This window comes from Muscardinus avellanarius, assembly GCF_963383645.1.
Source record: "Muscardinus avellanarius genome assembly, chromosome: 16".
Taxonomy (NCBI): Eukaryota; Metazoa; Chordata; class Mammalia; order Rodentia; family Gliridae; genus Muscardinus; species Muscardinus avellanarius.
Genome location: NC_137802.1, coordinates 26,089,287 through 26,144,198, shown reverse-complemented (window position 1 = coordinate 26,144,198; position 54,912 = coordinate 26,089,287). Strand labels below are relative to the sequence as shown.

General features: G+C 52.3%; 3 protein-coding genes across 3 annotated transcripts in view; 1 reads left to right on the top strand and 2 right to left on the bottom strand.

Annotated features, from left to right (window-relative positions):
* Positions 1-6,312: 6,312 nt before the first annotated feature.
* FOXN1 (forkhead box N1) lies at positions 6,313-35,250 on the top strand (the record flags this gene model as incomplete). Its single annotated transcript, XM_080713690.1, has 9 exons — positions 6,313-6,357; positions 17,120-17,251; positions 17,638-18,099; positions 20,963-21,073; positions 22,821-22,951; positions 25,840-25,936; positions 31,993-32,200; positions 32,319-32,810; positions 34,934-35,250. The coding sequence occupies 9 exons, from the start codon at positions 6,313-6,315 to the stop codon at positions 35,248-35,250; spliced, it is 1,995 nt and encodes a 664-aa protein (XP_080569816.1).
* Positions 35,251-46,059: 10,809 nt separating this feature from the next.
* On the bottom strand, positions 46,060-51,612 carry UNC119 (unc-119 lipid binding chaperone; the record flags this gene model as incomplete). Its single annotated transcript, XM_080712593.1, has 5 exons — positions 46,060-46,172; positions 46,412-46,584; positions 46,739-46,841; positions 47,301-47,414; positions 51,393-51,612. The coding sequence occupies 5 exons, from the start codon at positions 51,610-51,612 to the stop codon at positions 46,060-46,062; spliced, it is 723 nt and encodes a 240-aa protein (XP_080568719.1).
* Positions 51,613-54,137: 2,525 nt separating this feature from the next.
* The window catches only part of PIGS (phosphatidylinositol glycan anchor biosynthesis class S), a gene marked incomplete at both ends in the record, with an annotated part of 17,680 nt that continues 16,905 nt past the window's right edge, over positions 54,138-54,912 (bottom strand). The window contains one exon of the mRNA XM_080714003.1: positions 54,138-54,413. Coding sequence (XP_080570129.1) covers positions 54,138-54,413 — 276 coding nt within the window. The remainder of the gene's footprint in view (positions 54,414-54,912) is intronic.

Sequence of the window (54,912 nt, the reverse complement as noted above, 5' to 3'; positions counted from 1 at the left end):
GGAGATGGTGCACCTGGTGGCGAGGCAGACAGGTGGCAAACAGGTGCTATGGCTGGGAACTAATGCTGAGCTTGAGGTAGAAGTGTGCCCCGCCGGCCCAAGACTGGGGGCATTTCCCTCCCTCAGGACCCCTGAGGCAGAGAGGCCTCCAAGCAGACCTGGGATGGGCAGAGAGCCCTTGGACCCCGAAACTCAGAATTGGGGGTCTAGCGAATAGAGACCCTGGGGAAAGTGGCAGGAGCAGCAGAAAGCTCCTCCAGCTCCCACCACCCCTCCCACCCCCACTGGGCTGGGTGAGCTTCAGGAATTCCCCACAGAGCCCCCACCCCCAGGCCTCCCTAAATGTCCAAAGAAGCGTGTTGGATTCTGAGCAGACTCGAGTGGGTGTGCTCGCTTCTTCCCCTGCACCTGCAGCACGGGGGCCGGGGATGTTGGGATGTGCACAGTAGCGAGCCACCGTGGCCACCTGGAGAGGTCCAGGTGGGGAGGGTGCCGCCTCTCAAAAGGTCATCCCCTCTGTCCCCCTGCCTGTGTGTTGGTCTTTTCTCACACCTGACAGGGCTGCTCCCTTCTAGTTTTCCTAATCCCTGCAGGGGGAAATTTGCTCAGCTCCCTCACCATCGTGAGGCCCTTCCTGGAGTCTCTCTGAGGTATCTACTGCTGCAAGGTCCGCCTCTATTTGCCCCCATACCCTTCTTTTTGTCTCCTTGATGCACCCAGTTCCTCTGGGCTGATCATACAGTGGGGCAGGGAGGGTGACATTGCTCTCTGGTCCTGGTCTCCAGGGGTTCAGCTCAGACTCCCTGGCCATCTTGGTCATCTCCTGACCCATGGGACAGGACAGGAGCCAGAAGGCCAGCCCCAGCAGATGCAGCTCAGAGGGGCCTCTGAAGGCCAGGCAGAGACAGAGCTGGGCTGGATCCTGCAGAGGAGCAGAAGGGGCAGGGTCTGTCCCAAGCTGGGGATCCTTGGGGGGAAGATGCCACGGGGAGAGGCGCATGTCCTCCCAGCTCCCGCCCGGCCCCGCCCGGCCGCCTCTGCGAAGCTCAGCTCCCAGCTCCAGGGCCTGCTGAGGCACGCTGCACCCCCAGGCCCGGCGCCTCGCTCGCCTCCCAGCGCCAAGAACCTGTTCTCCCAGGAATGCCAGGGAGTTCTCAGAGGACTCTATTTCCCAGGGGCTCAGGGAGCCCCAGAATCCCCTAGGTCAGTGGGTCCTAGAAAAGCAAGAGAAAGACTGGGGGTTTGGACCCCTCCCTGCTCCCCATCTTTGTCTCATCCACACACTGACCAACCACACACTTTCTCTGGCCACCAGCCTGTCATTCATTATAAGAAGCAAGAAGGCTTGGAAAGTTACAGAGAGCGGGGAAGCCCACTGGTGGCACCTGCCCCTTTGCCTCAGGGAAAGCCTTCCTTCAGCCCTCATGGAAAGTCCCATCTGTTCTTGAAGCAGCAACAGTGCCGCTGCCCCTGGACTCACCATCCTGCCCAGCCAGGAAGTCCTTCCTGATGTCTAACCTCCTCTCTCTGGCTTAGGTTGAGCCTGGTCTTCATGGCCACAGAACCCCATCACCTGCATGGGGCTCACACACCTAGCCAGAAATGGTTCCTGACGTGTTGAAATGCCCTGGGAGCTTGTGTGCAGGAAGGGACAGAAAGCCCCCTCACCTGCTGGCTGCCCCTCTGCCATTCTAACGCCATATTCTAATGAGATTGGGGGGAAATTCTACAGCCACCCACCTCCCCATAACAGAGGGTGGCGGGGACCAGGGTCTCTCAGGTCTGTCGTCATCCCTACTGCGGCCAGACTGGCTTCCATGGCAGGAGAGGCGGACAGGCTTGAGGGAGTTTGTTCCGCATTTTAGATTGGGTTTGCCTGGGTGATGTGACCGCAGGAGGTGGTTTCCTGGCTGGAGAGGCAGCCATTGATCTGGGAGGGCTGGGGCTGGGCTGGCAATAGGCCTGGGAGCAAGGGAAGGACACGGTGACCTCTGAGAGTGTGCACCCCCGAAGCACCGACTGAATGATCCCTCAACAAGTTGGATCTTTCCAGGGTATCCATCCCAACTCTGCCCTTCCTCCATGTCTGTGCCCACCTCTCACCATACCCCAACCTCATCCCTAACCCTTCCACCTGTCCTGTCTCCTTTCCCATCCAAACCCTATTCTCCCCCCCCACACCCTCACTCACACACACGGATTTTGTTGTTGTTTGTTTTGCTTTTGTTGTAACACTAGGGGTGGAACCCAGGGACCTGAGATTTTTTAAATTTGGAAACAGGGTCTTGCTAAGTTGCTGAGGCTGTCCTTGAAACTGCGATCCTCCTGTCTCAGCCTCCTAAATACTGGGATTGCAAGTCTGGCGTTTTTGCTGGTTTTAGAGACAGGATCTCCCTGTGTTGCCCAAGCTGGCCTTGAGCTCCTAGGCTCAAACAATCTTCCTTCTTTGGCCTCTCCAGTAGCCAGGACTCCCGGTGTGTGCCATATTATCCAGCTACCTGTCCCACTTTGTGTATGTGTGTGCAGCACTGGGGATTGAACCCAGGGGCACTCTACCTCTGAGTTACACCCCCAGCACCTTTCTTTTTTAAACAGGGGTCTCGGTAAGTTGCTGAGCCTATCCTCAAAACTATAATCGTCCTGCCTCAGCCTCCCAAGCACTGGGATTACAAGCATGCACCACCACGCCTGGCTCTTATTTCCATTTTCAATTGCAGCTCAGCCCCCTTCCTTTCTATCTCCTCATTCCCATCCCCAACTCACCTATCACCACACCACATCCTCCCGTTCCTCCCCACAGCGCCTCCTCAGCCCCACCTCCACCCTCCTTCCTAGTACCATCTTCACATCCATCCACCCCACCTCCAGGGGATGGGTCTCCCTCCACTCCCTGGAGTCTGGCGGCCCTCAACAGTTTCCCAGCCAGGTCCAGGTATGTCCTCCATATTCTCTGAGCACTGAGAAAAAGTGAAGAGCCAGGTCCTATCCACACAGATGGGATAGGATCATCTCTAGAGAAGCCCTCAGCTTCCTGATCCCATTTGGGCCTTAAAGGCTGGATGCTGGCCAAATAGTAAAAATGAGTTCAGCTGGGGGTGTAGCTCAACGGTGAAGCGCATGCTTAGCATGCATGACGCCCTGGGTTCCATCCCTAGCACACACACAAAAAATCTGAAAGTTCAGATGCAACAAGATGAATTGAAGTTTGATGTCCAGACAGACCTCACCACTGCAGGTGTGTGGCAGGGGAAGGAAGGGGGGTAAGGGGCCCCAAAGGAAGAGGTAGCAGCCGTTCTTGGGGGCTGAGGGTATGACTGATCTGGCCAAGCACAGCCAGGCCAGGCAGGAGTTGGATGGAAGCTGAGCAAAGAGGCTTCCCCAGTTGCATAGGGATGACCGCCACTGTTGTGAGCATCCCCCGGTCTCTACCCCACCTGGGGCTCTTGCTTAGTCAGCTCAGATTAATGGGGCTGAATTAGCTGAATCGGGATCTCTCAGAGGCTACTGTGAGTCAGAGGGAAGGGAGGCCATGCTCCCACAGCTACCCTGGGAGCTCCAGAGGGTGGCACCTCTCAAGACCCCCCCCATACAGAATGCACCAGAGGGCCTGCCAGGAGGCCCCACCCTCACCCTCCACCCCAGGCCCTTGGAAGATGGTGGTCAGGGGCTTCAAGCCCAGCCCTCACATACACTTTGGGGGCCTTTGGGGCTCCTACCAGCCTGAGACTATTACTTCTGACAAACTACAAGTAGCCAGAGTACCAAGACATACTTATGTATGTATGTATGTATGTGCACATGCACACACACACACACGCGCGCGCACACACACAGAATGGGGTGTGTCCCTGGAACCGGATCGCCCAGAGACAGTTGGAGGTACCACCTACACTTGTAAATTCCACAGCCATGTCCCAGACTGCACCAGCCCATCAGTCTTGGAAGCTTGGATGTGTATAGGGACAGATACACATGCAGAAAACTCAGTTGTCAAACTCGGCAGGCCCTTGGCACACAGCCCGAGTGATCACACTCGGTGGTGGGTGGTGTCCTGGGCTCCCTATGGAGGGGTCCCTGGTGTCCACCCCAGGCTTTAGAGAGGTGGCCTTCCCAGGAACATACGCAGTGTGCCTGGGGTGTGCAGGGTTCTGGAGATGGTTAGAATGGCTGAGAGAGAAAGCAGGGGCTGGAGCTAAGGTGATAGATGGACTCAGAAAGGCACCCTCAGAGTGTTTCACTTCTCCAAAGGCATGATGGGGGCTCAGAGCCAGCTTCATGCAGCCCAGGCACTCAGAAGAAGGAGCAGCACCCAGAAACCTGCATAGCAGCAAACAATCCCTTCCCCTGTTGGGGCCTCAGTTTCTCTATCTGTCAAAGAGAGAGGTTTGATAAATACAAGCAGATAACCACTGGCCTGGCCTGTGTTGGACAGTGTGGAGGTGTGGGGGAGGCACACCAGTATGTATTTGTCTAGTACTGAATCTGTGTCATTAGTAGTGGTGGCAGAATTAATATCCCTAATAATAGATTGCTGATAATGAGCAGTCCTGATAATAATATGTACAGAGCATGAAAGGAGGCCCCTGGCCCAAGGGATGGTGGGATCCTGAGCCAGCTCTTGCCCTTCCTGAGGTGGGCAGGCAAAGAGGGGGATCCCAGCTGGATATGAGCCTGTTGAACCACCCACATAGAATAGCACCCCTGGGAAGGGCAAATGTTTCAGTCCCATCTTCTGAAATCCCACAGACCTGACCCCAGGGCAGGGGGCATGGGCACCAGATGAAACAGTGTGGCTCATCTTCCCCTGAGCACTCTGACATTCTGGTCACTCAGTCCCCTGGACAGCCAGGTGAGGTATGTAGGGCACGGACAAGCATCCTATTTTATTAAGGAGGAAGTAGGGTTCATTCCTGTAACGAGCCCGTGCTGATGGCAGAGCTACAGGTCCTTGGTCAGGAGGACTCCCTGTGAGGCAAAGGGGCGCTTTTTAGGGAGCTGGGGGGGAATCTGTGCTGGGTGAAGTCCTCTGGAGATTAACATCAAGTTAGAGGAGGAGGTGAGGGAAGGCTTCATCACCCCTGTTGGTCTCACATGTCAAATCCTCAGCTGCCAATCACTGCCACAACCAATCAACTCCACACGGGGACCAGATTCAGGTTGGAATGACTTCATCATGGGGCGGGGCTCTGGTGTCAGGGACCAGCTAGGTCGTCCTCTCCCTCAGCCCATTCCTCCCTTGCTGCAGCCAGTGTGGCTGGAGAAAGCTTGTGTCGGAAGGATGAGGGTGATGTTTCATATCTGTTAGAAAACCTCCTGGCCCTTCAGTCATTCCCCGTCCGGTATCCAGTTTGGGGCTCCTTTCACATCTGGGCAGACTGAGGACTTGAGGGAGATGTCTTTTCTGGAAATCAAGTGTTTATGGCCTCAGATCACTGCTTTCTGCCTGCTACCCTCAGGAGGATTAAGCTGGCAAGAGGTCCCTAGGCCACCCTGCAGTCAGGCTCACAGAGTTCCACCCCCAAGCCCTCTCTGTTTTCCCTCACCACTGGACCAGTCAGGACTTCAAAGAAGCCTGGGCAAAGGTGGGGACCAGGGGCCTTCTGCCTCGGCGGCCTGACCAGGGTCTCTGATGCTTGGGCTTCAGCATGCCGCACCCCTGCTCACCTCAGAGGGCAAGCTGACCTTGCCCCTGGGAGCAAGACCTGGGCATGGCCCCACTGCCTCAGAGTGAGGACTTCAGGAAGGCAGGAGGCAGAAGAGAGGAAAAGGCACCCAAGAGGAAAATCAAAATCCCCTGGGAGCTGGGGGTGGAAAGCTGGGAGTTCTCTGACAAGTGGTAGGGAGAGCCCAGCAGAGCAGATTTCTCCAGCTAAGTGGCATAGCAGGGGAGAGAAGGGGACCTAGAAGGAATGTGTCAAAAAGGGATGGATGGAAGCTCTGAGGGTTAGCACCTCTTGTTTCCTTGAAATTCCTTCCTTACCATCTACAAAACAAGTGTCCACAGGTAGGACAAGGACATCCATCCATCTGTCTATCTATCCCCATTGTCTAGCTTTCCATCCATCATCCATCCATCAATCTATTCATCCAACTGTTCTTCTATTCACCTCCTATCCATCCATCCAGCCAGCCAGCCATCCAGAGAGGTCAGGGTTGCTGGGAAGGGCCTGTGGTCTTGTGGCATTTATGGGGCATGTGACCTGCCTGCTTGGCCTGGGGAGGCGGCCCCGCCCAGTCCTGGGGCAGGGGGCTGGCCCCGGCATGTGAGAGTATTTATACCTCCATGGAGGCTCCTGGGGAGCTGCAGGCTGAATGACTCCCCGAAGCTGTGATGGTGGCCATGGCCCAGAGCCCACTGTGAGTGCTGGGATTCAGCTCCTTTGGAACCAGGGCTGGGTGGCGGGGGCTGGAGAGCTGGGAAGCTGCCAGAAGGTGGCCAGGGATGGCAGAAAGGCAAACATGTTGGGCAAGGGGGCGTGGGAGAACAGGAGACTCCCTGGAGGAGGGAGAGTCTATTGTGCCCCTGCGGGGGGGGGGGGGGGGGCTCGGTGAACAGTAGGAAGGTCAGGACAAGCGGACTATGAGAATTAAGGTTAGCTATCTGGAAGAACTTTAGGTCAGCCCAAGGCAGAGAGGGTAGCTCTAGTGTCCTTTTCAGGCTAAGCACACCCAGGGATGCTCTGCAACCAGCCTACTTCCAGAGGCAGGGGGATGGCCCCGGTGGCTTTAGGAGAGCCCTCATTTAGGGGATGGAATGACAAGCTGCAGGTGTCCGTGGCTCTCACCTCGAGGAGCATCGCGTGGGGCACAAGTTTGCTTTCTGCCCACGGTGATTCTGCCCCTACCCGCTCCTCAGAGAGCTTTCTTTGGTCAGTTCTCAAGGCCAGGGCAGCTGACCCATTTCCCAAAATCCAGGCAGCATCCAGAGCCCGAGGGGACAGACAGTTGCCCCCCAACTCCCTAGCCTTCCTGGGAGGAAAGAAGCTGGGAACCCCTTTTTCCTTGACACCCTGAGACTCTTAAGTATCCTGGGATTCTCGAGCCTCAGGCTCAGCCCCAGGCCCATCCCTGCCCCCCCAACAACAAGATAATTACCGAGCTGCCCCAGGGGACCCCTCCCAGCAGCCTGGCAGGCGGAGCCCCGGGTGGGGCTACAGGCAGCACCAGGCACGAGCCCCACCCCTCGTAAAACAAGCCGCCGCAGCCAGCAACAGAAACCATTAAGGCGGAACCGTGCTGGCTCCACCTCACTCATACAGGGCTGGTAGGAGGCCGCTGGGCGGGAGGGGGCCTGGAGCACGGAGAGCCCCGCGAGGGCCCTGGCCGCCCCATGCCTGCCTGGCCTCTGTGACTCAGCTACCAACGGAGAACACAGGGACAGACCCTCCCAAAGAAACCGCCACCTTCCCCCAGGAGGCTGAGGTGTTCCCAAGGTGGGGCTGTGTGGCGTAGTGGTTAAGGAGCCTGGCTTTGAAGCCTGGCTCTGAATATTGGGGAGCACAATTTACTAGCTGGGTGACAGGCAAGTCAGGCTCACCTCTCTGAGCCTCAGTTTCTTCACCTATAAAAGGGGGTGACTAGCTGGGCGTGGTGGCTCATGCCTGTAATCCCAGAATTTGAGAGGCTGAGATAGAAGGATCTCAGATTCCAGCACAGCCTGTGGTAATTTAGACCCTGTTTCAAAATAAAAAAGCCTTGGGATGAGCTTAAAGGTAGAATGTCCCTGGCTTCAATCCCTGGTTAAAAAAAAAAAAAAAAAAAAAAGAGTAACAATACATCACATCCTTTCTAGGGTATAGTAATTCACTCAGTTGTCCCTAGTCCCTGATCTCCTTAGGGAGACTCCCCCAAAGGCAGAGCAGAGGTACAGGCCCAGAGTACTGCTTTCTGTCTCACACACAACTCCACAGGACCAGCCTCAGCATCTTAAAATGCACTGGGCCCGGTATGGTGCCGGTGCCTATAATCCTGGCTACTTGGGAGGCTGAGGCAGGGGGATTGCAAGTTTGAGGGCAGTCTGGGCAATTTAGTGAGACCCTGTCTCAATTTTTTTTTTTTTTTTTTTTTACTGGAAATTAAACCCAAGGGCATTTTATATCAGGGCTACACCTCCAGCCCTTTTTATATTTTTATTTTGAAACAAGGTCTTGCCAAATTACTGTGCACTGGCCTTGAACTCGTGATCCTACTGTCTCAAACTCGCAAGTTGAAAAAAAAAATTAAAGAGCTGATGGAAATCCAGGCATGGTGGCATGCGACTATAATTCCAACACTTGGGAGGTTGAGACAGGAGGATTGTAGGTTCGAGGACAGCCTCAGCAAATAGTGAGACTCTCATCAACCTAGTGAGACCCTGTTTTAAAAAAAAAATAGGGCTGAGGGTGTAGCTCAGAGATAGAATGCCCTCAGTCTCACACACACGCACGCACGCACGCACGCGCGTGCACACACACACACAGAGTTGATGGAATCTGGACAGTTAGCACACACCAATAATCCCTGTACTTAGGAGGCTGAAACAGGAGGATCACAGGTTTAAGACCATCTTCAGCAATTTAGCAAGACCCTCAACAACTTTGGGAGACCTTGTTTCAATTAAAAAAAAAAAAAAAAAAAAAAGCCTAGCGCAGTGGTACATACCTGTAATCCCAGTACTTGGAAAGCTGAGACCGGAGGACCACATTTCAAGCACAGCCTCAGTAACTAGTGAGACTCTCATCAACCTAGTGAGATACTATTTTAAAATAAAAATTAAGCCAGGTATGGCTTAATTACACTCTTGTAAGCCCAGCATTTGGGAGGCTGAGACAGGAGGCTCAAGGTTTGCAGACAGCCTCAGCTACTTAGTGAGGCCTTCTGCAACTTAGTGAGACCTTGTTTCAAAATAAAGAAAATAGGGTTGGGGTGTAGCTTAGAAGTAGAATGCCCCTGGGTTCAATCCCCAGTACCGCAAAAATAAATAAATAAATAAATAAACAAATATTAAAAAATAAGCCAGGTGTGGTGTTGTACACTTGTAATCCCAATATTTGGGAGGCTGAGACAGGAGGATCACAGGTTTGCAGCCAACTTCAGCAACTTAGTGAGGCTCTTTGCAACTTACTGAGACCCTGTTTTTAAAAAATCAGGCCAGTGGTATAGCTTGGAGGTAGATGTCCTTGGGTTCAATACCCAGGACTGCAAATAATAATAATAATAAATATAAATATAAATTTAAAAAACAGGGCTGAGCCAGGCATGGTGGCGCACGCTTGTGATCCCCGTGCTTGGGAGGCAGAGACAGGAGGATCGCGCAGGTTCGAAGCCAGCCGCGCTGGCTTAAGAGACCCTGTTTCCAAATTTCAAAAAATATATAAAATAGGTCTGGTAGTGTAGCCCAGAGGTAGAAGGGTTTCTAGGAACCCCAGTACCACACACACACACACACAAAAAAAAAAAAAAAAAAAAAACCAGGGCCGAGTTGTATCTCAGATGTAGAATGCCCCTGGGTTCCATCTCCAGTACCACAAAAGGGGGGCTGTAGCTCAATGGTAGAGCATCCCTGGGTTCAACTCCCAGTACCACACAAAAAGTGCACTGGTCCCTGAGTCTCTGCTTATAAGAACTGATATTTGTGATCCCAGGACTTGGGAAGCTGAGACAGAAGGATGACAGGTTCAAGGACAACCTCTACAAGTAGTGATTCTCTCAGCAACCTAGCCAGACCCTGTTTCAAAGTAAAAATAAAATAGCTGAGTGTGATGGTGCACACTTGTAATCCAAGTACTTGGGAGGCTGAGACAGGAGGATTGCAGGTTTGTGGCCAGCCCAGCTACTTAGTGAGGCCCTCTGCGACTCTGTGAGTTTCAAAATAAGGAATAAAAAATAGGGCTGGGGTTATAGCTCAGAGGTATAATGCCCTGGGTTCAATCTCCAGTACCATGAAAAATAAATTAATTAAATTAATAAAAAATAAAATAAAATAGGGCTGAGGTGGAGTCCCCCTGGGCTCAATTCCCAGTAATACACACACACACACACACACACACACACACACACACACCACCACCACCACCACCACCACCACCACACACACACACACACACACACACACACACACACAAGTACAGCAGTGGGAAGTAATTTGCCTGAGATTATACAGCCAGCATATGGGACACCCCCAGCCCCACTTGGGGTGACTCCCAAATGGCCCCCTCTGTGGAGCCAGGAGAGGACCTCTGAGTTGGAGGTGTTGGTGGCTGGAGGCAATGTCGGCGTCTGTGGGGAGCACAGAGCAGGGGTTCGTAGATGAGGTTGCCAATGTGTTCCTTAGTCACATCCTCCCTCTCCGGGCCAGAGGACCACTTCTCTCTTCACCTGACTCCAGGGCAGATCTATTCTACTTATTCCATCCCCAAGGATGGTGGAGGAGGGGAAGTGCAGAGGCCAGGACGCAGACTGGATGCCGAGAGGGCCTCAGCTACTGTCTGGCTGAGGAAGCCTCTGTGGAGCATGCGCCTCCAGGGCTGTGGCGAGGCTCTTGGATGTGGGATTTTCCTTTTAGCTGTGTAGCTCTGAGCGTGTCATTTCCTCTCTCCAGGCCTCAAGGTTCTCCCCTGAAAAGGGTGTGCTGGTGAATTTTTACCAGTCTATGCAGAAAGAAAGGAAGGAGGGAGTGTGGGAGGGAGGGCAGGCAGGAGAGAGGACAGGCTCTGATTTGTAGCATGTGCTAATTTCCACAGGCAGATCCCCTCACCCAGTGTCACTGGAGGTGGAGTTGGGAAGAGGCGGGCACAGCGGGCCCTGGAAAGCCCACGCCCAGGGGCCCCAGATACTCTTACTCACTGCCCTGGGCAGAGGGAGGATGAACTGAGCTGAGATACTGAAGAGCGGCACGAACTGAAGCGTGTCCGCGGTTGGGGATCGGTGAGGACACGGTCCACCCTGAGCCCCGGCTCCAGCCGGGAGAGGGGGCAGGCTGTGGGCTGTGGAACCTGTATCCAGGGAGGATAAATGTTAGCCATCAACGAAAAATTCCTCCTCAGTGCAGATGCCAGCTGCAGGACCGCAGGATGGAGGCCAGGAGGGAGATCTCCTGAGGGGTCCTTTCCACTCCGGCCCCTGGGAGTTTCTTTAGGCACAGGCTCTACTGCAGGGGGATGATTAAAATGACCTCTGAGGCCGGAGTCACGGGGAGGGAAGTTTAGCCTCTGCCAATCAAGGAAGCTGATGCCAGGGAGATGCGGTGGGAGGCAGGAAAGGGGAGTTCCCTCCACGCTTCCTCCCCCATCCCCAGAGCTCATGCCTTAAATTAACTCTGTCCCACTGCTAATTATTAATAATAGCTACCATTTATTGAGCACATACTGTGTGTTAAGCTATTTACAAGCAATATTTCATCTAATCCTCCAGAGAGGTATGTATTATTAGCCCTATTTTACAGATGAGGAAACTGAGGCCCAGAGAAGGAAGTTAAGCAACTTGTCCAGCCAAATTCCCACTACAATTAGGATTCAGACCCAGTCCTGACTTCAGGTCACGCAGCTTCAAGGGCTCTGCTGCCTACTCCAGAGAGGGCTTGGGCAGGCAGTCTCCCCCTCTCCCACAGTGAGTGAGCCCCTCTCTCTCCTGGAGAAATCCCCTCATACCAGTCAGAGGTTCTTTGTTCTGAGGCAGGCAGGAGAGATTTTTTTTTTTTTTGGGGGGGTGAGGGTACTGGGGATTAAACCCAGAGGTATTCTACCTCCAAACTATATATTCAGTCCTTTTAATTTTTTTTTTTTTGAAACAGGGTCTTGCTAAGTTACTGAGGGCCTCACTAAGTTTCTGAGACTGGTCTCAAACCTGCAATCCTCCTGTATCAGCCTCCCAAGTACCGGGATTATAGGTGTGTGCCACCACACCCAGTGAGGAAAAACTTTTTTTTTGTTTTTTGATACTACGGATTGAACCGTAGGGCATTCTAACTGTAAGCTAAGCTATACCCCAGACCTATTTTATTTTGAAACAAGCTCTCACGAAGTTGCAGAGGACCTCACTAAGTTGCTGAGCTGGGAACCGGCAATCTTCCTGTATCAGCCTCCCAAGTACTGGGATTACAAGTATGCACCACCACTCATGGTTGAGGAGAGATTATTTTGAATGCAGCTGGTTGAGGTTAAACTAGTCATTTAACCTCTTCTCTAGGACTCTTCAGCTCAGGGGACTAAAGAGGTATCATGGTCATAAATGAGGTGCCATCCCTTATAAAACCTGCCCAGAGGACTGAAGGCTACTCAGGAATTTCTGCGTTCTCATCGTAGACGGAGGGGCAGGTTCTGAGCTCTGCATGGTTTCCCGGGTTCTAATCTGGTTCCTAGGGACTTAGAGATGGCATGGCAGTGAAAGTCATGGCCTGGATGTTCCTGACATGCAGAAACTCGGCCTGGGGCAAGGATGCTACTTCTAGGCAGGGCAGACCATCAGAAGGAGGCACCAGGAGCCTACTCGGCTTCGCTTCTGCAAAGAGCAGGCCTGGAGTCTGAGCCTCCTGAGGCCAGGCAGGCAGCCGCTACCTGGGGATGTATCATTAGTCAGTCTCCCCAGGGTGACCAGGCCTGAAGCAGCAAGACCATCAGGGAAATTGTTGAGCCTGGGGTCACGAGCCCTTGTACCCAGCCACATTCAGTCAGCTGATGCTGGCTGGATGGCACGTGGCCTTGAGCGTTTCTATGTGCCAGTATCTTATATACATCATTTCACTTCATCCTCTTTTTTTTTTTTTTTTTTTTTTTTGGTCCTGGGGATGGAACCCAGGAGCATTCTATTTCCGAGCTACACCCCCAGTACTATTTTTTATTCTTTTTTTTGAAACTGGGGCTCACTGAGTTGCAAAGGGCCTCACTAAGTATGAGCTGAGACTGTCCTTGAACCACGATCCTCCCGTCTCAGCCTCCCAAATGCTGGGATTGCAGGGGTACACCATCATGCCCGGCTTTACTTCATCCTCTTGAAGACCCTGTGAGGTTAGTCCATGATTCCATTTATCAGATGAGGCAAGACTTACAGTACCTTCGGAGTCACAGCCAGAAAGTGACAAGGCTGGAACTCAGAGGCCAGTCAAAATTCCAACCTTAGCCAGGCTTGGTGGCGCACGCTTGTAATCACCGCGCTTGGGAGGCTGAGACAGGAGGATCGCACAGGTTCGAAGCCAGCCTCAGCTACTTAGTGAGGCTCTCAGCAACTTAGTGAGACCCCGTTTCCAAATAAAGTATAAAATAGGTCTGGGAGTATAGCCCGGAGGTAGAAAAGCCCCTGGGTTCCACCCTCAATACCACACACATATTAAAAAAAATCCAACCCTTGCTCTTTATTTATTTATTGCAGTACTGGGGATGGAACCCAGGGGTATTCTATCTCCAAGCTACACCCCAGCCCTATTTTTTTTCTTTATTTTGAAATGGTCTCACTAAGTTGCGGAGGGCCTCACTAAGTAGCTGAGGCTGGCTGTGAACCTGCAATTCTCCTGTTTCAGCCTCCCAAGTACTAGGATTACAGACGTGTGCCACCACGCCTGGCCCTAACCCTTGCTCTTAACCACCATGCTACCCCACCTCGAGAGAGGGGAGTGCCCCCTGGGCTACACAGCCCAAGATCTGGGGAAAGGGCCCTGGCCTCGCATCTGGAGGGCTGAGAACACTTTGGGGAGGTGCCAAACCCACGGCCCCCCCTCCCTGGAAGGCTGCTTGTGCCGAGGAGAGGCTGTCCTAGGGAGCAAGGGCCAGGCCCAGGCAGTCATGCGGAGCTGGAGATGGGCTGTGCCACACTGCACCTCAGGCCCCATGCCTGCTCCCTCACGGTGTCCAGTTTCGGCCAGCTCCCCGCTTCCCCAGTCACGCCACATTTAGCGCAGTGGAGTGATCAGGCGCCAGGACATGGAGAAGGGGCGCTGGGGACTCTTTGAGGGGCGGGAGAGCCTCCCACCAGGCCCCCACCTGCTGGGGCCCGGCTACCAGCCCCCTCCCAGGCTCAGCCCCTGTGGGACATTAGGCAGATGCCCTCCTCTGCATCCCCATTACCTCTGTCAGATGTGAGAGATGGCTTATTAAACAAAGATGTGTCAAATTCCCAGATGGACATGGAGGGATGAACGAGAGCCTTCCCCCTTCCCTCCCTTCCTCCCAGAGCTCTCAGAAGAGCATGGCCATGATTTCAATGAGTCTTAGGTCGAAGGGGTGAATGTAAAATTCACACTCTTCTTGCTTTCTCCCCAGCGTATCCCAACAAATTCTGACCTCCACCAAATGAAGAAACCGTAAGAGGAGTCATCGCTGTCCTCACACGACAGGGTTGGCCAAATCTGTGTCTGAGTTCTGACCCCATCAAGAGTTACCTATGGCCGGGCGTGGTGGCGCACGCTTGTAATCCCCGCGCTTGGGAGGCGGAGACAGGAGGATCGCGCAGGTTCGAAGCCAGCCGCGCTGGCTTAAGAGACCCTGTTTCCAAAAATTAAAAAATTGGTCTGGGAGTGTAGCCTGAGGTAGAAGGGCTTCCAGGAACCCCAGTACCACAAAAAAAAAAAAAAGAGTTACCTATGTGACTTGGGCAAGTCGCGTAACCCCCCTGAGCCTCAGTTTCTTCACCTAGAAGGTGGAATTAATAATGCACCTCTTGCCAGGCGTGGTGGTACACGCTTGTAATCCCAGCATTCGGGAGGCTGAGACAGGAGGATCTGGGTTCGCCGCCAGACTCAGCTACTTAGTGAGGCCCTTTGCAACTTAGTGAGACCCTGTTTCCAAAGAAGGAGGTGTAGCTCGGAGATAGAATTCCCCTGAGTTCCATCTCAAGTACTGCAAAAATAAATAAATAAATTTTAAAGAATAAAGAATAGGGCTGGGGGTATAGCTCAGAGGTAGAATGCCCTTGGGTCCCATCTCCAGTACTGCCAAAAAAAAAAAAAAAAAAAGCCAATAATGCACCCCTTCACAGGCTCGTTTAAGAAAATCAATGAGAAAATTGCCCAAAGTAATTGTATATTGACCATTGACTAGCCCAGAGCAGGCCCTCAGTAAATGGTAGCTTTTATTTTTTTTATTTATTTATTTATTTATTTATTTATTTATTTATTTCTGGGGGCTGGGAGTTGAACTCAGGGGCATTCTACCTCCAATCTACACTTGCAGCCCTTTTTTATTTTGAAACAGGCTCTCACTAATATGCTAATGTCTCGCTAAGTTGCCAAGGCTGATCTTGAAACTGCAATCCTCCTGTGTCAGCCTCCCGCGTGCTAGGATTACAGGCCTGTACCACCACACTCAGCTATCAGAGACCCCTGGGGCAATGGAGAGTGAATCGTAAAGGCATTGCCCCGCTAGGCATAGTGGCAAGTGCCTGTAACCTCAGCCACTTGGGAGGCCAAGGCAGAAGGATCACAAGTTTGAGGCCTGCCTGAACAACTTAGCAAGGCCTGTTTCAAAATAGAAAATAAAAGGGCTGGAGATATAACTCAGTGGTAGAATGGCCCTGTGTTCAATCCTCAGTACCATTTTTAAAAAATGGCACCGTCCTTTGCAGGTGGCAAACAATGAAGGATGTGCCAGGCAGGGCCATGCTGACAATGATATCAATCACCAGGAATGACAGGTAGCGAGCACTTGCCTGCTCTCGGCACTGTGCTCCATGCTTCCTATGCGTGATTTCACTTAACACTCTCGGCAGCGCTGAGGTTGGTGCCGTCACTTGCCCTGTTTTGTAGCTGCTGCTGCTGAAGTGAAGAGTTTTGCTGACACAGCTGGAAAGGAAGGGCCGAGCCTGGCGCTGAGCCCGGAGTCCTCTTAAGCACTCGACTGTGCTGGGGTCAGGGTTCTCCTACAATCCCAGAAGGTCTGAGCCCTTGAGCATCCAGTCCAGGCTCCTGCCTTTCCATAGGCAGACTGCAAAGTTCAGGAAGGGGCAGCAGCCTGGCTGGAGGATGTAGCGAGACCTTAGCATATTAGTGCGATCCTGTTTCAAAATAAAAAGGGCTGTCAGCGTAGTTTGTGGGAAGACTGCCCCTGAGTTCAACTCGAAACACCAAAAGAAGCTGCCGTTTGCTGAGGGCCTGCTCTGGGCTAGTCAGTGTACAAATACTCTGGGCAATTTTCTCATTGGTTTTCTCCAACGAGCCTGTGAAGAAGGCACATTATTAATTCCACGTTTTGGGGTGAAGAAACTGAGGCTCAGAGGGGTGACGCGACTTACCCAAGTTACATAGGTAATTCTTGATGGAGTCTGTGGTAGAGCAGGTGCTTAGCATGATTGAGGCCCTGGGTTCAGTCGCCATTACCAGAAGAAAAAGGAAGGGCTGGTGGTTTGCATGTAATCAGAGATGAGAGAGAATTTTGAAGCGTGCAAGTGAAAATAGCACTTGTCAGGCATTCCACCGTGGGCTGGTGAAGCCAGGTGCAGTGATGCAGGCCTGTAATCCCAGTACTTGAGAGGCTGAGACAGGAGGATCACAGGTTCAAACACAGCCTCAGCAACTTAGCAAGGCCTCAGTAACTTAGTGAGACCCTGCTTCAAAATAAAAACTAAAGTAGGGCTGGGGGGTGTAGCTCAGAGGTAGAATGCCCCTGGGTTCAATTTCCAGTACCAAAAAGATAAAAAGAAAGAAAAGAGAGCACAGTGCGCTGGTGAGCCTGCAAGCAGCCAGGAGCCCTCGAGCTCCTGATACAATTATGGTGGTGCCAGCAAGGGCCTCAGAGTAACAGCACAGGCCCAGCCTCTGGATACTGGGGTTGCTCCCACCTCAGGCCTGGGCCTTACCCACTCTCCAGCATCCATCCCCAGAGTCACCTAGCCTGGCCCTTCATTGTAGACACGGGAGACCAAGCATGAGGAGCCAAAGGCAGGATCTCACTGAAACTGGGATCGCACCAATTCAATACTCTGCAGCTTTAGAGCTTGAGAACAGCCAGGACGCCTCCCCCAAGGGTGCCTCCCTGGCAGGCTTTGGCCTCAAGAGTGTCCTCTCTCATTCTCTCCTTTCTCTCTCTCACACACACATCAGATGGCTGGCTGGAGGAACCCAGGGATGGTGTGGGAGTGGAGGTGGTGGGCCTGGGGTTGGTCACCTCTGGACCTTGGTCCTCATTCTCATGCAGCTGGCTTTCTTCGAGGCCAGGACTGGGTGATGGTGTCACTACTCCCGCCGCAGTCTGACGTCACGCTGCCAGGCCCCACCAGACTGGAGGGTGAGCCCCAAGGGGACCTCATGCAGGCTCCGGGCCTCCCAGGCTCCCCTGCCCCACAGACCGTAAGTACCCAGCCCCTGGGCCTGGCAAGGCAGCAGGTGGCCCAGGCGCCCCTCCCCATGGGCCCTCCTGGAGTCCTAGCTTCTACCAGCAAAGAGTTTAATGGTTCTGAGATCCCAAAGGGGTCAGATACGGATCTCTGCAGATCTGGGGCTTTCCCAGGGCAGGCCTGTGGTGCCCATTAGCCTTGGGGCCTCCCAGCTTTAGGGACAGTGTGCCCGCTTTTCCCATTTGGGCTCCCAAGGGCAAGCTATGTCTTCTCCAACATTTGGAGGATTCCCCAGAGCTCAACCAGAGCTGAGCTTTTCTTCCAGCACAGTAGGATCCTGGAAGGTCCCCAGGCCTGGTCCAACCTCCACTCATGGGCTCTCTGCCTCTGTCTACCCAGAAGCACACTGGCTACAGCTGCTCGTCGTTCGTGCCCGATGGCCCTCCGGAGAGGGTGCCCTCATTGCCCCCGCACAGCCCAAGCATTGCGTCACCAGGCCCCGAGCAAGTCCAGGGCCACTGCCCAGCTGGCCCCGGCCCAGGCCGCTTCCGGCTCTCACCCTCAGACAAGTTCCCCGGCTTCGGCTTTGACGAGGGCCCTGCAGGCAGCCCGGGGCGCTTCCTCAAGGGCAACCACGTGCCTTTCCACCCATACAAGCGGCATTTCCACGAGGGTATCTTTCCCGAAGCCCAAGCTGCACTGCCTCTCGATGGACACTCCTTTAAGACCCCAGGGCCAATGGAGGCCTTTGAGGAGATCCCGGTGGACGTGGGGGAGGCCGAGGCCTTCCTTCCTGGCTTCTCCACAGAGACCTGGTGCAACGGGCTCCCGTACCCCAGCCAGGAGCACAGCCAAGTTCTGGTGAGTACCGGGCCATGGGCATCCTGCCTCCTGTTCTGGTCCGTGATCCTCTGAGATCAAAGTCCCCACCCTTCCTCTCCAGGCCTTGCTTCTTAAGATCTGGGCGCCCAAGGAAGCAGAGAAAACTGAGAGTTGGGGGCTGGTGGCTCCATGCTGGGTCTCCTGGTCAAACTGGGGCTGGAGTGCTGGCCTGGCTAAGTACAGAGGGAGAGGAGAGGGAAGCAGGTAAGGCTAAAGACGCTGGCTGCTTCCCACAAGCCCCTGAGTCAGGATTCCAGAGTGTGACTTCTCTGTTGGTTTAAGTGTCAAGAGTCCCCAGCCAGACCAACCCGCCCTATATGCAAATGTGAGAAGAAAAACACATTCCAGAGCCTAGAGGAAGGGTTGAAGGAGGAGCCACAGAGCACAGTTCCCCCATTCCAGCATAGGTGTAAGGAGTTGAGAGACTTTGTACGGCTTTAGCCATTTGGAGGGGCACTTCTCAGCCCCGTTCTTTACCCAGAGTGGGACCTGGCTATATTTTTAGGAATATGAATGGAAGCCAGGCATGGTGGTGTACTCTTGTAACTGCAGTATGTGGGAGGCCGAGACAGGAGGATCACAGGTTTGCGTCCAGCCTCAGCTACTTAGTGAGGTCTTCCATGACTTAGTGGGATCCTGTTCCAGAATAGAATAAAATAAGGGCGGGCTTGGTGGCACATGATTGCAATCTCAGCATTTGGGAGGCTGGCATAGGAGGATCCAGGTTCGCGGACAGCCTCAGCTACGTAGTAAGGCCCTTTGCAACTCAGTGGGACCCTGTTTAAAAATATAGAATGAAAAATAGAGTTGGGGGTGTCACTTGGAGGTAGAATGCCTCTGGGTTCCATCCCAAGTACTGGGAAAAAAATAGAATAAAATAGCGCTGGGAATAGAATCCCCATGGGTTTCATCACCAGGACCACAAGAAAGAAAGAAAGAAAGAAAGAAAGAAAGAAAGAAAGAAAGAAAGAAAGAAAGAAAGAAAGAAAGAAAGAAAGAGAAAAAGAAAGAAGAAGGAAAAGAGAGAAGTATGAAAACACCTTGAAAGGCCAGCATGCCCTTGCACAGTAATACCCACAAGCTGTGTGACCAAGGACAAGTCACTTAGCCTCTCGGTTAAAGGTACCGACCTCGTAGGACTGTTGCTTTGAGAGGCCAAAAGGAGCTTGTTTCCCAAAGCACAGCTGTGGTTTGTAGGTCCTGAGGTAGCAGTAGGCTCGGCCTGGGTGAGCCCACTCCGGTGCCCACCTTTTGCTTTCACACAGGCCTCCATCCTGGCCCAAACCACTTCCCACTCCCAACAAAAGAAGGAAAATGGCTGGGCATGGTGGCACAGGCCTGTAATCCCAGTAGATGGGAGGCTGAGACAGGAGGACTGCAGCTTAAAAATAAAAAAAAATAAAAAATAAAATAAAAAACACCTCAGCAACTTAGCAAGACTCTAAACAACCTAGCAAGACTTTATTTTAAAGCAAAAAAAAAATTTTTTTTTCAAAGGGCTGGGGATAGCCGGGCGTGGTAGCACACACTCGTAATCCCAGCACTTGGGAGGCTGAGACAGGAGGATCGCACAGGTTCGAAGCCAGCCTCAGCTATTTAGTGAGGCTCCAGCAACTTAGTGAGACCCTGTTTCCAAATAAAGTATAAAATAGGTCTGGGAGTATAGCCTGGAAGTAGAAGAGCCCTTGGGTTCCACCCCCAGTACCACAAAAAATAAAATAAAATAAAATAAAATAAAAATAAAGGGCTGGGGGTGTGGCTTGGAGGCAGAATGCCCCCGAGTTAAATCCTCATTGACTCAAAAAAAAAAAAAAAAAGAAGGAAAATAGATAGACACCTATCAGATGTGGACCAGATAGGGCCTTATGCTGGATCTGGAGCCCTCTGATGGCTTCTCCTCAGGTCCCTTGACTCTGGTGCTGGTCACAGTGAAGGCACCATCATAGCACCTACTACCCCTGAGCGTTGGCTCTATACCAGCCCTGGGTCATTCTGCCAGGTGCCTTCTGTCAACTGCCCCATTTAATCCTCAACATCCTGTAGAGAGTTCCCACTACCCCCACTCTGAAGATGAGAAAACTGGGGTTCCTGGGGGCCAGGTGACTTGCCCAAGGCATCCATCCCCCAGCCTGTAAATGGTGAAGTTAGATTTGGGCCCACGCCCTGCACAACGGGGAGACACTCAGAGTCCCACGGCTAACAGGTCAACTGGCTGCATGACCTGGGGCACACTGCTTCCCCTCTGTGGGCTCAGCCCCATCATCTGTCAAATGAAGGGGTTGGACACAAGTGCTCGTGGCCCTTGCAGGCCTGAGATTCTACGATTGTGACAATCTCTGCATCAGCAACCCCAGGGCGCACCCAGAAAAGGTCACAGCCCTTTTGCCCCTCTGGGCCCAAATACTGGTTTCACAAACCCCCAGGAAGAGCAGTCCACCTCCTCCTGGGCTAATCTACCTTCTGGGACCTAGCCGCACACCCCACCATCTCTAGACTGGGCAGAGTTCTGTGTCAGGCCCTCCATGTAGGCTTCATGGAGATCTCTAGTTCCATCCCAGCCTCAACATGACCATTGGCAAGTCTCCCTGACTTCTCTGGATGCCCTAGGCTCTCACCAGTTGTCAGGTAAAGCGTAGAGAGAACCGTCAGTTCTAGCTCCACTCCAGCTCTACCACTAACCAGCTGAGTTCCCTTGGAGAAATCCCTACCCTTCTCTGTTCTCTTCCAGGACTGAGCTTTGGTGGAGGCAGACAGGGGATGCTTTTGTGTGAAGTCCAGGACAAGGGAAAGAAAGGCAAAAAAAATAAGGCCCAACCTGCTCATCTGCTTTCTCTTCCATCAGGGGTCAGAGGTCAAGATCAAGCCTCCAGCTCTGGAGAATGGCCCTGGGATGTTCTGCTACCAGCCTCCCTTGCAGCATATGTACTGCACCTCCCAGCCCCCCTTCCACCAGGTGAGTCTGGGGCCCGCAGGCGTGCCTCCCGGGGCTAGCATGTGGGTGTGTGGTGTGGTGCACAGGTGTGTATGTGTGTGTGCATACCTGGATGAATGCAGCAGGGCCCTGAACTTCAGGGTGGGCCCAGGGAAAGGGGCAGTGGTTAATGGAGAGGGAAGCAATTGCCCTTCTCTAGAGGCAGGCAGGACTTGTTTGAACCCCTGGTAAGGCCTGAGAGGTCTCAAACAAAAGAACAGAGCTGAGGCTGAGAAAGAGCCATGATGTGAACCAAGAATGAAGGGAGTTGGGGAGCCGCTCCAGACAAAGACAGAGAGAGAGGAAAGGAGTAGTATGGGTACAAGGCCAGGCCAGGCAGGGCAGTGGGCTCCCTCGACACCTCGGTGATGTCTTGTGATGTGACCTTGGTCTTGAGTTCCCTTTCAGCCTTGAGAGAGTGGGGACCAGGTAAGAGTGTGGGCAGCACATGCAGGGTTTGGGAACCTCCCTCCCGGAGGGCTCCAAGTCTAATTATTCTGGTCCTTTACCCACCCCACTGCCCAGCTGCAGTCCCTCCCAAATGTACGGGATGCCTAGTAATTGCCCCACACTGGCAAGAGATGGAGGTTTGTAAAAGGAGACAGAAAAGAGCCCCAAAGCAACCAGGCAGCTCCCTGGAACCACCGGGCAAGACGGAGCAAGTGGCTGCCCAGCGCCCGGCTCCATCCACCTGCAGCCTGGCACCGAGACAGGCCCTGCCTGTGGAGCAGGTTCCACTCCTGGTTCCTTGGCATTGGCCCCGATCTCGGCCCAGCCGGGAGGCAGGCAGAGGAGGAGGGGGATCTGGCCGCCTGCTCTGTTGGGGAAAGAGATAGAGGAAAGCGAAGGGTTACATAGCATAGAGAGATGCCCTCCGTTCTTGAGGGGCCGGGCTACAATGGCTCCAGGTTTCACCCAAGGTAGGGGGTGTTCCTGAGGCAGCCTGTCCTATTGGGACTGAGCCACTGCAGGATAAAGGAGCAATCGGACCTTCAATGGCCTCGCCGTGCCTGGCCCTGCTTTGATGCCCTCTGTTGTCTGTACCCTTCCTCAATCAAGATGGCCGCACCCAGGGCTTTATGGAGCCTGGAGAGAGAGTGACTCAGACACTGTCTCTCTGTGACCTGGAAAGAGCACTTCAGCCTGGAGCAGCTGGGGGAGTCAGAGTCTCCTGCCCCCTGCCCCATAAAACACCATCCCTGGCTCCGCAGCCACTCCCTTTGCCGTAAAATCACCTCCTACCCCCACCTGCCCACCACCATGACCAGTTCTTTCAAAGAGCCACTGAAACTCATAAAAGATGGCAGTGCCCAGCAAACGCCCAGACTGGACATCCCACTTCCGGCCCAGCACTCAGGGAGAGGCTCAGGCAGCCCAAGGTAGCTGCCTGGAAAGATACCAGGGCCATGGTCTGCTCCTCATTCCTTCCAGCTCAGCCAGGCATCATCCCATCACCATGGCAACCAGAGTACCTAAAGGGCTGAGAGGAAGGAGTAGGAGGAAGGGAACGTAGAGACCTCTGAGATCCCAAGTTCCAGAATGTAGATCTGTTCCCAGGCCCTCACATGTCCACGCCGCCAGCCACACTGAAGTAGCTCTGCCATGGGGATGGTGGAGAGGAGAATCTGGCCTCGGTCCCTCTTTGGATGTACATGAATTGGGAAGAGAAGTCCCCCCTTGGAAAGGCTAGTTACCATAGCAACCACTCTGCCCTCTTTGACCTCTACAGTACTCACCTGGTGGCGGCAGCTACCCCGTACCCTACCTGGGTTCTGCTCACTATCCATACCAGCGGATCGCACCCCAGGCCAGCGCCGATGGGCATCAGCCACTCTTCCCCAAGCCCATCTACTCCTACAGGTACACTTCCCCGCATCCCTGGGGTGGGAAGAGGAGGGGTGATAAGGCCCCTGGGGAAACTGAGGCATGGAATTCTCCATGTACAAGGGTAGTGGCAGGGGGTGGAAGTTATTATACCAGTGGATTTCCAAAGGATTCTGGAAGCTGGGTGTAGTGGAGCATGTCTGAGATACCAGTACCTGGGAGGATGAGATCAAAGAATCCCAGGTTTAAGGCCAGCCTGAGCAACTTAATGAGGCCCTCTGCATCATAGTGAGAACCTGTTTCAAAATTAAAAATAATACTTAGTGAGCCCTTTGCAACTCAGTGAGACCCTGTTTCAAAATAAAGAATAAAAAAATAGGGCTGGGGGTGTAGCACAGAGGTAGAATGCCCCTGGGTTCCTTTCCCAGTACCACAAAAATAAATAAATAAATAAATAAATAAATAAATAAATAAATAAATAAAATAGGGCTGGGTGTGTAGCTCAGAGGTAGAATGCCCCTGGGTTCAAGTCCCTGTAACACACACACACACACACACACACACACACACACACACACACCGGATGCTGGAGATTTCAGCCTGGGTGATGGTGCAGGGGGTAAACTGGTTCACCTCTCACCCCCTTTCTATCCCTGGAGAGTCCTGTCTCTGGTTCAGCTGGTCATGGGTGAGCCTGCTGAGGTCCCTCCTCCTGGGGCACAGAGCCTGGGATGAATTCAGACAGATAGTGGAAGCCAGGCGTGGTGGCGCACACTTGTAATCCTAGCATTCGGGAGGCTGAGACCAGAGGACTATGGTTCACAGACAGCCTCAGCTACTTAGGCCCTTTGCAACTCAGTGAGACCCTGTTTCAAAATAAAGAATAAAAAATAGGACTGTCTTGGTTTGCAGACAGCCTCAACTACTTAGTGAGGTCCTTTGTAACTCAGACCCTGTTTCAAAATAGAGAATAAAAAATAAAGCCGGGGGTGTCACTCAGAGGTAGAATGCCCCTGGGTTCCATCCCTCGTATAATGGTTGCCTTTCTCCTATCCCCAGACACAAAGGAAGCCCTACTCCTAAGCTCTATTGGAAATAAATGAAGGATGAGGATTTCAGATGTGACTCAGTTATACACCATCTGCCAGTTCTGGGGGGACCTGTCTGGGGTTGGGGTGTCAGGTGCCAGCAGCACCCAGCCTGCTTAGGGGACCCTTCCTTCTGTCCTCTTGTTCATCTGATCATCAGTGACACCTGGCTTGTGGTACTGGGCCCCAGGGAAGGGTCAGGTCCTTAGACGATCTGAGCTCAGACGAAAGAAGGGAAACTCAAACATTAGCCAGGAGCTCAGAGAGGGTTTGTGGAAGGCAGGATGGTACACAGAAAGGAACCCACACAGAACAGGTTCAAGACCAGCCTCTGGAATTTACTAGCTTGTGAAACACAGGCAGGTTATTTAATCTCTCTGAGCCTCTGTTTACTCATCTGGGGGGAAAAAAAAAAGGTCAGGGGACAACAATTTGGGCTGTTGGAAGGACTAAGTAAGAGAATGTAGGTGATCCAGTGCCTGGGACATTGCAGAGGGTCCAGAAGCCTCCTCCCCCTCCCTCCTACCCAGCATCCATATAGCTGGCTGAGGACGTGCTGGTAAAGGACAGCTTCCACATAATGAGTGCCTTCTATATGCGAGGTGCTACCTTTTATCTTCACAATTCTGGGTAGCTATTCCTTTGTTTACTTCAGAGTTGAATAAACTGGGGCTCAGAAAAGTCAAGGCACGCCGGGCATGATGGTGCACGCTTGTAATCCCCGCACTTGGGAGGCTGAGACAGGAGGATCACACAGGTTCGAAGCCAGCCTCAGCTACTTAGTGAGGCTCCCAGAAACTTAGTGAGACCCTGTTTCCAAAAATAGGTCTGGGAGTATAGCCCGAAGGTAGAAAGCCTCTGGGTTCCACCCCCAGTACCACACAAAAAAAAAAGAAAGAAAGAAAAGTCAAGGCACTTGCCCAAGGACACAAAGCTAGGCATGGCTAAGTTGGAAGGCAATCCTGATTTCTCAGACTCCACAAGACCCTCCTATATCTGTAACTCCTGATGTTGGTGGACACTTTACCATTCCATCTCCTTTCAACCTTAGCCTCACAGAGCCTCTCCCCAGAGGGGGAGTGCTGAGTGGGGGGCTCAGGACTTGGTGAAGAGGTTCAGAATTGCTGAGTATGGTGGTGCATGCCTGTAATCCCAGTACTTGGGAGGCTGAGGCAGGAGAATCACAGGTTTGTGATCAGCCTCAGCTACGAAGCAAGGCCCTCTGCAACTTAGTGAGACCCTGCTTAAAAATAAAAACTTAAGCCGGGCGTGGTGGCACACGCTTGTAATCCCAGCTCTTGGGAGGTTGAGTCAGGAGGATCGCACAGGTTTGAAGCCAGCCTCAGCTACTGAGTGAGGCTCTCAGCAACTTAGTGAGACCCTGTTTCCAAATAAAGCATAAAATAGGTCTGGGAGTATAGCCCGGAGATAAAAAAAGCCCCTGGGTTCCACCCTCAGTACCACAAAATAAATAAATAAATAAATAAATAAATAAATAAGTAAAAAACTTAAAAAATAAATCTGGGGGTGTATCTCAGAGGTAGAATGCCTCTGAGATCAATCCCCAGTACTACAAAAAGAAAGAAAGAGAGAGAGAGAGAAAGAAAGACAGGAAGGAAGACTAAAAAGGGTTGGGATGTAGTTCATAGGCAGAATGCCCCTGGGTTCAATCCCCAGTACCATAAAACAATAAATAAATAAATAAATAAATAAATAAATAAATAAATAAATAAATAGAGCTGGGGTGCAACTCAGATATAGAATGCCCCTGGATTCAATCTCCGGTACCACACACACAAAAATGTTCAGACTCTCAGGGGTTCTTTTTATCTTCAGCATCCTCATCTTCATGGCCCTTAAGAACAGCAAAACTGGAAGCCTCCCTGTCAGCGAGATCTACAATTTTATGACGGAGCACTTCCCTTACTTCAAGGTAAGTTCAACATTTATCCCTAAAAAGCCAGGCACGATTGTGCACACCTTTGGTCCCAGCACTAGGGAGCTGAGATGGGAGGATCTTAGTTTAGCTCAGAGATTGAATGCCCCTGGGTTCAATTTTTAGTACCAAAAAATAAAAATTAAAAAGCCGAGCGTGGTGGCGCACGCTTGTAATCCCAGTACTTGGGAGGCTGAGAGAGGAGGATCACAGGTTCATGGCCAGCCTCCGCAACTTAATGAGGCCCTCCGCAATTTAGTGATACCCTGTTTCAAAATAAAAAATAAAATAGGGCTGGGCTGGAGCTGGAGCTGGAGCTCGGAGGTAGACTATCTCTGGGTTCGATTCCCAGTACCACACACACAAAAAAAGATCTATCCATGCCCACTGCCCCAAGCCCTAGATAAGCCAGGCCTGTCTGGAGCCAGAGGGTGTAGCCCAGAGGTGAGAGGAGTCAGAACGACAGCTGGAAGAGAGTTCACTCTTAACCCGCACTCCTTTGCCGCCACCTTGGAGGGCAGAGTTCCTAAAGAAGGGACTGTGTGGAGATCAGAGCGCTCAGGCCACTCGCCTCAGGTCCCACCGCCGGCTGGAGACAGAGCTGCTGCGGGAAGTGGAGGCGTCAGTCCTGAGAGGCTTCTCATTCCGAGTTGGAAGAAATAATTGGGGAAAGAATGAGGCTGTCCCTACCTTATCCCAGGTGCTGTGGGGCTGGTTGACGCCATGTAGGAGCTGGTCATCCTAACAAGAGGCACTGGGGCCCAAGAACCCACTGCCTGCTTTCCAGAGTGAGATAAGTATCTACCTCTGTGAGCGAGCGGCAGTCTCTGCTGCCGTTCTGCCAGAAAGTGGGGTGCGAGTGTCTCAGTCTTTGGGCGTCTCAGGGAACTGGCTGGCTCACCAACTCTGCCCCCCACCCCTTGTACAGGATCTAGTTCCTGTCATCTGCAGAAGGGGCTATTAGGGGTCCTTCCCAACTCCCTGCCTAGAGACAGGACAGGTGCCATTCTCTCCAACTGGGTAAACATATCAGAAAGAGCTGTCCAAGGCAGGTGCAGTGGCACACACCTGTAATTCCAGTGCTTGGGAGGCTAAGACAGGAAGATCACAAGTTCAAGGCCAGCTTCTTAGAAACTTAGACACTCACCGGGCCGGTATGGTGTCACAAGCTTGTAATCCCCGCGCTTGGGAGGTGGAGACAGGAGGATCGCACAGGTTTGAAGCCAGCCTCGCTGGCTTAAGAGACCATTTCTTTTTTTTTTTTTTTTTTTTTGCGGGTCTGGGGATGGAACCCAGGGGCATTTGACCTCCGGGCTACACCCCCTGCCCTATTTTTTATTCTTTATTTTGAAACCGGGTCTCACTGAGTTGCAGAGGGCCTCACTAAGTAGTAGCTGAGGCTGTCCGCGAACCACGATCCTCCAGGTCTCAGCCTCCCGAATGCTGGGATTACAAGCGTGCGCCACCACGCCCGGCTCAAGAGACCATTTCCAAATAAAATATAAAATAGGTCTGGGAGTGTAGCCTGGAGGTAGAAGGGTTCCATCCCCAGTACCACCAAAAAAAAAAAAAAAAGAAAGAAAAGAAAAGAAAAAAGAAAGAAACGTAGACACTCAGCAATTTAGTAAGTCACTGTTTCAAAATTAAAAAACAAATAAATAAGTAAATAAAGCTGGGTGTGGTGGCACACGCATGTAATCCCAGTACTTGAAAGGCTGAGGCAGGAGAATCACAGGTTCAAAGCCAGCCTTGGCAACTTAGGGAGGCTCTCAGAAACCTAGTGAGACCTTGTTTCCAAATAAGAAATAAAATCAGGCTGGGGGTCTATCTTGGAGACAAAGATGCCTCTGGGTCAATCTTCAGTACCAAAAAACTATAAAATAAAAAAAACTAAAAAGACCTGGGGATGTAGCTCAGAGATGTACTGGTATTGGGTTCAATCTCCACTCCCCGCCAAAAAACAGTACGAGAGAGCGAGGGCGAGAGCGAGAGGTTCATCCACCCAACGTCACACAGCAGGTGCATCTGTCAGGCCCGTTGACTTCACATGCCACCCCATTCCCCTTGATGCATGCTCCTCCAGACCCTCCTGCAAAGACCCCTTCTCCTGAAATGGGTATGGGAGAAATCAGAGCCTGTGCCTGAGAATTGCCTTCAAGACCGGCACCCTGGTGGATCTGATCTCATCAGCTACCCAAGCAGAGGGTAGGAGCTGAGGCCCAGGTAATCCAGAACACAGCTCTGCCCGGGGCTGATTCCTGCCCCTCCATCTACCCAGTTGTCTTGCCTGGGGATAATTTGCAGCTGATATTGACACAAGTTTGTACTTGCTGAGCTGCCGTCAGATGGGGGTGGGCGAGAGGGTCAGAGTGGCTCAGCCAGGAATGGAAAAGAATGTTGATCCACCAGAGGTTCTGGAAGGAAGGGGAAGGGAAGAGAGGCATCAAAGCCTGCATCCAGGGCGGCCCCCCAACCCAGAAGGTAGAGGGCCTAGCTCTCCCTAAGCCCTTAGGCTGTCAAGGGTCCTTTGTGGCTTCCAGATGCCAGAGGAAAGGAAATGAGGGCCCCTCCTCCTCTGGGCCCCCTCCCTGCCCAGTGGGCCTGGCCCCCAGCCCCTCCCTGCATCTCATCTTCCTGGCTTAATTATTTTTCCTGGGAGCTGTGTAATCCCTGTTTTATGGGGCCGAAGAGTGAAGAGGTCTAACAGCTTTTTTGGGTTGTTGTTCTCAGCCAGTTGCATCACTCTCTTGTTCCCGGGTTTACGTTTGGCTTCCGAGAGGGAACGACTGTGAGGCTGGGACCGGCCCAGATGGTGAGGCAGCCCCGTGGGTGACCTGGGCAGGGCCCTTTGTGAGGGCACAGAGCTGAAGTCTGGGCTCTGTCCCTGCCGCCTGGTGTGATCCAGGGCTAGGCCCTTTCTTCTCTGGACCTCAGTGTCCCAATCTGTGAAATGGTCGGGTTGGGCCAGTCAGTGTACAGATTCCTTTCCACTTGGACGGTTCCCCTCTGACTCACCTAGCTGGCAGACCCCCTATCCTCTCCATCTCTCACTCGCCTTTTTTTTTCTTTTTGGTATGGGAATTGAACCTCTAGGCATTCTACCTTCAAGATACACCCCCAGCCCTATTTTTTACTCTTTATTTTGAAACAGGGCCTCGCTGAATTACAAAGGGCCTCAATAAGTAGCTGAGACTGTCCTTGAACCGTGATCCTCATGTCTCAGCCTCCCAAATGCTGGGATTACAAGCGTGGGCCACTACGCCCGGCTCTTACTAGCCATTTGAAGGTCCTTTTTTCTGGGCAAGGACAGACTAGATTGTGGGGTGGGCAGCACGCATGTCCAGACAGCTGGTGTGGGTGTCCCGTAGTCCCGTGAGTCAGGGATGAAGGACCTGGGAAGTGTCCAGCCACTGGACATAATTGTTAGTGCTGACCATCCCTCTTCCAAACAGGAAGTGGCTGGGGTGGGGGCTGCCCTGGCATCCCAACGTCACAGATTTATGGGGCTGTAAAAGGACCTGGTGCCCATTAACTTTGCCCATGGGGTGACATAGCCTTAACTCCTAGTGGACACTATTGTGGGAGTCAAAGGCTCAAAAACTTCCTGGTAACCCTGGGAACCTTGGAGGGTCAGTCATCTCAATCAGCCCCCAGCCCCTGGACCAGTTGTCCCCAAGAAAGGCTCCAGCAGCTGCTGCCAGCAACTTGCAGTGACGCTGCCATCGGGCCCGGTTCTGCTGGGCATGACTCAGCTTGACTGCTCCCCGGGGCAACTGAGCAGGGAGGAGGGAGTGGCCGCCCCTCATTAACCAGAAAATAGGGACCAAAAGGAAGAGGGGTCCTGGGATGAGGGCGACAGAGCCCTGCCAGCTGGAGTGGAGGCTATCCCCACAACCCGCCGCACTGGACTCAAGGATTGCACAGAGCTTAAACAGAGCTGGAGGTGGGGGCACAAGACCTCCTGGCACCCCCGCCACCACCTCTCACCCAACTGAGTCAGCCTAATGGTTTTTACAACCCTCCCTGGGCACAATTACTGCACTGGTGGCATGACCGGGCCTCCTAATGGGTGTTTATTCTGTTGGCACGAGCACCCCCTGCCTCAGGGCTGGCCTCCCCACCAGGGCACGCCCCCCCAGGCACACTCATGCAAACACACACCCACACACTCAGACAATCGAGGCTACGCACACAAATACCCAGAGAGACTTTCTCACACACAGCCAGCCTCCAGGATGCATTTATCCTCACGGCTGGGAATTCTCAGACCTGTACCAGAAGATGCCACTCATGCCAGGAAACACACTGAGGGGTACAGACACATGTATACATGCTGCTACCTCACCCCCATGCACCAACCCCAGGTCACACTCAAAACACATACATGTGTGCACACCCAAGCACTCACCTACCTATGCATCTGTTTCTCTGTTTTCTTTCTAATTTTTTAACTTTTTTGGGGGGGGGATACTGAGGATTAAACTCAAGGGCATTCTGTCTCTGTGCTATGCCCCGGGCTTGCTTGCTTGCTTATTTATTCATTTATTTATTTATTGAAACAGTGTCTTACTAAGTTGCTAAGACTGACCTCAAACCTGTGATCTTCTGTCTCAGCCTCTCAGGTACTGGGATTATAGGTGAGCATCACCAGACATGGATCACCTAACTTTCCGTTCTCCTTAGCTTGTCCCAGAGGGTATGAGGATGGCCAGGAGAAGAGCCTTCCACAGCCTCCCCTAACTCCTTTTTTGTTTGTTTGTTTGTTTATTTGTTCATTTGTTTGTTTGTGTGGTACTGGGGATTGAGCCCAGGGGTATTATACCTCTGAGCTACAAGCCCAGTCCAATTTAATTTAATTTAATTTAATTTAATTTTTGTGGGGATGGGGATGGAACCCAGGGGCATTCGACCTCCGAGCTACACCCCTGCCCTATTTTTTATTCTTTATTTTGAAACTGGGTCTCACTGAGTTGCAAAGGGCCTCACTAAGTAGCTGAGGCTGTCTGTGAACCGCAATCCTCCAGTCTCAGCCTCCCAAATGCTGGGATTACAAGCGTGTGCCACCACGCCCGGCTTACTTTTTATTTTGAAACGGAGTCAAGTTGCTGAAGGTCTACAACTGGCCTCAAATCTATGATGAACTGTCTCAGTCTTCCAAGTACTGGAATCACAGGTGTGTGCCATTGCACCCAACATAATTCCCTCTTTAAACCTGGCACAGGAAGTCAGGCATGGTGGAACACAGTTGTAATCCCAGTACTTGGGAGGCTGAGACAGGAGGATCACAGGTTCATGGCCAGCCTCAGCTACGTAGTGAGGCCCTCTGCAACTTAGTAAGATGTTGTTTCCAAATAAAGAAATAAGCCGGACGTGGTGGCGCACACTTGTAATCCCCGTGCTGGGAGGCAGAGACAGGAGGATCACGCAAGTTCGAAGCCAGCCGCGCTGGCGTAAGAGACCCTGTTTCCAAATTTTAAAAAGTATAAAAAATAGGTCTGGGAGTGTAGCCCGGAGGTAGAAGGGCTTCTAGGAACCCCAGTACCACCCAAACAAACAAACAAATAAAATAAGACTGAGGGCGTAACTCAGAGGTAATGCCTCTGGGTTCAACCTCCAGCATCAAAAAATAAAATAAAATAAAATAAAATAAATAAAGCTGGCTCAGGGGACCTCGGAGTTATGTGGGCTCCCTTTCCACAGGGAGGCAGGTACAGGCCCAAAGGTCCAGTGGGGCAGAGCCCCATTGCAGTGGGAACATGGGCCAGGAAGCCTCCCTTTAGGAAACCTAAATTCCTCTGAAGGGTCCTGCCAACAGTAGGGTAGGATAAAGACATTTCTTAGGTGAAAGGAGCATGTGGTCAAGGTCTCTGTGTCCCCCTTCTCCACTGAGAAGGGCACTGAGCGTGTGCTAGGTGCGGAGGAGGACGGTGAGTCCCAGGGCAGCGCACTGTTCTGCACCAGAGAGGGTGAAGGAGTGTTCTGGAGCTCAGACCTGGAGCCAATTCTAACTGCCTGGGCCCAGGCTGAGTTCTTGTTTTGCTTTCCCCGGGCAGACGGCACCTGATGGCTGGAAGAATTCTGTCCGCCACAACCTGTCCCTCAACAAGTGCTTTGAGAAGGTAGAGAACAAGTCCGGAAGTTCCTCCCGCAAGGGCTGTTTGTGGGCCCTCAATCCCGCCAAGATCGACAAGATGCAGGAGGAGCTGCAGAAGTGGAAAAGGAAGGATCCCATTGCTGTGCGAAAAAGCATGGCCAAGCCAGGTGAGGCTGGCAGAGTCACCCAGGGAAGGGAGCCCAAAGCACTGGGACAGGGTCTAAGGGAGGCTTCCAGAGCTCGGAAGAAGATCTCATGCCATTCTTCTCTCTTGGGCCTTTTCAGAAGAGCTGGACAGCCTCATTGGAGACAAGAGGGAGAAGTTGGGCTCCCCGATGCTGGGCTGTCCGCCCCCTGGGCTGGCAGGCTCAGCCTCTCTCCGTCCCCTGGCACCCCCAGCTGGGCTCCCACAGCCACTGCACTCGATCCACCCAGCTCCAGGCCCCATTCCTGGCAAGAATCCCCTGCAGGATCTACTGGGAGGGCACGTACCCTCCTGCTATGGGCAGACATACCCACACCTCTCATCTGGCCTGGCCCCTCCCGGACACCCGCAGCCATTGTTCCCACAGCCAGATGGGCACCTCGAGCTGCGGGCCCAGCCAGGCACCCCCCAGGACTCACCTCTACCTGCCCACACCCCACCTAGCCACGGCGCCAAGCTACTGGCTGAGCCTTCCCCAGCCAGGACCGTGCCTGACACGCTCCTGCCAGATGGAGACCTCAGTACTGACCTGGATGCCATCAACCCCTCTCTCACCGACTTCGACTTCCAGGGTGAGCTGGGTGGGGAAGGGAGGGTGGGACAGAACTGGAGAGGCTCGTGTAGTGCGGCCTGCCCTCCCAAGTCTCCAGGCTCCGGCCAGCAGCTAGTTACTGGGTGTCTGGTCATTCAAAGCAGAGAGCCAGCAGTGGGTGTGACACTTCCCACTCACTCCCCAGCATCCAGAGCACAGGGCGATTTGCCTCTCTGGGGGCACTGAACCTCTTCCAACTGACCCCATCATCAAACCACTTTCAGCTCCAGCAAAGTAGAAAAGGTCTCTGCATTTATCCCATATTTGATTGCAAGTGACTGATAGGGTGAACAGTCCCAGAAACATTTGCATTTTATCAGAATCACCCATTCATGCAGAAAGAAAGAGACTGTCTCTGGAAGAGAGTGAGACTTCAGAGCTGGGCAGGTTCTGGAGGAGTCAGGGATAAAACTACAGGGAAAGGAAGAGGTCCCATTCAGTCCATTCCATCTTGCCTGCTTCATCTCTGCATAAAGACACACACACACACACACACACACACACACACACACACATTCTCATCTAAACTTCTGTGCATTCCCAGGCCCGCGTACTGGTCATGGAGGGGGCCAGTGACCTGGGCCTCAGACCCTCTGTGTAGTGGGGCAGGAACTTCCACAAGCAGGAGGAGCAGCCTGACATTCAGAGAGCTACCAATCTGATGGTCTGATGTCTTAGAGCCAGGCACGGTGGTGCACATCTCTAATCCTAATAGTTGGGGGCGCTGAGACTGGAGACTCAAAGGTTAGAGGCCAGTCTCAGCAACTTAGTAAGACCCACAGCAACTTAGCAAGACTCTATTTCAAAAGAAAAAGAGCTAAGCTGGGCGTGGTGGTACACACTTGTAATCCCAGTATTTGGGAGGCTGAGACAGGAGGATTCCAGTTCACAGCCAGCCTCAGCTACTTAGTGAGGTCCTCTTCAATTCAGTGAGAACCTGTTTCAAAATAAAGAATAAAAAATAGGGCTGGGAGTATAGCTTGGAGGTAGAATGCCCCTGGGTTCCATCTCCAGTGCCACAAAAAAAAAAAAAAAAAAAAAAGAGCTAATGCTGTACCTCAGAGGTAGAATGCCCCTGGGTTCAATCCTCAGTACAAGAGCAAACAAATAAATATAAAAAGGGCTGGGCATCAAACAAATAAATATATCAAACAAATAAATATAAAAAGGGCCCGACATCATCCTCCATGCCACCGCACCCACCACCTCACTGCTTTCCCCCAGGGCCCTGTCTGGCAGAGACAGGCAGTGGAGCAGGCGAATTGGCACCACCAGGCAATGGGGGATCCGTTGTATGAGATACAACAAACATCTGCCCAAGCCCCTACTAGGAGCATCATCCTAGTCACTTTCCATGTGCTCTTTTGTCTGGGCCCGTAGAATAGAAGGAAATGTTAAACCCATTTCACACAAGCACATACCTACTCAAGGTCTCTTAGCTGGAAGGAAGGAGTTGGGATCAGAACCAATGCAGCCAAGGCCAGTCCAGGGTTGTCAGCCTTTCTTCTTCCAGACCCTGCAGCCCTGATGTCCACCACAGACACTCCAGTCCCTGTTCTGCCATGATGTGGGTCACACAACACAGAGAGGGACTAGGTGGCCACACTGATTGCTCCTCAGAATCAGATGTGCTTCCTAGCTCTGTTCCTGTCTCCTGGGCCCTGCAGTGGACAAGGCCCAGGGAGCTATATCCATCCACCTTATCAAGTTAAAAAGTGCATTGTGGGAAAATCCTCGATCTGAGCAGTAAATCCACCTTCCTTGGGAGCCTAGAGGGAAGCCCAAGGCCACCCCCAGTTGCACAGTATTTGCATCAAACCTGCCAGTAGGAAGTTCTCAAATCCTTGACTCTCCCCAGTGCCCCCCCCCAAAAAAAAGCTACAGAGGTCACCTGGATGTATGGCTTTCAGACTGTGCTACATGGGAGTTGGAATCTGAGGCTCAGAGAGGATCAATCACTGTTTGGGGTCACATGGCTGGTGCCAGGGTCTGCACCCAATTGTTGTCTCCCCAGTCCTGCACTCTGCAGCCTGTGAGAGCCTTGACGGGTATAGGGCTCCCTGATGCCTCCCAGTGATGCTTGTTCTCTCCTCCCCCAACTAGGAAACCTGTGGGAACAGCTGAAGGATGACAGCTTGGCCCTCGACCCCCTGGCTCTGGTGACCTCGTCCCCAACATCATCCTCCATGCCACCGCACCCACCACCTCACTGCTTTCCCCCAGGGCCCTGTCTGGCAGAGACAGGCAGTGGAGCAGGAGAATTGGCACCACCAGGCAATGGGGAATCCGGAGCCCTGGGGGACCTGCCTCTCACCACCCTCTACTCGGCCTTCATGGACCTGGAGCCCACGCCCCCCACAGCTCCTGCCGGCCCCTCCGTGTACCTCAGTCCCAGCTCCAAGCCCATGGCCCTGGCATGAGCAGTACCTGGCATCGGCTCCAGCCTTGGCCTGGTTGGAAGTCCCAGCTGATTGCCCACATCGGGCTCACCTGATCAAGGAAGGAAAACACTACCTGTCCCCCATGCCACTCAGCCAGGTTGTTTGGCAGCTGGCAGCTGGGGAGTGGGCGACACCACCCAGGACGCTGCCACCTGGTGGTCAAGCTCCTCACTCAGGGCCTGGAGAGCAAGTATCTGGGCCAGGAGCAAAAGGACACACATGCACACACACGCCAGCCACACGCTTGATACCCAGAGGCGTCCGTGCCACCTCACAGAGAGCCTGGTTCATTCCTGAAGCAGCTGAGAACTAAGGGCTTTGATTACCAAAGCTCAGGGCCCCCAGGCCAGGTCAAAAGCCCCCCGAGAACCCGTTCTCATTCTGCGCTCTGCAGGCCTGCCCCTCCACTTATGTTCTTTCCCAGAATCCCCCTGTATTTATTCTCCCATCTTCATGCCAACAGCCCAGCAAGGAGAGAAGATGGAGAGCTCCTCCATGTTGCCTGTGGACTCCCTACCCCCTATACCAGGCTCCACCCACCCTCAGTATATGCTCTACCCCACTACCCCCAGGGTGACACACAGAAGGGGCAGCATCCACCCCGGGAACAAACTGAGCCCAATTCCAACACCCAGTGTTTGGAAAAGCCCTTGCCCTTGGAAACTTGAATGAGTCCTCTTCTCCCAGTCCCAGGTGCCGGAAGGGCCCCCTCCAGGTCACCACAAACTCACTGTTTCTCTAGAAGGAAGTTCATGTAGTTTAGGTCCCAGCTTACTAGTTACTTCCAATTGTCTTGAGCAGCCCAAGTGTTCAGGGAAGGAAGCCTGGAACGGGCTGGTGGGGAGACCCATGCCCCCTCCCTTTGACTGCTTGGCAGACCCAGGACACCCAGAAGCACAAGGGATGTGCCTAGAGCTAGGGTGCATGGCCCAGGTGCTCTTCATGCCCCACGAAGTGGGATCCTCAGCCTACCGTGGGCCTGGGAGTAGCGAGAACCTCCGAAGGGCAGCCCCACGCTCATGCGAGGCCTAAGGAGATTCCTCAGTGGCTTGCCATTGCCCCCTGACCTGGAACAATAAAGCAAGTGCCTTGTGGTTTCAGTTACTGAGCCTTTATTTCTGGGCTTGCCCTCCCTGAGCATAAAATTCAGGCCACACTGATCATGGATGCCCTGGGCCTGTGATTTCACTCCCTACCCAGAACTGTGAAGTTTCCAAGCCCACAGAGCAAGGCATCTGGGGGGGTAGGGAGTAGCTCTTTGGCTAGGCTGGGGAGGCGGAGCAGGCAGGGGGGCTGAGCCTCTTCCCAGAAGGACTCCCAATAATGTGCAAGGACTAGGCTGCCCCACTCAGAGGAAGGGAGAGGATGTCATCCATCCACACCCTACAGAGACCCACATCCTCCCTCCCCAGACCCCTCATCTCCCCACACAAAGGGGTCATTGTCCTGTCCAGGTTGTGCCTTCTTACCCCATCTGTACCCAGCTGAGAGACATGCCAAGTCTGTTTGGGGCTCTGGGTTACATGGGTGACAAGAAGAGAGCACAGAGCCCCGCCTGGTGGCTCATGCCTGTAATCTTAGTACTTGGGAGGCTGAGTCAGGAGGATGACAGGTTTGAGGCCAGCCTCAGTACCTTCGCCAGACCCTGTTTTGAAATTCAAAATAAAAGCTGGGCATGCGTGGCATCTTTATAATCCCAGTATTTGGAAGGCTGAGACAGGAGGATCAAGACCAGACTCAGCAATTTTGCAAGATTCTCAGCAATCTAGCGAGACCCTGTTTCAAAACAAAAAGGGCTGGGTGTAGCTCGGAAGTTGAATATCCCTGGGTTCAATCCCCAATTCTCCCTACACACACATGCACATGAAGAAATTAAAAATAACAAGGGCTGGGGCTGTAGCTTGGAGGTAGAATGCTCCTGGGTTCAATCGGCAATAACAAAAATCAAAAAAGAAAAAGTTATTCTGGAGGCCAAGCAATACCTAAATAGTTCCACAAACGACCCCATAATAGAGCCCCAACCCACGTCAGCACCCTCCCTCCTGAGGCTGTAAAGTAGGGGCCGGTGGGGTAGGGCGGGAGGGCAGGCATGGCCACCTGGCACACCCAGGAGGAAGACCTCTCTGCCCCTGCCTGGCCCAGGCTGTTTATAAAGAGGGAAAAGGCTGTCTGCCACACCGCCAGACGAGGCACCCAGCTCTGGCCAACCCTGGCCTGTGTCTTGACACCCACACCCACAACAAGGCAGTGTTTTCTGAAAGAATTTTACTGGGACCCACTTCTTTGCCTTACACCATGGGCGCTCAGACAGACCTACCCTATACCCCTCCGAGGTCGGGAACAGGTGTCTCCCGCGGGGCCCTCGGTCCTGCGGCCCATTCGTCACACCTGCGTGTGACTTGGAAGACAGGACGCAAGCAAATCGGACTTTGGATATCATTTTTGTTTTGTAACCACAGGGACTCTCAGAGTTTTAAAACTGGGCTGTACCAGCTTCAGCTACTTAGTGGGGCCCTCTGCAACTTAATGAGACCCTGTTTCAAAATAAAGAATAAAAAATAGGGATGAGAGTATAGTTTGGAGGTAGACTGTCGCTGGGTTCAATCCCCAGTGCTGCAAATAAAGAAAGAAAGAAAGAAAGAAAAAGAAAACGAAAACCGGGCCACAGCACCACCCTGAAATGAGGCCACACTCCCGCACATTTGCTGTCCCCTGCTGGTCACCCCGAGCTAAGTATTTAACCCTGGGAGGTGAGCAGCCATCTCTGGGAATGGATGAAGGTCACTCAAATCTCCTAATTAACACTTTTGCTTAAGGATTCTATGAAGGCTCAAAAACTGGTTACAATTTATAAGTCTACGAACTTGGAGAAAAAAGTTATATCTTCTGCCAGGCATGGTGGTGCATACCTGTAATCCTAGTACTTGGGAGACTGAGGCAGAAGGATTGTGGGTTTGAGGCCAGCTTCAGCAATTTTAGAGAGGCCCTCAGCAACTTAGCAAGACTCTGTTTCCAAATTAAAAATTCTGGGGATAGGGGAGTGGTGAGTTGGCCTGGGCCACCCTCCCCCCTCATGCCATTTTGGCATGGGGCTGTAACTATTTTCTGTATTTCTTTTTTTTTTTTTTTTTTTTTTTTTTGGTGGTGGTGGTACCGGGGTTCCTGGAAGCCCTTCTCCCTTCGGGCTACACTCCCAGACCTATTTTATATTTTTATTTGGAAACAGGGTCTCTTAAGCCAGCATGGCTGGCTTCAAACCTGCGTGATCCTCCTGTCTCCGCCTCCCAAGCGCGGGGATTACAAGCGTGCGCCACGATGCCCGGTGCCCTGTATTTCTATCTTTTTAATAAACTTCTTTAAATCTTCAAAAAAAAATTCTGGGGATACAGCCTGGATATAGCAAGCCCCTGGGTTCAAACCCCAATATGGAAGAAAGACAGAAAGGAGAGAGGGAGGAAGAGAGGAGAGGAGAGGAGAGGAGAGGAGAGGAGAGGAGAGGAGAGGAGAGGAGAGGAGAGGAGAGAGGGAGAGAGGGAGGGAGGGAGGGGGAGAGAGAGAGAGAGAGAGAGAGAGAGAGAGAGAGAGAGAGAGAGAGAGAGAGAGAGAGAGATATCAGAGGTATTAGGCCAGGTGCGGTAGCACATGCCTGAAATCCCAGCTATTCAGGAGGCTGAGGAAGGAGGATTGCAATTTGAGGTCAGGCTGTGCAATTTAGTGAGACCCTGTCTCAAAATAAAAATAATTTTGCCCCAGTGTAGTGATGCATACCTGTAATCCCAGTACTTGGAAGGCTGAGACAGGAGGATCACAGAGCTGAGGCCAGCACACAGTAATTTAGTGAGAGCCTGTTTCAAAAATATAATAAAAAATAGAATTCAGATGCCGGGCGTGGTGGCGCACGCTTGTAATACCCACGCTTGGGAGGCAGAGACAGGAGGATCGCGCAGGTTCAAAGCCAGCCGCGCGCGCTGGCTTAGGAGACCCTGTTTCCAAATAAAATAAAAAAAAATGTAAAAATAGGTCTGGGAGTGTAGCCCGTAGGTAGAAGAGCTTCCAGGAACCCCAGTACCACCAAAAAAAAAAAAAAATAGAATTCAGGGTGTAGCTCAGAAGTAGAATGTTCCTGGGTTTAATCTTTGGTACTACAAATAATAATAATTTCAATCATTATTAAAAAGTTGCTAGAGCCAGGCACATTGGCACATGCCTGTAATCCCAGTGCTTGGGAGGCTGAGACAGGAAGATTACAGGTTCAAGGCCAGCCTTGGCACATTAGTGAAGTCTCTGAACAACTTAGCAAGACCCTGTTTCAAAATTAAAAATAAAGTAAGGCTGGGGGTATAGTTTGGAGGTAGAATGCCTCTGGGTTCAACCTCCAGTACTCCTCCCCCTCAAAAAGTTTTAAAAATGGCTAGAATGTAGCTTAGTGCTTACCTAGTTATGTGCAAGACCCTGGGTTCAGTCCCCATTATCACACACACACACACATACACACACACACACACACCCCAGAGGTATTAGGTTAAGGATGTGGCTCGGTGGTAGAAACCTTGCCTAGTATGTATGGACCCTGGGTTTGATCCACGACACCGTCAAAAAATTTCAGATATTTTAATAGTATATTATAGGCATTGCAGAGGATATATACACACGTACATATAGCTTTTATTTGTGTTTATGTGGGAGGGTACTGGGATTGAACTCAGGGGCATTCTACCTCTGAGCTATATCCCAGGCCCTATTTATTTATTTATTTATTTTTGCGGTAGTAGGGATTGAACCCTGAGGTTCTACCTCTGAACTAAACCTCCAGCCCTATTTATTTGTTTTTTGTATTATTTTATTTTATTTTTGCGGTACTAGGGATGGAACCCAGGGGCATTCTACCTCTGAGCCATACCCCCAGCCCTATTTTTTTATTCTTTATTTTGAAACAGGGTCTCACTGAGTTGCAAAGGGCCTCACTAAATAGTAGCTGAGGCTGTCTGTGAACTGTGATCCTCCTGTCTCAGCCTCCCAAATGCTGGGATGATAAGCATGAGCTATCATACCCGGCTCTTTTTTATTTTGAAACAGGGTCTTACGAAGTTGCTGAGGCTTGTCTCAACCCCACTATCCTTCCCTCTAGGTCTCCTAAGTACTGGGATTACATGCATGTGTCACCACCTCTGGCTTCATATAGGTTGTTTGTTTGTTTGTTTGTTTCTGGCATTGAGGATTAACCCAGGGCATTCTACCTCTAAGTTACACCCCTAGCACTATTTTATTTTGAAACAAGATCTCACTAAATTGCTAGGGGCCTCCCTAAATTGTTGAGTCTGGCCACAAACCTTCAATCTTCCTGTCTCAGCCTCCCAAGTACTGGGGTTACAGATATGTGCCACCACACCTGGCTCTTTTGGGGTGTTTTGTTTTGGTTTTTGTTTTTCTGAGATTTTTTGTTACCAGGTATTGAACTCAAGGGCAGGCTAACCTCCAAGCTGCACTTCCAGTTCTTTTTTTTATTTTTTGTTTTGAAACAGGGTCTTGCTAGGTTGCTGAGAGTATCGCTATGTTGATGAGGCTGAGGCTGTCCTCAAACCGTAATCCTTCTGTTTCAGCCTCCCAAGAACTGGGATTGCAGGCATGTGCCACCCCACCACACCTGGCTTCATGTAGTTGTTGGTTTTTGTTTTTTGGTTTTGGGTTTTTTTTTTTTTTGTGGTACTGAGGATGGAACCCAGGGGCATTCTACCTCAAAGTTATACCCCCCAGTCCTATTTTTTATTCTTTTTTTTTTTTTTTTTTTTTTTTTTTTTGGTGGTACTGGGGTTCCTGGAAGCCCTTCTACCTCCGGGCTACACTCCCAGACCTATTTTTACATTTTCATTTTGGAAACAGGGTCTCCTAAGCCATCGCGCGCGGCTGGCTTCGAAGCTGCGCGATCCTCCTGTCTCCGCCTCCCAAGCGCAGGGATTACAAGAGTGCGCCACCACGCCCGGCTATTCTTTATTTTGAAACAGGGTCTCAATGAGTTGCAGAGGGCCTCACTAAGTGGTAGCTGAGGCTGTCCACGAACTGCAATCTTCCTGTCTCAGCCTCCCAAATGCTGGGATTACAAGTGTGTGCCATCACACTTGGCCTTCATATAGTTTTTGTTTTGTTTTGTTTTTGTTTTTGTGTTTTGCAGTACTGGGGATGGAACCCAGGGGCAGTCTACCTCCGATTTACACCCACAGCCCTATTTTTAATTCTTTTCTTTTTTTTTTTTTTTTTTTTTTTTTGTGGGTCTGGGGATGAAACCCAGAGGCATTCAACCTCCGTGCCCAATTTTTTTTCTTTATTTTGAAACAGGGTCTCACTGAGTTGTGGAGGGCCTCACTAAGTAGCTGAGGCTGTCCGCGAACCGCAATCCTCCTGTTTCAGCCTCCCAAATGCTGGGATTAAAAACAAGTGCCACCATGCCCAGTATTTTTTTTTTCCTTTTGAGACAGGATCTCAGTAGGATTCATATAGTTTTTAATACTAAAATAGTAGGATTTCCAGGAGTGGATGCACACACTTGTAATCCCAGTACTTGGGAGGCTGAGATAGGAGAATCATCACAGGTTCAAAGCCAGCCCCTGCAACCTATCTCAGAGGTAGCATGCCCCTGGGTTCAAACCCCAGCATCAATAAAATAAAATAGTTGGATCCCAATATAGTTTATGTTCTTACAATTTTTGTTTTGTAAGCCAGGTGTGGTGGTACACTCCCATAATCCCAGTACTTGCAAGGCTGAGACAGGAAGCTGGCAGGTTTGAGAACAGCCTCAGTTCTGTGAGATTCTCAGCAACTTAGTGAGATCCTGTTTCAAAACAAAAATAAAATAGGACCGGGGGTATAACTCAGAGGTAGAATGCTCCTGGGTTCAATCTCTAGCACCACAAAAAAAGAAAAAAAAATTATATTGCCAATAGGCTTTAGCAGATGGAAAAGAAAGAGGTCCCTGGTACCCTTGGCTTTAGTTGCCAGACAGGAAGGGAAGAGTGACCCTTAGGGGAGAGATGTGCAGGGAGAGGGTGCTGAGGGCTTGAAATGGTAGTTTTCTACCCACCGGAAGCATCTCAATATTCTATCACCTGGTTTGGCAGTCCCAGTGTGCACCCTGCTAGCCAACACATAAGGGCATGAGCTATGGGGTTCCCTATAGCATTTAAGCTTGATCTTCATGACACCCCTAAAGAGTCAAAGGCGGGTGGTGGGGGGGGACTAGCCTGCTTTAGAGCGAGAATCAGAGGTCCAGTTCCAAGGAAATTGCACTGTCAAGGTCAATAGGTGATCAACATCAGCACCAGGCTAGTTCTGCCTCCACCCTGTCTTCTTCCTCCGGAGATCTTCTAGGTTCCCAGAAAACGTGCAAGGAACTACATGCTTCAGGTTGAACCATTGTCAGCAGCACCAGCGACAGAGGCCAGCAAGAAAAGCAGCTGATTGCCAAGGCTTTCTCCAGCACTGGACCTGGGGTTAGGGAGCCCCCTCCTGTCTGGAAATGGAAGCGCAACAGATGGGACCTGGAACCTCAGCCCACTTCTACCTACCCCTCTCAAATGCTGGCCTTTCCTAAGAGCCCGCTCTCGTTCAGGGACTCTCAATCTGGGGGTGGAGAACTATTAACCTCATTTGGAAGGGTCCCACCAAGTGCAGGGCATTCGGCATTTCTGCTCCTATGCACTAAACACCAGCAGGGCTCGCTGAGAACCACATAACACAGCTTCAGCAATCACCGCGTGGCCAGCGACCTCTGACAACTGCTATTTCCAGCCCTTGTTCCTTCCTGGTCTCAGGACTTGACTTTCCTGATTCCTGGTCATTTCCTCCAGCACGTGTGTAGCATACCACAGCAGGTTCCCACTGACTTTTTCATCTTCTGCCACCCCCACCCTAATCCAACCTGGGTCCCCAAGCTCACTGATGACGCCCTTATCCACCCTAACACCCAGGGCACAGACCAAGTGTTAGTCTTGACTCCCCCGCTCCTGCTACCCTTCATCTAATTTTTAGGAGGATTTCACCTTCTAAAAACTTCATCAGAGCCGGGCGTGGTGGCGCACGCTTGTAATCCCCATGCTTGGGAGGCTGAGACAGGAGGATCGCGCAGGTTCGAAGCCAGCCTCATCTGGCTTAAGACACCCTGTTTCCCAATAAAATATAAAATAGGTCTGGGAGTGTAGCCTGGAGGTAGAAGCCCCCTGGGTTCCATCCTCAGTACCACCAAAATAAAAAATTTTAAAAAATTAAAAATAAATAAATATGCCGGGCGTGGTGGCGCACACTTGTAATCCCTGTGCTTGGGAGGCAGAGACAGGAGGATCGCGCAGGTTCGAAGCCAGCCGCGTTGGCTTATGAGACCCTGTTTCAAAATATAAAATAGGTCTGGGAGTATAGCCCAGAGGTAGAAGGGCTTCCAGGAACCCCAGTACCACCAAAAAAAAAAAAAAAATGGTGGTATATACCTGTAATCCCAATATTTGGGAGGCTGAGACAGGGGGATAGCAGGTTCCAGACCAACTTAGACCCTTAGCAACCTAGCAGGACCCTAGTTCAAGACTAAAATAAAATAGGGCGGTGGGTATAAGCTTGAGGTAGAACGCCCCTAGGTTCAATCCCTAGCACCCAAAACAAACAAACCCAAAACCCACAACCTCAGGTCCACCTATTTACCTGGCTCTCCATGGACACTGAGCTTCGTCCTTCACCCAATCCTGCAGCACCTTACTCCCTGCTTTCTCGCCTCTAGTCTGGTGGCGCATGGAGCCAGACAGCCTGGATTTGAACGCTCTGCCATTTAGCAGCTGTGCAATGTTGGCAGGGCAAGCTGATCTCTCTGCCAACATTTTCTGTAAAATGGGCATGATAATAGTGCCTTCCTCAGAAATGGTTGTGAGCATTTTATGAGCAATAGATATAAAACACCCAGCCCCAGGCTAGGTACTCAATAAATCTTGGTGGTTTTCTTTGGTCTCCTTTCCGATCCACCCTTCACCGAGGAGCCAGTGATAATCCAACTTGTCACTCCTACCCAGCGCTCCTCTGGGGCCCTCGCCTTCCTTGGAAAGAACCCCAATAAGTAGTCACTCTTTCCTGAGCATACCTGATAAATCTCGCCTCTGAGCCTTACTTAGACTCTTGCCTTCACCTAAATGTTCTCTACCCATCCCTTCCTGTCAAGGCCATCCCAAGTTTCCAATGCTGCCCCTGCCCAGAGCCCTGAAGAATCTACTCCTCATGTGCCCAGTCCATCATCCATCTTTTTTTTTCTTTCTTTTTTTTTTTTTTTGGTGGTAGTAGGCCTTCTACCTTCAAGCTACACTCCCAGCCCGATTTTACTTCTTATTGGAAACAGGGTCTCCCTCGGTTGATGAGAGTCTCATTACTTGCTGAGGCTGTCCTCGAACCTGTGATCCTCCTGTCTCAGCTTCCCAAGGACAGAGATTACAGGCGTGAGCCACTACACCCAACCTTGCCCAGTCCATCTTGTTCTAGGGACAGGTACATGTTCTCTATGTGCCACTCATTTTAGAATGCCAAATTCAGTAGGTCCTGGCTCCCAGCCAGAGCTCCACAGAACCCAGCTGAATTCCAGCACTTCCGAGCCTCCTAGAGCTGGGGCTTCTCAGCCCAGAAGGTGGGCTGGCATCTGCTGTATGGCCAGGAGGGCCTGCAATAGTAGGGCGTGACACTCCCCCCTCCCCCAGGTGGGCCCTCTGCCTCTCTCTGAGTCTCTTCCATTAAGTAGCTCCTCCTCTGAGTCTGGGGTAGAGGAAGGCTAGGGCAGTGTTATGTGCAGGGCGGGCCAGACCAGGGGCTCCCCAAGGGATCTGAGGACAAGGAGATGGCTCAAGGCCTTAGATAAAGCCCTGAAAGCACAACCCAGCAGTCCTAGTGGCCCCTGGAGGTCAGGGAAGGTGGGCGGAGGACAAGGCCAATTTCCACCAAAATTCCATCCCTCCTTGGAATCCAAGGACTTTATTCCAGTCTCTGCTCTGCCAGGACTTTTCCACCTCTGTCATGTCCTACATCTGATTCTGAGCATAATATAAGGGTTCAGAGAATTACAGGACAAGAGGACTCAGGGGTCAGAGGGCACCAGAGGTAGGGAGATTGTGACTCCCTTGAGCACACTGCTGGCTGCATGTACCTCCCCAGGCACCGCCTTTACCCATGCACACACAAGCTGGCTACACCAGAGAACAGAAAAGGAGAAAGTTTATTGAAAACTATATACAGTTGGTCTGGCTCCTACCACAGGCTGCAATGTGGGCTGGTCCCTCCCACACCTTAGGCAGTGTCTCGGCCTCTGATGGGAGAGGCTGGGGCTGGGGCTGGGGCTGGGGCCCAGACTCACAGTGGGTCTCTGAGAATTTATAACTCTACATGGTCTGGAGCTGGTGGACAGGGGACCGGAGCAGATCCCTTCCCTGACCTAGTTGTAACCTGAAGCAGAGGACACTACTCTGAAACTTAGGCCCAAGAGGGCCAAGCTAAGCTGTCCAGAAGTCCTGGCTGCCCCTCACACAAGAGGCCTTCCTGGATATGGAGGCAAACAGCCCCCCTAATACCCCTCCCCATGAGCCAGGCCCCACAGGCTTCACAGGCTTCAAGGACTTGACCCGGGGGGCACTGGGCATCCTTTCTCCCAACACTGACTTGGGGTCCAGGGCTCTGGAGCACTTCCGGAGCAGAAGACCTGGAGTTAAGAGGTGATGTCAGAGAGGCCACAGCTCAAGGCCCAGGCCAGAGCCTCCTGGGGCAGGGCACAGTTGGGGGTCATGGGGTCCCGCTGTAAGAATAGTCTGCTTTATTGTGCATCACCAGCCGGTCATCCACGAAGTAGAAGCTGTCAGACTGTGTCTCATACGGGTGACGGATCATCTCGCTGACTGCAAGAGAGACCCAGACAGGGTAAAAGATCAGAAGCCTGAGGTAGTCACTGCAGGGGCTGCAAGACTAGAGGCAGCGACAGCTGAACCACCTCCAGAAGCTCCTTAGTCTCTGTGAGCCAGTTCCCCTCAGATGACAGGGGAATGGTGCCAACACCAGGAAGACAGGGGTCAGACCCACAGGTGCCCGCCGCCCAGCTCAGCCTCCACATCCCCCGCTGCCACCCCTGCCCACGCACTCAGCTCCTCAGAGAGGGGGGGGAAGTCGTAGATGTGCTCGCAGGTGTTCTTGCTGCTGGGGATGCAGAAGCCAAAGTGGAAGTCAAAGCTTTTGAGCAACTGGTTGCGGAAGTAGTGCCTCTCGATCATGCGGAAGTTGTTGACGGGCTTGTCTCCCACAGTGAACTCCACCCTGAGCAAGAGAAGGGGACAGGGCTGAGTCCTCGAAGCCAGCCAGTGGCAGGGCCAGGCTCCTGAGGAACCACACCAAGAGATGCAGTAAGGACTCAGGAAGGGCTCCCCCCCCACACACCCAGCCCCGGCCCTCTCCCGGCCCACTGACTCACGTGGCTCCCACCTGCCTCAGGCGGAGAAAAGCAGGTGTGAACTGGTAGCGGACAAAGCGCCCAGCATTGGGGTCCAGGTCCCGCCGGCTGATGGGCAGCCGCTCTGCAATGTACCCCAGATGGGCTCAGTGGGCTGCAGGCTGGAGCCCTTACCTGCGCCCAGGGTTCTGCCCCAAGGTCCCCATCTATCTAAATTTTTTTTAACTACCAAGGAGATTCTAGTAAATATTTAGGGTTCAGAACTTTGGCCAAATGGTGGCACTTGGGGATTCAGGTCAGCAAGTCATCAAATTCCCACTGAGGTTCCCAAGCCTGGGACCTGTATGGAACAGATGCAGTTCCCACAGAGGCCTGCAGAGGGCAGGCTGGCAGGGACTAACAGGGCAGGACTGTCCTCCCAAGATGTCCACCCCCAGAAACAGATGGAAGGAAAATAGGAGGCCTCGCTGCCTGCAGAGCCCTGAGAATACAGGTCCAAACCCCAACTTTACTCTGACTCCTCTGTGGCAGCCCTCTCCCACACTTGCCCTCCTCTCCTGCCAGCTGCCCATCGACCTCTCACCTGAGATGGGAGGCTTCTTGATTTCAAACAGGACAGTGCCTGAGTCCATGTCCCGGATCTTGAACCTGACGAAGTCAATCTTGTAGATATTCTCCTCGGGGGAACACAGGTAGTCTAGGAGAAACAGGTAGCTAAACCCTCCTGCCAATTTAATTTCTTTTTTTTTTCTTTCTTTTTTTTTTTTTTTTTTGGTGGTACTGGGGGTGGAATCCAGAGGCTTTCTACCTCCAGGCTACCTCCCAGACCTTTTTTATATTTTATTTGGAAACAGGGTCTCACTAAGTTGCTGAAAGCCTCACTAAGTAGCTGAGGCTGGCTTCGAACCCGTGTGATCCTCCTGTCTCAGCCTCCCAAGCGCGGGGATTACAAGCGTGCGCCACCATGCCCAGCTTTTTTTTTTTTTTAAACCGGGGACTGAACCAAGGGGCATTCTACCTCCAAGCTATACCCCCAGCCCTTTTTCTTTTCTATTTTGTGGTACTAGGGGTTGAACCCAAGGGCATTCTACCTTTGAGCTATACCCCTGTTTTATTTTTATTTCGGAACAGCTGAAGCTGTCCTCAAACCTGCAATCATGTCTCAGCCTCCCAAGTGCCGGGATCACAAACATGCTCCACTATACCAGCTTTCTTTTTTATTTTATTATTTATTTATTTTGTGGTACTAGGGATTGAACCCAAGTAGCTGAGGCTGGCTGAGAACCTGTGATCCTGTCTCAGCCTCCCAAGTGCTGGGATTACAAGCGAGCACCACAAGACTCAGTTGAGTTTAGCTTTTACGGGACCTTGAACTAGCTACTGCTTTCTCTGGTTCCTATGGACACCACACTCCCTGCCTTGGAGGAGTTCCCCATCATGAAGGACATCATTCTGCCATGGAGATCTCTCTAATGGTGGATGAACATCCCTTCTGGGTGGCCTTTGAGAGTTAAGCAAGGGAGACCAGAGAAGGGTGGAGGACAAGGCCACCTCCCCCCCATTTTCCCTCCTCTCCTGGAGCTGAGGGTCCTTATTCCAGCTTCTGCTCTGCCGGCTGGCTGGGAGCCTTTGGGCCACATAAGTTCTCCAGTCTGATAGGAATCTCCAGCATGAGGGAAGATACAGCCTTGCCTCTGGAAACCTCATTCCAAAGAGGGGGACACAACTCTGCCTTGGGAGAGATAGTCCCTCCCTGGAGGCTGCCCACCCTCCCCAAAGGCTGCCCTCGGCCCTACATCTAGATGTATCGGGCAAGGCTGATCTTGAGGGGACTTTCCCTGACATGGGTAAAACTGGGGCAAGTGAACAACCCCATCCCTGTCCCCCACCCCCGGCCCCTTCCTCTCTGTAAGCAGCTTATACAAGCCCAGCTCCCTTAAGCAGCTTAGCCAAAGCTCTGCTGACTCCAGCCTAGAGCCTAGGATATTGGGGGAAGGGACACAACTGCTCCCATCCTCTGTTGATCCCCATATAAGAGGAGGTTCTTAGCAATTGGAAAGAACTCCTTAGAGGTCATCTATCCAGTTTTGGCCATGGGTGCCCCCCTCTCCCAAAGAAAGTACTCATTCCCCCCAGAGTCCAGGCTAAGCCAGGAAGAGTGGGTGTGCAGAGGAGAAAAGGGAGTCCTCAGGCCCCGAGAGGGAACCAGGAACAGTGGCAGGTCCTATCTGCAGAAGCTCAGGAAGTGACAGGGCCGATCTGACACTGTCTTTGCAGCAGCGATGCAAGTACTCAGAGAGGCCCTGGCAACAAATAGGAAGGGGCAGAAAGGTGCAGGGGAGGCTCTGCTGCTGTCAGCAGGTACACCAGCACATCCTCCCCTGGGGGCCTAGAGTCGGAAGCCAACCTCCAGGCCCCTGGGTCACCTCCTATTCCCCTGTGGTAGGAAGAGGAAGTGAATATAAAGTCATTCTTCCCCAAGCCTGGGGCAGCCCCCTCCAGGGAGCCCTCCTGGCGGCCTGCTGGCATCTTGGAGCCTGGCTGGACATACAAAACACCTGGGGAGGGCTCTGGGCCCTGTCCTATCTGCACAAGGTAGAGAAAGGAACGGAACTGGAAGTGGGCAGCTCCTCCCTCACCCCCCACACACCTTATTTCCAAAGAAAGTAAGCACTGGTCCAAAGATTCAGAAAGAAGGTGCGGGGCAGAAGGAGAGGTAGGGGAAGAGTTGGGAGTAGGGTCCTAGTTCCCCAACTCCTAGCTCCCTCTAAGGCCCGCATCATTCCTAACTTTGGGAGCCTCTCCTCTCTTTGGCAACAATGTCTTGCAGTCTGATCCCCAGTCTCTTCCACTGCAAACTCAATCATTTGTCCTTAGAGAGACAGAGGACCAGGGGATGCCTATGGCTCAGCACACCACAGCTACTGCCTCTCTTCTGCCAGGGAAGCAGAAAGCCTAGGACTCAGGGTCAGGCCAGAGGCTGAGGGCTCAGAATGCAACTGCTTCCTTCCTCTCAGCCACAAATAGCTTCCTAAGCTGGATTCAGTGCCTGGTAATCCAGGAACAGCAAACCTCGGACCTGTGTGATTAGGGTCATAAGACACCAGGCAAGGGGTGCCAGGGTGGAAAGCTGGAGATACCTGTGTTCAAATCCTGCACAGGAAAAGGCTCCCATGAAGCTCCTACTCCTCATTCCTCATAGATGCTTTCCTTCTAAGATCTATGAATTTCTTCCAATTAGGTGATACATGTTATTTTACCTGAAAGCCCCCTTAGTTGCAAAAATCAACCTGCTAGATCACCCAGGATTCAGACAGGTCACCCTGACCTCCAGCCCCAAAGCTAACCTGATTCCTAAATGTTGTTGTTGCAAACTGCAGCCCAAATGGCTCCAACATCAGCCTGGTCCAGGAAGCCCCTACCCATTCCTGCCTGGGCAAGGGAGCTCAGCCATCCTGGGGTCCAGCCAAGAATGGCTGCTGCCTCACTCAGAGGAGGAAGGAGGGCCCCATGGACTCAGAGGCACAGGCTCCAGCCTGCCATCATGCCTTCCCCACTGCAGGGCTTATCCCCACCCTCGCAGGGAGAGACCTCAGGGGCTGTGCTCACCAAGGGAGCCAGGGAGGTTACTGACAAATGTGACAGTGGCCAAGGTGGAGGGCCACTGTCTCTCCAAACACCTCCCATTCTTTGAAGCTCAGCCAAGCCTCTGCCATGAGGCGTCCAAGTTCTTGTTCCCTGTCTATGATGGCCCCTGCCTCTGCCGTGAATGCACAGTTGTCTGCCTTCAGGCAGCAGCCCCGTGGGACCCCCACCCCCATATTACTGATAAAAGGACCCTATTTACAGAGCCTGTGTAGCATGCCACTGTACCAAATCAGAGGGCATATTTTATTTTCACAATAACCTTAAGAGGGGAGGTGTCATTATCCCACTTTACAGATGAAGAAACATGCTCAGAGAGATGAAGTTACATGTCCAAGGTCACAGAGCCAATTATGTGGCAAAGCTGGGACTCCAACCCAAGCAATCAGCTCAGAAACTCAACCACAGTGGAGAGGCTTCCCTGGATCAGACAGCCCCTGAGGACGGGCTTCAGTGCAGGATTGGGGGGGTGCATTAGCTCATTCCCAAGACAGGGAGCACAGCCAGCGCACTGAAGCTTCTTGCTCGGCTCCTTTCCTGGGGAGGGTGGCAGCCCCAGACCTCCTGGGAGATCCAGGGTGAGCGCACCAATGAGCAGGGCCACCTTACGGTCTTCACATTCCTTAATTAACAGCCTCCACCGCTCCAGGATGGGAGCCCCGAATCAGACTGCACTCTGCCCCCTCCTCAGTGCCCACGGCCCCAAAGGGCTCTGACGACTCCACGGGGAAAGGGTTACAGTCGCAGCTGCGGCCCCACCTCCACCATGGGAAAAGGGGTGGGCCCCTAAAAAGGAAGGAGTGAGATGGAAAGAAACCTCTACTCGGAGAAGAGAAGCACGAGGAGGCCAAGGGAAGGGGAGACAGAGCTCAGAACTGGAAGCTGAAGCGAGAGGATTTCAGAGTAGGGGACACCGGCGAGAGGGACCCGTGGGGGAGGGGAGATGGGGGAGGGGGGCGGGGGCCGGGGCTCCTGCGCACCGCGAGGGCCCCCTCCCGCCTGCGGGCGGTGCTCCCTCGCCGGTGCTCACCGCCGGTGATCCGCTGCAGCCCCAGCACGTCCTCCGGCCCGATGGGCTGCTTTCCTGGTAGCGGCCCCGGCCTGGGCCCCGGGCCTGCCTCCGGCTCCGATTCGGACCCGGATTCGGATTCGGCCTGTGGCTCAGGCGTGGGACCCACGCTCCGGCCCGAGGACCCCCGGGCGGGCTCCGACCCAGGCGCGGCTCCGCTACCACCTTTCTTCACCTTCATGGCCTCGCGGGGCCACGCTCGCCTGCTGCCGCTGCCACCGCCGCCTGCGCCGGCTGCAGCCGGGAGAAGGGGGGGCGCCGCCGCCCCGCCCCCCGGGCCAGGTGCCGCCCAGGCCCCGCCCCCGGCGCGCGCAGGCCCCGCCCAGAGCCCGGCCCCGCCCGCGCGAAGGCCACAGGTTCAGGGCCAGAACCGGCCGCACTTCCTTCTAGGCTGGATGCTGTTCCCGGAATAGACGGTCCTGAGCACCGCTCAGCTTAGGGAGGTCGACCCTCTGCTTTGCGTGGGATCCTCTTCCCCTGATGACTTCTCCTTTCGGCCTCAGCTCAACTCTTCTGTCCAAAGGCCATCCCTTACCCACTAGTCTGAAGTACTACTCCTGGGTTTCTTCTTTTCCTTTCTTTTTATGGTAATGGGGATCGAACCCAGGGGCATTTTACCTCCGAGTTACATCCCCAGCCCTATTTTTAATCTTATTTATTTATTTATTTATTTAGCCAAACTAGGGATTGAACCCAGGGGCATTCTACCTTCGAGCTACACCCCATCCCTTTTTTTTATTATTAATTTTGAAATAGAGTCTCATTAAATTGCGGAGGACCTAAGTAGCTGAGGCTGGCCTTGAACCTGGATCCTCCTGTCTCAGCCTCCCAAGTAGTGTTATGACAAGCATGTGCCACGATGCTGGGCCTTCCCAGTCTGTGATCAAACTGTTTTTTGTTGTTGTTGTTTGTTTGTTTTTGTTTGTTTGGTGGTACTAGGGGTGGAACCTAGGGGCTTTTCTATCTCTGGGCTACACTCCCAGACCTAATTTTTTTTTTTTTTTTGGTGGTACTTGGGGTGAAACCCAGAGGCTTTCTACCTCTGGACTATACTCCCAGACCTTTTTGTATTTTATTTGGAAACAGGGTCTCACTAAGTTGCTGAAAGCCTCGCTAAGTAGCTGAGGCTGGCTTCAAACTCTTGCGATCCTCCTGTCTCAGCCTCCCAAGCGCGGGGATTACAAGCGTGCACCACCACGCCCGGCTCCCAGACCTATTTTATACTTTATTTGGAAACAGAGTCTCACTAAGTAGCTGAGGCTGGCTTCGAACCTGTGCGATCCTTTCTCAGCCTCTCAAGTGCTGGGATGACAAGTATGTACCACCATGCCCAACTCAAACTCTTTCTAATGTATTTATGTTAAATTACTTTTGGTCAGACTTCCCCCTGAAAATCAGCTCCGTGAAAGTAGAGATCCTGTCTGCTCTGGTCTCTGCAGTACCCAGGCACTGACACAGTGCTCCTTGCAGTCAGTAACCAGTATCTTCTGACTGATGAATGAGTTCATATCCGAGGGCTCTCAATACAAGCTATTCTCTCCTAGAACTTCTAAAAAGCAGAAGCTGGGTGTGGTGATACACACCCGGTTTAGGACTACTGATGAAACCCTAGTACTTGGGAGGTTGCGACAGGAGGATTGCAGGTTTGAGGACAGCCTCAGCTAGTGAGACATTCATCCACCTAGCAAGACCCCATTTCCAAAAAAAAAAAAAAAAAAAAGAGGGCTGGGAATGTTGCTGGGAGGTAGAATGCCTCTGAGTTCAATCCCCAGTACCACCAAATAACAAAACAAAACAAAAGCAGAAGCAGATGCTAATAGGCTTGGGCAATCCAGACTTGCAAAGGGACCACAGCCCAGGTGCCCAGCCACCCCAGAGCCCTGCAGGACAGAGACAGGAAGAGCACATGACCGCGTGGAATGAGGACAGAGACTGGAACGGTTATTTACATAAGTGAAAGAACGAAAGTTATGCTCGTACTCCGTATCACGCACACTCATATTCAATCAACCTTTATTAACAGACGCATGCGCCACCACACCCGGCTTCGGTCTGTTTTCAAAGAGCCTAATAATGCCAGATATATCATGTTTTATAACATTTAATCCTCACAGTCATCTTATGAGGGAGGTATCTTTAGTGCCACTGAACAAATGAAAAAAATGACTCTCAGAGAGACTTATCCCAAAATCCCCAGACTTTAAGTGCAGAAGGATTTGAACTCAAGCCTTTGGATTCCAAGTCTAGAACTTTGTCCACGCTCCCCACACCAGGCCTTTTACAATCGAGCTGTGCCACACAGGTGAAGCCACCAGGAGGGAAAAGGTCCAGGGGTGACCTTCCCCAGGGGTGAGAGAGAAGCATGGAGGGGAGGGGCCGCAACCCAACCCAGAGCTTTCCCGATGCCCCTTCTCAGTGCGCGTGTGCGCCGTGGAGACAGGTCAGAAGCACAAGGTGTTCCTGCCCCAGGAGGAGATGCTCAGGGGCCATCAGGTTTAAGCTAGCAGGGAAACCCAGATAATGAGCCTCAGAAATAGTTGCTGAGGGACCTGACCCCACCTTGGGAGTAATGTAGGTTGGCTGTGGCACAGACAGCGAAGGAGACTGGACACAGAAGTCAAGCCTGGCAGCCCCCATATTGAGGCCCCTCAATCTAACTCCTCCCACCTTTGCCACAAAGGAAGTCCTACTAAGCTGCTGCCCCACTCAGTCTATCTTCTCAGGCTTTTTCCAGGACTTGTGGGTCTCCAGAAAGATCTTGGCCAGTGAAAGGAGGATGGGCACCGCCATAGGCAAGAAGAGTGGGATGTAGATGGCAAATTTCTGGTCATCGGGGAAATACAGCAGGTGGAGGAGTGAGGGGTCAAAAAAGGCACGCTCAGAGGACGTCACAGCTTCCTGGCTGGCAGTGAAGGCAGATGACAGATGCCCAGAAGCCAGCTCCTCCGCCGCCTTCTGCACCGCAGCCACAGCCCTGTATACCTAGGGAGGGAGAAGATGGGGTCACCAATAAGTCCTAGGCTTGGTGGGAAGGATACTGGGCCTCCTACCTGCCAAGGGGGTTACCCATAGGCCACCCAGGATATATGCAAGTCAGCCTAAAAGGGCTACGCTTTGAGCCGGGCGTGGTGGCGCACGCTTGTAATCCCCGCACTTGGGAGGCTGAGACAGGAGAATCGCACGGGTTCGAAGCCAACCTCAGCTACTTAGTGAGGCTTTCAGCAACTTAGTGAGACCCTGTTTCCAAATAAAATATAAAAAAGGTCTGGGAGTATAGCCCGGAGGTAGAAAGCCTCTGGGTTCCACCCCCAGTACCACCAAAGAAAAAAGGGCTATGCTTTATTTATTTATTATTATTATTAATTTTTTTATTTTTTGGTGGTACTGGGAGTGGAACCCAGGGGCTTTTCTACCTCCAGGCTATACTCCCAGACCTATTTTATATTTTACTTGGAAACAGGGTCTCACTTAAGTTGCTGAG